General features: G+C 36.9%; 4 protein-coding genes and 1 long non-coding RNA gene across 7 annotated transcripts; 2 read left to right on the top strand and 3 right to left on the bottom strand.

The window, feature by feature from the left end:
- Window positions 1-13,171: 13,171 nt before the first annotated feature.
- Window positions 13,172-19,995, bottom strand: LOC133819198 (uncharacterized). The gene is made up of 2 exons (XR_009886285.1): window positions 19,818-19,995; window positions 13,172-13,511 (listed from the first exon to the last, which is right to left on the bottom strand). It is a non-coding gene; the product is annotated as an uncharacterized LOC133819198 (long non-coding RNA).
- A 4,327-nt stretch (window positions 19,996-24,322) lies between these two features.
- On the top strand, window positions 24,323-27,930 carry LOC133819199 (uncharacterized). Of its 3 annotated transcripts, XM_062252383.1 has the most exons (7): window positions 24,323-24,459; window positions 24,600-25,250; window positions 25,329-25,409; window positions 25,498-25,904; window positions 25,992-26,115; window positions 26,502-27,019; window positions 27,125-27,930. In XM_062252383.1, exons 4-7 carry the CDS (start codon window positions 25,651-25,653, stop codon window positions 27,336-27,338), a joined length of 1,110 nt encoding a protein of 369 aa, XP_062108367.1. In that variant the 5' UTR covers window positions 24,323-24,459; window positions 24,600-25,250; window positions 25,329-25,409; window positions 25,498-25,650; the 3' UTR covers window positions 27,339-27,930. The 3 variants fall into 3 exon arrangements, with proteins under 3 accessions (XP_062108367.1, XP_062108366.1, XP_062108365.1); XM_062252382.1 differs by having other exon boundaries at window positions 25,329-25,904; XM_062252381.1 differs by having other exon boundaries at window positions 24,600-24,728; window positions 24,865-25,904.
- A 144-nt stretch (window positions 27,931-28,074) lies between these two features.
- Window positions 28,075-31,037, bottom strand: LOC133815374 (protein FAR1-RELATED SEQUENCE 5-like). The gene is made up of 3 exons (XM_062248221.1): window positions 29,584-31,037; window positions 28,887-29,395; window positions 28,075-28,771 (listed from the first exon to the last, which is right to left on the bottom strand). The coding sequence occupies exons 1-3, from the start codon at window positions 30,281-30,283 to the stop codon at window positions 28,304-28,306; spliced, it is 1,677 nt and encodes a 558-aa protein (XP_062104205.1). The 5' UTR covers window positions 30,284-31,037; the 3' UTR covers window positions 28,075-28,303.
- A 19,285-nt stretch (window positions 31,038-50,322) lies between these two features.
- On the bottom strand, window positions 50,323-52,645 carry LOC133816644 (serine/threonine-protein kinase ATM-like). Its single transcript, XM_062249019.1, has 3 exons — window positions 51,472-52,645; window positions 51,268-51,354; window positions 50,323-50,824 (listed from the first exon to the last, which is right to left on the bottom strand). The coding sequence occupies exons 1-3, from the start codon at window positions 51,625-51,627 to the stop codon at window positions 50,744-50,746; spliced, it is 324 nt and encodes a 107-aa protein (XP_062105003.1). The 5' UTR covers window positions 51,628-52,645; the 3' UTR covers window positions 50,323-50,743.
- Window positions 52,646-59,529: 6,884 nt separating this feature from the next.
- On the top strand, window positions 59,530-60,228 carry LOC133815375 (uncharacterized). Its single transcript, XM_062248222.1, has one exon. The coding sequence runs from the start codon at window positions 59,530-59,532 to the stop codon at window positions 60,226-60,228; it is 699 nt and encodes a 232-aa protein (XP_062104206.1).
- The last annotated feature ends 11,861 nt before the right edge of the window (window positions 60,229-72,089 follow it).

Here is a 72,089-nt window from a genome sequence, read left to right on the forward strand (position 1 = left end):
TCACTGTACCACGAACTGAAGTGCGAAGGACCTTTGCTAAGGGAGATCTTGTATCTCTTATGTCTGAAAAGCAACCCCTCCCGAGCTCGGGGAGGAGATGGCTTCTATTACCTGTCGAGCTATCCCAAAGAGAAGAAGATCTTTGAGGACATGCCCAACCATCCTCCCAACTTCAAGCTGGCCTTCTTTTGGACAGACGGCCTGGCTCCCTCAAAGTTTTATTAATTCAGACAAATTCGTAAGTATATGACCCCCTTTCCTTTCATGCTCGTTTAACGTTTAGGCACGAACTAATTATAGTGTATTTGACTCTTCAACCAATTATCATCGTCCTACCCCAACAGACGCAATGAAGGAGAACAAGGAAGTTCTGCTCCAGCTGCCATATGGTAGGCGCTCCCTGTCTTATCTTCTTCATGAAGATAAGCTTCGAGCTTGTGGTCTTCTGGAGCAGGGCCAGTCAACGAACGACGCCGCCTACCGGAAGTACACCATGTGGGAGCATGTACCACTCCCCACTAACAAGCTTCCTTCGAGGCAGATGTCAACAAGATCGAAAGCACAATCCCCAGCCTGCCATCACAAGAGTCCGTGTTCGGGGAATGATGCCAATGACGAGGCCTCGAGCTCGAGTGACACAGGTAAGGTCATTCTCAGTTCGGCCTTGTGGTCTCCTTCCCTTCTTTAACATAGACCCGACACCCTGATCCTATTCCCGGATTATAGGGATAACTTCCATGTATGGTCTTGGGTAGATGATAGGGTCCATAGGTTCGATAGCTGGCTAGGGAAATACCAAACAATGTATAGTTTGAATGAAGTTTGGGATGGGATAGCCGTCCAATACGGAACAAACGACTATAGGGACCTTTCGAGGTTAACTTCCACGTATAGGGAAGGGACTCCCCCAGCCTCCTCTAAAGATAGGGGGATTACTTGGTCGCCGAGCACGAGCTCGGGGGAGAGTTCCAGTTAGTTTTCTTGTCACTTGTCTATTTTTTTCTATTAACTGTTTGTTTCACGTTTACTTTAGCATTTTAATCTCGTTTTATAATGTGACTTGATTATGCAGGCACTATGGACTCTGACCTCGAGACCATGCTCAACAGCTGCTCAGGGGCCAAGCAAAGCAAGCGCGCGAGAGCGTCACAGAAAGCTGGTCGGCTTGCTAAGGTCCCCAAAAGGACTGGGGTGACTCCTCCTCCTTCGGGCCTCCAAGGCCCGAGTAAGTTGTGACCTCTGACTCCCAGGTTAGGGTTCCCGTGGAAGCTGCTCCTTCCCTGCCTCCTGCTACCAAAGCCCTCCAACCGACTGCACCAGCTCCGAAGAAACCAACTCCCACTCGGGAGCGCTTGTTGTCAATTTCGACTCATGCTGATGAGTATGTCATCGACAACGCTGTCGGGACTCACGAAGCCACTCTTGGCTCGGATGTCCTATCTCGAGTGGGCCAAAGCTTCAGCAATCTTGGGGCTCCTCAATGGCAGTTCCTGGTCAACACACAGGACTCCAATGTCCTCTATGACAAGAGTACCGAGCTTATCTCCTCAGTAAATTTTCTTACTTTTTTTATTTATTTGAGTTTTACTTGAAACATGTTCTAATTTGATTTGTTTGTGTGTTAGGCTCTTGCTATAGATTCTCAACTAAATTACAAGCTGAACAACAAGGTTCATACAAGCATGTCCTACGCTCAGGAATCCAAGGATCTCCAGCTCAAGCTCACTCACGAGTTTAAGGCTGCCAAGTCAAAGCTGGAGGCTAAGCTCGAAGAGAAGAACTCAAGGATCAAAGAGCTCAAGGAGAAGAGTTCCAGGGTTGAGGAGCTTGAAAAGCTAAATGCCAAGCTCGAAGAGGAGAAAAAGGCCACCTTTGAGATAATGGAGGGTGAAAAGGCTCGCCTCCTTGAAGAGTTCAAGCAGAGGAAGGATCGAGCCGTTGACATGGGCATGAACAAGATTTGGGCCAACAATGTCGATCTCGATACGAGCTTCTTGGGCACCCTGGAGGACGAGCTTCTGGCTAAGTGGCAAGCTCAGCTGGAGGCAGAGGAAGCTGAGGAGGAGGCTGAGAAGGCCAAGGAGGCGAGTGTCGTTGGGGGTCATGCTCCTGCTTCCTAGAGGGGAGATCATGGGCTGCGTCCCATTTAAATTTTTTTGTAATAGTTAGGACCTTTCTTTTATGCCCCTGAGGAAAAAACAATTTATAGCTCGTATAAGAGTTATTTTTTGTTTGTTCAAACTTTTACATTTGGTATACTTAATTTTTATGCTCGGCTTTTAATATTTTTGCTTCACATTTCTAGGTCGAAATATTTTGAGCAACTTATATTAAATTTTGGCCTTTATGTTTGTTTATTCATAAAATTTCTATCGGATTTCAGCTCGAGTTTCGATGCATTCATGCATGGTTTGCTCGATGTATCCATAATCGATCTCGTTTTGTGTCAAGGTTAGATCTTACTTTTACCACGCACTCGAAAGTACTTAAGTGGTATGTAAGCTAGGTAGTTTAGTTATATCTTGCTTTTTATAGTCACTTTTCCTCTTCCTCGAGTAGTTCCTTGAGGTTATGAGGCCAAAACTTTTTGTTGCAAAATACTCCAGCCTTGGTATCGACTTAGCTCGAAGTAGGTTTATCTTTTTCCCATTTGTGTCGATCAGTTTTAGCTGGTTTGTTCCTAACCTATTTAGGTCGTGTTTGGTTTGTAATCCATACACTTGTATACTTTTAATCTAGTTATGTCTAGATCATATTAGTTCGTGTATCTGGTTATGTCCAGACACTCATTTTTAAATAATCTGATTACGTCCAGATTGTCTTAGCTCGCGTATCTGGTTATATCCAGACACTTATTTTTAAATAATCTCGTTACGTCCAAATTATCTTAGCTCGCGCATTTGGTTATATCCAGACACTTTTAAATAATCTGGTTACTTATTTTTTCAAACTTATGGTAAATATACCACTGATGCCCCCTTAATATCCTATGAGTGTGACCATAGGTTATTGAATTAAGAGAGTTTGAAAAAAATACAACATATAAAAACAAGAATGAGATTTGATTAAAATCAGATATTTTATTAATAATTTTTTTGTAAAAATAGACATGCTTGGTTACAATGAGACATCAATCCTACACTATTGATAGTAAGGTCGTAGATGCTCCCCATTCCAAGCTCATGGTACCAATTCTCCGTTTAATCTCGCAAATTTATAGACGCCAGGTTGAATAATTGACTCTATCTGGTACGGTCCTTCCCAATTAGGTCCAAGTACGCAGCAGCCGGGTCCCTTGTAGCTAGGAACACACGCCTTGACACTAAGTCTCCCAATCTGAACTTCCTCTCCCAAACCTTTTTATTAAAATATCGGGTAGCTCGTTGTTGATATGCTGTATTTCTCAACTGAGCTTCATCTCTCCTTTCTTCAATAAGGTCTAGACTTAGTTTGAGTTGGGATTGGTTTGAGGCTTGGTCATAAGCATGGCTACAAATCGTGGGTATTTCGACCTCGATTGGTAACATGGCCTTCCACCCATATGTCAGGGAAAAAGGGGTATGCCCTGTTGAAGTGCGAGTTGTAGTTCGATATGCCCATAAAACTTGGGGTAACTCCTCGGGCCATTTTCCCTTAGCTTCTTCTAACTTCTTCTTCATAGAACTCTTGAGAGTCTTATTTACTGTTTCGACTTGGCCGTTTTCTTGGGGATGGGCAATGGAGGAAAAAAAATTTATTATTCCATTTTTTTCACAAAAATTGGTGAATAATTCACTGTCGAATTGAGTACCGTTATCTGATACTATTTTCCTTGGAATTCTGTATCGGCAGATGATGTTTTTTACCACAAAGTCTAGGACTTTTTCAAGGTAAGCATTGCTAGAGGTTCGGCCTTGGTCCATTTTGTAAAATAATCGACCGCGACCACCTTTGCCGGTTAGCAACGAACCTATGAGATCGATTCCCCACACCGCAAATGGCCATGAGGAGGTCATCATGGTTAGCTCGGATGGTGGAGCTCGTGGAATTGTAGCGAATCGCTGGCATTTATCACATTTCTTGACATACTCGAATGCATCTGCTTTGATAGTGGGCTAGAAGTATCCTTGTCTTATAATTTTCTTTGATAGGCAATGCCCCCCAGTGTGGTCTTCACAAAATCCTTCATGAATTTCTTCTAGGATTTTCTTTGCCTCGGGTGGAGTCACACATCAGAGTAATGGCATAGAATATCCTCTCTGATATAACCTTCCTTCCACAATAGTGTATCTCGAAATCTGATACATCAGTTTTCGAGCCTTGTTTCGTTCTGCTGGGAGAATGTCAGTTTCGAGGTAATCAACTATTGGGGTCATCCAGGTTGGCTCGGAGTCAATCATGAATACATCTTCCTCTTCAGGCTCACTAATACTGGGAGTCGATAGGTGCTCTATCGGTACTACGTTTAGCATATCGACTTCATTGGACGCGGCGAGCCTCGCTAGAGCATCTGCATTTGAGTTTTGTTCTCTGGGAACCTGCTCTATGGCATAGAACTCGAAATGCTCGAGCGCCGCTTTAGCTTTTTCTAAATACGCAACCATCCTTATGCCATGGGCCTGATGTTCCCCTAAGATTTGGTTGACCACCAACTGGGAGTCAATGTAGTAGTGCATTGCTTTGGCCTTGAGCTCCTTGGCTATCCGGAGTCCTGCCAATAATTCCTCGTACTCAGCTTCGTTATTAGATGCTTCAAAGCTGAACCTTAAGGCAGAGTGAAATCGCTTTCCTGTTGGAGTGATTAATATGATTCCTACCCCTGATCCATTTTCGTTAGAAGATCCACCGACGTAAAGTTTCCACAGCTTGCGGGCTAGGGTTATAACCTCGTCATCAGATACTCCTGTACATTCCACAGTGAAGTCTGCCAGGGCCTGTCTCTTTATGGTCCTTCTCAAATGATAAGTTATCTTGAACTGTCTGAGTTCAACAACCCATTTCAATAATCTGCTCGAGGCCTCTTGTTTGGTCAAGACTTGTCGCAGTGGTTGGTCTGTCAACACATGGATGGGGTGCGCTTGAAAGTAAGGTCAGAGCTTTCAAGATGAATGGATCAGGCTAAGAGCCAGTTTTTCCATTAATGGGTATCTCGATTTTTCCCCCAATAACCTCTTGCTGACATAGTACACAGGTTTTTGTACCTTATTGTCTTCTCGGACGAGCACAACACTGATAGCGTGCTCGGTTGTAGCAAGATACAAGTATAAGACTTCTCCTGTGATAGGTTTTGACAAGATCGGAGGTTCCGTGAGGTGTTTCTATAGGACTTGGAATGCGAGCCCGCATTCCTCCGTCCACTCAAATTTTTTGCCTCCTCTCAAAAGGTTGAAGAATGGAAGACATCGGTCTGTAGATTTAGAAACAAACCTACTTAATGCCGCCATCCGCCTAGTTAAACTCTGAACAACTTTATGCTTTCGAGGTGAAGGCATATTGATTAATGCCTGGATTTTGCTAGGATCAACCTCTATTCCTCGCACGTTTACGATGAAGCCCAGAAACTTCCCTGACGACACTCCAAAAGAGCATTTTTGGGGGTTGAGTTTCATGTTGTACTTCCGTAACATGACAAAGCATTCTTCGAGGTCGTTTACATGGTTATCGTTATGTTTAGATTTGACCAACATATCATCAACATAAACTTCCATGTTATTACCTATCTGCTCGGAGAACATTCTATTCACAAGCCTTTGGTACGTTGCTTCAGCATTTTTAAGTCCGAAGGGCATAACATTGTAACAGTACAACCCTTCATCAGTTACAAAGCTCGTATGCTCTTGGTCTGGAGTGTGCATGGCGATCTGGTTATATCTAGAATAAGCATCCATAAATGACATAAGACCGTGCCCAACTGTGGCATCTATGAGCTGATCGATCCGAGGTAGGGGAAAACAATCCTTTGGGGATGCCTTGTTGAGGTCGGAGTAATCGATGCAAGTTTGCCAGGTTCCGTTGGGTTTTGGGACCAATACCGGATTGGCGATCCAATCAGGATAAAAGGAATCTCGTATGAACCAATTTGCCTTTAACCTGTCAACCTCTTCATGTAAGGCTTTCTTTCTATCATCATCCAGGAGTCTACGTTTCTGCTGCTTCGGGGGGGAGCTCTTGTCAATATTGAGTGCATGGCTTATTACATTTGGACTTATCCCTACCATGTCTGAATGTGACCATGCGAAAACACCCTGGTTTTTCTTTAAGAAGCAAATTAATTGCTATTTTGCTTTTTCAGAAAGATTTTTTCTCACCTTCACGGTCGTTGGGGGATCAACTTCTTCGAGCTTGACCTCTTTGAGCTCCTCCAATGGCTCGAGGTCATCTCTTTCCTCTACTCTAGGGTCGATTTCTTCGTCGATTTCAAAGATCGTCCCGTCCTCATTCTGAATTATGACAGGTGCATGTGCACTTGTTTGCTTTTTCCCTCTAACAGAAATGCTATAACATTCCCTCCCCGCGAGCTGGTCTCCTTTTAGAGTCTCGATGCCACTAGAAGTTGGGAACTTGATGGCCAGATGCCTAACAGACGAAACTGCCCCCAGCCCTACTAGGGCGGGTCTCCCAAGCAGTACGTTATAGGTCGATGGAAGGTCCACCACCACGAACTCCATCATCCTGGTTATAGAGACCGGGTAGTCTCCCAAGGTCACAGGGAGTTCGATGGATCCCATGCAGGCAATCCCTTCTCCTGAAAAGTCGTACAACGTAGTTGCACAGACTTTTAGGTCACGAAGCACGAGTCACATCTTTTCTAAAGTAGCCTTATAAAGGATATTCACCGAGCTCTCGTTGTCAATTAGGACTCAGTGTACCCTCTTGTTCGCGAGCTGAAGGGTGATGACCAGAGGATCATTATGAGGGAACTGGACGTGAGAAGCGTCATCTTCAGTGAAAGTTATGGGTAGAGTTTCAACCCTTTGTTGTTTCAGAGCTCTGGGTTCGGGTTCGTAGGGAGATCCGTCACCAGTTTTTAACTCATTCACATATCTTTTCTGGGCATTCTTGCCCGATCCTACTATATGGGGTCCCCCCGAGATGGTTATAACATCTTCACCATCAATCAGAGGGGTTCGGTCCTCTTCCCGAGCTCGGGAGTTATTGTTCTGGGCAGGTGGTGCAATTGCTACCCTCTGGCTGGTGGAAGCCTGATTGGGGTTTCAATTTCTTACATACTGACCAAAATACCCCTCGAGAGATCAATTATTCGATCTCATCCTTTAATTGTCTACACTCATCGGTTATATGTCCGATATCTCTGTGGAATCTACAATATTTGCTAGAATCTCTTTTTGCCTTTTGGTTCCTCATGAGATCAGGTCGTCTGAAAGGGACCTAGTTTTCATTAGCCAGGTAAATATTCTCCTGAGACTCATTGAGCTCGGTATACACCTTGTATACGAAGAAATATATTTCCCCTTTATTCTTCTTTCCCCCATTCGCCTCGGGGTTACTCCCTTCATTTTTCTTTCTCTTACAAGGGTTGTCCCCTGGGGTTTGTGAAGTTGTAGGGTCTGCTGAGGTCGAGGCAGAGTTAATGTTCATTGTTGTAGTTATGGTCAGAGATGTCATATTCAATGCTGACCTCCCCTCCTCTACATTAACAAACCTCTGAGCTCTTCGATTGGACTCGGTTAAGGACATTACAACCTTTCTTTGCAAGTCTTCCCAGAGAGGACTCCCAGGCATTACTCCAGCTCGAACGGCCATTAAATGGCCATTATCGTCGACATCTCGAGCTCGAGCGACTTCTAAGTTAAACCTTGTGAGGTAACCTTTTAGTGACTCATTTGGCTGTTGCTGGATATTGGTCAAGGCTGAAGCCTCGGGTCTAATGCCGACCATGGATTTGAATTGTTTCTTAAAATCTCTCGACAATTGATCTCAGGAGGCAATCAAATGTCTCTTATATTTTTCAAACCAATTTTTTGCTGGTCCCGTGAGAAAGGCTGGGAATAGCATACACGTGAGCTCATAGCCCACATTGTTGGCTTGCATAATTGTGTTGAATGTGCTCAAGTGGCTGTATGGATCTGAATTTCCATCGAATGGAGGGACATGGGAAATTCTAAATCCTTGAGAAAACAGGGTGTTAGAGATATGTGGGGCAAAGGGCTCGAGTTCCTCATTGAACTCTTCATCCCGTTCCTGGCTACGTTCGTTCTGTAAGAGCCTGAATGCTCTCTCCAATTGATCAATCCTCTCTTGGACTGGATCTACAGAAGGCCTGGCCTGGACTGGAGGGAGCTGGTTATCGTTGATTACAACTCTAATTCCCCATCTCGGTACAAGATTGTACATCAACTGCTTGCGACCGTTCAGATGATCTCGTAGATCTGGATTTGGGGGATTATCACGCCCCTGATTATGGTTTAAGTGTTCCCGTAGGTCAGGGTGATCTCCTCGATTCCCGACATTCCTTGGCTCTGTGTCATAAATGCTCACAGACCTAGTGTAATTCAAGCTTTCACTTATGTAGATCATTGCTCAGTGATTACGAGGTGGATCCCCTGCTAGTCTCGTTGTCCCAGCAGCTCGTGACCACTACATTTGGCTTATAGTAGGTTGAGGAGCCCTGCGATCTCGGGCAACCTCTCCATTTCTATGTCCCCGTCCAGCCTGTCGATCCCTATTTTGAGGGGCAGGTCGCGGAGCATCTTGAATTGGTGAAGGATGCCTTATTGGTGATGGCAGGTGTCTTATGGGAGATGGTGGCTGTCTCCCATTGTTGGGCCTGGAAGGTCCCGAATTCGCCCGGTTACCAAGATTTGGGGTCCGAGTCACCGAGGGGGCTCGGTTATTCCCCATTCTCGTGTGTGCTGCTACAGTCGGGTTAGCAGTGGCCTCAGCTTGATTCCCCCTCTGGGGTCCTAGCTGAACAGGAGGGGATGTTGGTGGCGGTGCTTGTTCCGCTCTCCGAGTGGTTTCATTCTTTCGAGGACGTCCCCTGGGCCTACGAGGTGGGGCCTGAGTGTCCCGCGGAGGCAGAGGATGGGTATCTTACGGAGGTGGAGCCTGAGCTTCCTGTGCTTCAGAAGCTAGCCTGGTTAACTCTTCATTGCGTTTTGTAGCTTCTGCCAACTATTTACGCAGTTGGCGATTTTCGAGTTCCACGATTGGAACATATCTCTCGGGATTGTAGTACATATCCTCGTCGACCCTTGGGCAGGTGGTCCCCGGGAGTTAGACGAGTCACTCCTCTCATCGGGATCAGAATTCACCATAGGTTGCTTTCCAGGCCGTCGTGGGTATTCATCTTCATTTAAAATTTCCTCCTCAGGTATATTGGGATCGTTCGCAGCCATTGCTAATCCGAGAGGCTCTCTGACTAAACAGACTCACGCACTGTTTAATGGCTCTCAATGAAAGCACCAAACTATTGACGCTGTTTTTCATCAACTTAAAAAGGAGAGCAATTAAACAATAATATATCAGAGGAAATGAAATAAGAAGATGACAACAGGATCTTTTTACGTGGTTCAGCAGTTAAAAATCTTCCTAGTCCACGAGTCTATATTATTAGTTCTTTGGAGTTTCTTGGAAACTTTTAGAGAATAGTTGCCCAAATTTTTCTCTCAAGATCTCCAGATTTCGTCATTTACAAATGGAGTTTCCTTCTCTATTTATAGAGAAGGTTTCAGAATTCTTTCCCATATATTTCAGGAAAATATTATGTGAATCAAATGATATAATGCCACTTAATGCATTATCTTTTATGTGTATGATAATATCCCTTAGAATGTGGGATTGGATAACTAATTACATCATATCCCTTAAACATAGGGATTTTACAACAATAAATACATTCACACATAACCGACCAGCTTAGATACTGGGTTTATTATGCCCTCAAGATAATTTGTCAATCTCGAGCTCGTCATTCTTGCTTCGCCTTTGCTCCCAACAAGTTATTGATGGAGTCATCATATTTGAGCTTATGCCTCTCGAGCTCGGATCATCTTGTTTGAGGGCAAGAGATACATCATGAAATATATACAAGTGTTGTACCCTTTGTTGTTGCGAGCTTACCTCATAAGGTCAAAGCATCTTTGAGGCTACATACTGCACGAGATCGTTATTTACAGCAGAACTATCTGATTGGAGGATCGTATGAGGACTGTGCATATTTCGAGCTTACACCTAACGAGCCTAGATTTCGGGATCATAATTCCTCATGCTCGAAATCTGGGTGTAACAATAACCTTTTCAATGATCATAAACAAAAAAGAATCAAAATAAAAAATTAGTGGACGTTACGTGTTTTAATTATAATTAATTTAGTGAATGCATGTATTATAAATTTAGCAAATTAGAATTGGGAAATGGAAAATGAATTATCATTTAGAATGTTGATTGTACTCATTTTTCTTTCTTTCTAAATGTTATATATTTCATATCAATTTGAAGTAATTAGTGATTAAAGGGTTTGACCTTGCAAGTCAAGGGTCTTCCAGTCAGTTCTCATCAAGATAAAATAAATAATATCAACCAAGAGTGTTACTTTTGGGGTGGATCATTTATTCACTTATAAACTTTTTAAGAGTACACATTTCTACTTTTGAGCCCATTATTGTTTATGTAATCATTATATGTATATTAACATTTGCGAGTTGATAATTGTTGACGCCGTTTTTCGTCAACTTAAATAGGAGAGCAATTAAACAAGTAATTATTGGAGGAAATGAATAAGGATGAACACAAGAGGTTTTTTATGTGGTTCAGCAGTTAAATCTGCCTAGTCCACGAGTCTATGTTATTAGAACTTAGGAGTTTTCTGGAAACTTTTCAGAGAATGGTTGCCCAGAGTTTTCTCTCTAGAAATCAGAATTTGTTCCTTTACAAATGATGCTTCCTTCTCTATTTATAGGGAAGGTTTGCAGAATTCATTCCCACATATCTTGGGAAGATATTCTGTGAATCAATTTATATAATGCTATTTAATGCATGATTTTCCACATACACGGAAACGTCCCATGAAAAGTGGGATCGGATAACAGATTAAATAATATCCCTTAAACAATGAGATTGTACAACAATAAATATGTTCACATATAACTGATTAACTCAGGTATGAGATTCATCAAATCTCCAAGACTGGCAGTCGATCACGAGCTTGTCGCCTAACTTTGTATATGCTTGGAACAAGTAACTATTGATGAAGTCATCTCATTCAAGCTTGCACTTCCCGAGCTGGAGCCATCTCGTTTGAAGACAAGAAATGTATCAGGGAAAAATATATACAAGTGTCAAACCATGGCCATTGCGAGCTCATATAATATTCGAGGCTACATATCCTTGAGCTTTTGAGGTTGTTACTTGCAACAAAGCAGCTCGACTAAAGGATCAAATAACGTCCGTGTATATTTCGAGCTCACACCTGACGAGCCTAAATTTCGGGATCACAATCTCATGCTCGAAATCTGGGTGTAACAATAATATTATCAAAAGTTTAAAAAATAAGAAGCACATGTTATATATATTATAGTTTTTAAATATCATCTAGAATAATATAATATTCTATGAAATTTTTGAGTTTTTAAATACGCAAAAAAGTAAAAAGAACGAAGAACTTATGACTTTTAATTTTGTTATTTAGTATATTTTCATTATATATATATGTATATATTGATTTTTTTTCCTCCTTGCTTCAATTATGTGGCAAGTTTTCTTCTATTTCTAGATCTCTAGAGATATATATTATTCTTTTTTAATTTCATTTTATTAGAGAGATAACAAATATAAACATGGGTAATTTTATTATAATAATATTGTATCATTGATTTATTATGTATTCATAAAACTTTTTTTATTGTCTATTACCATTATTATTTTATAACATTTAAACGGAATCAAGCAAACTTTTGCATAAAATTTGGCCAATATTCTTTTTTCACAAAAAATTTCACTTATATTTACATATATAATGTATAATATAATTTGTTTAATTTGATTAACCATTATTTTCAGTTGTGTATTGGATTAGTCTTTTGGATGATTATCATAAAAGATATGAAATAATTAGAAAAGTAAAATAAAATAAAAATTAATACATATTTTCCCTACCATTACAAAATTAAACTTAATTTATAATAATAAGAATAATATCACAATAAGATAATGACACTAAAATATTAATAATTATTTTTATAATTGAAATTATTATCTTTATTTTTTAATTATTACACTGATTTTATTAATAAAATTTCCTTCTACCCTTTTATTATAAATAACATATATATATATTTTAAAAAAATTATAAACAACCAAGCAAAGCATGGTTCTGTTACCTAGCTAAGATTTTATATATAATAAATTTATTTATTTTATTTCACTTTTTAATTTATTATTTATTATTAATATTAATTAATGAATAATATAACCTATATATCTCTATCAAATTTAGCTTAACAAAAATCATAATTTTTTCTGTATTAAAATTCAAATTATGATTACACTAATAATGTTACATTTAATATTATCATTGTCAAGTGAAAAAATTACTATGTAAAAATAGCACTACATTTATAAGGTTTTTTTTTAATAGTTCACTCGGTTTTGTGAAGTAAAAAAAATGATATAAATTAATTTTTCTACAAATATACTATTTTATTCTAAAATATTGTTAATTAAACAAATATAAAAAGTTTTTTCAAAATATATATTATTCAATTATAAATAAATAAAATGGAAGAGTAAGAAAATTCATGCGCTAGCTTGAAATTGCGAATGAAGGCACTATAAAATCTTTGTGTTCGTTTCATCCAAACAGATCCAGATTTCATAAGTATTTGCATTTGGTAAAATTTTTGTTTTTAAAATTTTTAAACTCAAAAATAAAAATATATTTTTGTTTTATGTTTTTTTATTTTTATAAAATAAAAATGCGTTTGATAACCATTTTTGTTTTCTGTTTTTTTAAAATAAAAATAAAAATGTGTTTGATAACTTTTATTTTTTATTTTATTTTTTAAAAAATAAAAAATAAAAAACATGTTTGGTAAAAAAAAAATTTTGAATTTTTTTTATTTTCATTTTCTAAACTAAAAAATAAAAATATTTTTTGTGACTACTATTTATTATTTTAAAATAAAAAATAAGAAAATTATAGTAAAAGAAGATCACATTGATAATATTCAAATAATCTCAAATTTTAAAACTTAATATCTATCCACGAGATAACACAAAATCAAAAAAGTTTACATAGTAAAATAAAAACATATGAACTGATAATTGTCCAAATTTAAAGTAAAGTATTAAACGAGTCATAACAATCAACTAATGTCTTTAATTAATCTCACTATCGTCAACTAGCTCTCCATATATGGTCAGAATTTCATCACGAACATGAGCCATTTCACGTATATGAGTTCTAGAAATACTGAACTCTACACTATCAGTCAAAGTTCCATCCGTGCTTTGTAAAGTGGTGGTCTGTACTTCAGAATTTCCTGCACCTCCATCAAAATATACACCTGCTTCTGCATTTGTCCTTATAAAATTATGAATCCCACAACAAGCAATGACAAGGTTGTACTAGAGCCAGATGACCTAATACTCAAGCCTAATAGTTACTCATAATACGAAATATGCCATCGTGTTAAACCAAATATTGTATTTAGCTAACCAATTTACATCTAAAGTATAATTGAGAAAATACGTTAAGAAAAAAGATTGTTATAATATCAGATTTTCAGGAAAAGTTTGCATTCGCACTAATCTATACTTTTCTACAATAATTTCTATACGTTTCTACAATAATTTCTTTAGTTGGTTTCAAGTCTTTTCACAAACATGCATATTTCATAGAAACTTTGTAATATCAGACATCATTGATGGTTGGATGAAAATTAATATCCAAACCAAACAACTGAGAGAAAGATCTTATCTATGGAAAAGTTACGCACGGAAGACAGCAAAAGAATTATGGGAAGAAAATAAGTTAGTTCTATCTCATATACTCTTCTTTCCTGCCTTTTGTCCTTACTACTTATTATCATATACAAGTAATCATGCTCTTTTTTTTTTGAACAATACAAGACAAAACAATAATGATTCATATACAAGACAAAACATTGGGCCTGTTAGACCATTCAGACAATAAAATGCTTTTTGTGATTAGATAGTGCAAGTAGAAATTACAATTATAATTCTAATTACTGTGTAATATGCAGTGGAAATATATATTGACATTTACTAGTCAGTTTCTTAATAAAACTCTCTAGGATTACCACTAGCTAGCTAGTCAACAGAAGAACTATACTCAAAGCACTCATAATGATGCATGTACAGATGTAGTGTATATATCATGAGTCATGATGAGTAATTATATATTATACATATGCAATCTATATATATATGGGTGTATATACCCTTTAACTATTTTACGTATCTCTTTAATCTCCAAATACTCTTGACAGAGACAGCAAGTAAAATATGGCTTTTTATCATCACTCTTTTTCATTTCATGAGAAGCATGCAATGTGTGGTCTGATATTGAAAGTCTTTTATCTTCCAATATCAAGTAAGAGATGTAACGACCCAAATTTGCTAATAAGGTTTAAGGGCCTTGATTAGTGTGCTGGGAGGGCATAATTGGGATTAGAATGAATGTTATTGATTTAAATGCGTAAATATATTATTAATAGTGTGTTTATGATAATTGATGATATTATATGATGATGTGATATATATGTTTGAGATATATGCGAGAACCACATTATTATGTTGACAATTCTACAGCCGGCGGCTCGAGGCGATCCTAGGGCGAGATAGCGGGAAAAGTCACAACGGGGCATTATAATTGACTTTGGATAAGTCAAGGAGTATTTTAGGTATCGGGTAGTGATTTAGACTATCGGCTGATGAAAATAAATAATTGGAGATATATTTTGAGGTTAGGATGTCTAGGCGGGATTATTGGGGGATTTTACCGTTTTGCCTTCAGGGATGTTTCCAGTATTCCGAGCTTTGAGATTAGCCTGATAACTTAAGGATAGACTTAAGGAATATGTTAGAATACAGTAGACACAAGTTTAACCGACCTTTCTCTCCTTCTCTCTCTTAGCAAAGGCAAAACCCTATTTTTCAAGGGGGAATTGATTGAAACTTGAGGGGGAACTGCTGGAACTAAGTTGTATCTTTGAGAATTGAAGGGAATAATCTGGAGGATTAGCTCAGGAACTGATCAAGGTCTGAGATAGAGCCAAGGTAAGCATTGAATTTTCGTTTCTGAGGTTAGGAATTTAGAGAAATGGCTTAGTCTTAAATATCTATGGTTTTGGCATTTAAGGTGGAAATTGAGGCTTGAAACTTTGAAGATAGGTCGGGAGACTCTTGGAGAAGTGATTCTACAGCTGAGGTAAGGTTTAATTTAAAGTTTGATGGTTGAATTTGAGAGCTTTCATGGCTGGTTTTGAGTTTTGTGGGTTTGAAATCTCAGAAATTGGAATTGGGATTTTGGTGAGTGTTAGGCTGGATTTTTGGTGGAGTTGTGTTGTTTAAATCATTCTAATGTTGTTATTATTAATTGGTATTGAGTTGGGGGCTTTGGGATGGCTTAAGGTGAGGTTTAGATATTGAAAATGGTGGTTTTTTTCTGGGTTCAAAGGGTCGGGCCGCGGCATGGTTCTTGGTGAGCCGCGGCCCTTCGATGTTGTTGCATGCTGAGGAAGGAGGGCGGGCCGCGGCATGGCCCAAGCAATGCCACGGCCCTTACCTGTTTTTATGCCTTAGATGGTTCTGTTTGGGGGCCATGCCGTGGTATGGGTGGCCTATACTGGGGCGCTTAAGGGATTTTGGGATTTTGGGCTTGGGAATTTAACCTAAGGTGCTCGGGATTGAATCTTTTACCATATTTGGTGAAGTTCAATGTTCCGAGGACTAGAACTTGGTTTGGAAACTCATTTAAGATTGTTAATGGTATCTTTCATCATGGTTGTGACTAGGTGCTAAGCTAGGGCTCGGGGATCGGATCGCGCTCAAGGAGTATCGCCCGTAGCTAATTCATCTAGAAGCTAAAAGTAAGAAAACTACATCCGATTGAATATTTGAACGGGACTAAGGGCTCCCTAATATGTATGATTGAAAGAATGATATTATTCCATGTAAATTGTAAACCAACGGCCTAAGCGTGCCACGGTTAACTTGTGCAATTGGCACGGCTCGGACACTGGTATCCGAGGACAGCTTATTATACACTGAGCTCGGTTTAAGAGGGTCGGAGTTAGTGGGTTAAACAGAGGGTGTGACCTAAGGTGTCGACCCTAGTATTTGTGTTAATTGATTATTATATTTGGCTATGAATGTGATTAAGGAGATTGTTGAATAATCTGAGTATAGATAAGGTTACTTGTACCTTGAAGTGTGCTTATATGCTGTGGAGTGAATATCTGAACGTGCTTATTGGAATGTCTGTTTGCCATTATTGTTTATGCTGTGTATGTTGTTTTCTTGCTGGGCCTTGGCTCACGGGTGCTGCGTGGTGCAGGTAAAGGCAAGGACAAGATCGATCAACCTTGATTGGAGAGCTCTGCAAGGTGAATGTACATGTCAGGCCACTCAACCGCCACGGTTGAGGAGATTAGAGGGACGAGAGGACCAGAACCTTGTATTTTGCCTTAGTATGGCTAATGTTTACTCTTAACTGTTGAATTTTGTAAACCAACTATTAAACATTGTTGGTTTTGAGGATCCCTTCTGTAAACTGTTTATAACTTATAAAATGTATCTTTTGAGGCCAAAATGTCTTTTATCCCTAGAACACTTTAGCTAATGACACGTTTTGATTAAACGACTTGATTAGCAAGTCTCACACCTTTATAAATACACAGTGTAGCGGCCTTGCCTATCCAGGGCGTTACAAGAGAAGTAAATGGAGCCAAATTTAGTTAAAGAAGAGACTGCAATCCATTCAATTATTCATCATGCCTTACTGCTCTTGGGATGATAGATAAGGAATATATGAGGAAGAAGCAGCCAGATAGAAGATTCTTACATGTCATGCATGGCCTTCCTATTTATATCAGAACAAACCAAATTTAGATCATATGTAGTTAATAATATTATGTTATTACTGGCCTATATCCAATCTATCAGAACAAACCAAATTTTATGTTACTAGACTTGATAGTTTAGATGAGTACTTGTTAGTTTTATGCTATATGGAACTAAAGTATATTATACTCCCATTCTTAACGCATACAATATAGTATATAAAGAAATGTGCAATATTTCACTGCTAATATTGAGCTTGAGCCAGAGCTCTTTTGTTACATATATGCATACACATAAATACACACACATATAAGCATTGGGCGGGTTGGTCGGGTTACAAGGCATTTTTACCCGTCCAATATCATAATCGGGTTAGCAAAAGTGACCTGTAACTTGGCCAATTAAGAAAAAGAAATTTTTAACCCATCCAATAATTTGGGCGGGTTGGTCGGGTTAACTCGCCCAAACCGAAATTGTATTTTTTTTGGCGGGTTGGTCGGGTCAACCCGCCCAAACAAAAATTGTATTTTTTTTTTAATATTTTTGTAATTTTTTTCTTTTAAATACTAGTACTAATAGTGTGAAGTTTATATTTTTAAGCTTAAAACAATATTTTAAATTTATAGTAAAAAAATTAAAACAAAACTTAATTAATTTATATATTTATTTGAATATATTAAAAATAATAAATTCTTAATTGGGCGGGTTGGGTTATATTGGGCGGGTTGATAATTATTTTCAACCCGCCCAATGTAACAATTAGGCGGTTTAAATTTTGGTTGGTTTATTCGGGTTGCGTTTTTTGGCGGTTTTTTCGGGTTGGGCGGGTTGTAAAATTTTTTGCACAGCCCTAGGAATGAGAAGATGGAGTTAGTATCTGAAGTGATGGCTGATGCAATCGATGATGCTTTGGAAGGAGATGAGGAAGAGGAGGAAACATATGAATTACTAAACCAGGTGCTTGACGAGATTGGAATTGACGTCAAACAAGAGGTATTTTTTTTATTGTATCTTTCATTTTATTGATGACAAACAATCTGTCAATGGTGTTATCTGTGACATTACTGAAATTAGAATGTTGAAGCTTGCACAAACAATAATGTGTTCTTATATTGCAATGTGCAGCTTGTTAATGCGCCATCAGCAACTATTGCTGCACCAGCTGCTAAGACCAAAGTTGCTCAAGTGGAAACAGCAGCAGCAGCTAGACCAAAGTGAGAACCCAGCTAGACCCAATTATAGTATCTGTGATTGTTTGAGAATGTGTGGATTCAGGGTTTGGAACATGGAAATCTAATAAGATTATATGATGGTACATAAATTGGTAATTTCACTTCAGAATCTTGATTGCAGCCACATTCAAGTCTAATAGATTGATTTTGCTTCACAATTGTGTTTCAGGGTCTAACTGCATTTTACCTTTTGCATGAGTTCTAATGTACTGTTATACATATGATATGAACTTGAATAGGCAAATAGGCTCAATTCTCCAGAATTCAAGTATCTATGCTTGTGACTAACAAAACAACTAAAATTAACTTCAGATTGAGCTAGAGAGTTCAGAGTAGTTCACTATGTATTGGCTGCAAACTCGAATTCTATGCCTCCTAAACCAAGCTAGTTGTCTGCAACCTGAAATCTAAGCTTTGAGTTGAGTACTATCATGACAATAAGATAAAGTACTCATGGGATGTAGACATGTCTCAATCTCTTTTATTTCACTCTGCTTCAGCTTTATATTTCTAGTAGTGAGTTTCAATATTTTATTTAGACCAAACTAACATAAAGAAAGAATAGGAAAAGGGTTTGAGACTAAGACACCAATTAGAGAGAAAAAGCATAGAATAGAGCTACCATCAATTCAGAGCCACGAAAATTCTTAAAACTCAATGACTACTTAAAAAGAAAGTAAAGGAAGAACAATAGATGTAATAATAATAATTATAGCACCAAACTAGACTCGACCAGATGTTGATTTGAATTCGAAGTTGCATTACAAGTTTACAAAAGCTATTTCATTCCTCTCTGAAATGAACAATCACTTTCGTCTTTTACCACACTAACTCATTATGCAACTCTTGATCCCAAACAATACCTTGTTTGAGCTATATATAATTATACTTTCCTCTTTGAAATTGATGTAAATCTCTGAGTAAATCTTTTCCGAAGGCACACTTAAATTTCACATAACTTAATGTTTTCTACTCATTGTGGAAATAGGTTTTTCATTTCAAGGCACCCTAAAGAGAAGAACCATAAAAGAAGACATAAAAGTGGTTGATATTGTTTTCTCAGGAACCAAACAAACAAAGAGTCTGGGAGAACAAATTAGTGAATTTTCGTATGAAAGAAAATTGAAAGTAGAAATAACTGAGGAAGTTGGGAATGATTACAAAGTGGAAGGTGTTTCGGTGAGTTGGGCAGAGTCAGAAGCTGAGGATGAGCGAGATATGTTTAGGTTCAGATTTGATCTTCCCTTGTCTAGTCTAAATATAACACAAAATTTCAAGGAACTTATGCTATCAATCAAAGTACAATATTACAAAAGAGGTTCAAACCAGAAAGAAAGAAGAAATATATACATGTGAATTAAGAAAACACTGAGCTTAGCTAAAATCTCAGAGTTGAGACCCAAATCACAGAGAGCAATGAGCCCTGTGTCAATTATATTGGACAAGAGAAAAAATGGAGGAAAATCACAAACCCTAATCCCAAACAAAATCAGAAAAAGAGATTGAGAAGAAGAAGAAGAAGAAATCATATGAGGGAGAGACATGAAAGAGATGGTGTACCTGAAGAAAATTTGGAGAGACCTATGAGAAGCCATTGAAGCTTGAGAGAGGTCTCTGTACGCGAGCTTGAGATGGGAGAAAAAAATTGGTTTAATTTTTTTTTGAAAGTATGAAAATGGTGTTTTCAAAATTTGGTCAATTTTAATTAAAATTTAAAAAAATTAAAAATAAGTTTTAAAAAAATTTAACTCACCGAACATGTTTTTCGGTGTTGTTATCAATTTTTTTATTATTTAATAAAAAAACTATTAAATTTTTTTTTACCGAACAGGGCAGTATACCTTATTTTTTTCTTTCTTATTTCTAACTTTACTTAATCATCAGAGCTCTCATTAGAGCAACTCCAATGGTGGCTACCCCATTAGTAGCTTAACATCTCCAAATCATCCAAAAATATAATTTTTTATTTTCTCTCTCATCCACATTATTTTTGGCAACTTTTTTCATAAAAATACTCCAATGCTAAGCCACCCCAAAAATTACATTTATATATATATAATATATATATATAATACAACCAAAACAAAAAAACCACCGTTGCCTAACAGAGGCAACGGTGCTTAAATATTAAAGCTCTCTAGAGCTTCAAAAAAGAACAAGCCACGATGTTTGTTTGTGAGAAAATGGTCAATGACTACCTAATAAGCCACACCATTGTGGCTGCTCTTATGGAGTGTCTTTTCTGTTTGCTTTCCAATCAGTCTAATCCGATCGTTACTATCATCGGTAAGCCTTTTTGGTTGATTTCTATACGATGTCTATGAATTTATCTTTAGAAATCTTAATTTCTCTCTTTGGATCTCACTATGCTAAGTCTTTCACTTTTTCCAAACTTTCCGTTATCGTCATTTCTGTAGAACCAGGACTTGATCTGTTATTAAAAATATGTTTAATGCCGAAGCAAGACTAATAAATATATGATTAATGCCAAAGCAATATAAGTTTTGTTTTACTGCACTATTTTATCTGTTATTGCTGTCAAAATTTTTCATTGTATTGATTCTTGCGTTTCAAGTCTGGTTGTGTTGACTTGAGAAATGAAACAGAGAGAAAATCTAACAGAGAAAGCTTTGATGTTTGGCAAGTGTTTGAGAGAATGAAATAATAATACTCAACCAACAATTGAGCTTACCATTATTGTATTGATATTTACACTTCATGTTGAAATATTCTACAAATCAATAAGTGATTTCCGTAAATCATGTGTAATTGACTAAGATTGATTTGTAATCAATTAGTATATTCTATTTTTAGAATCCGAAAGTCCTATAAATTGTATCTATTTTCACTGAAATATAATAAGAAAAATCTATTTCTTCACATGGTAACAGAGCATGAACAAATCCTGGTTAGAAGAAAAGGAAAAGAAACAAATAAAAAAAAAAACCAGTTTTTTTTTAGCCAATCTTTTGTCCAAAACCTACCAAATACAAAATCTATATAAATATATATATGTAAATACCCATCATCGTTGATTCTCTTCGATGTCACACCTCCACACCTTTACCAGTTTTTAGTCAAAGCCATCTTCTCCTTGATCGCATCTTCATCACAGTTGAAAGACTCAAACTTCTGCCTTGCGGTACTGTAGATTCCGTCACACATCTCAATGGAAAGAACAGAGACATGCTTCAGTAAATAGGTTTTATTAAAAAAAAATTCCTAGACCTTTGGGCTTTTAGTATATGTGCATTGGGCCTTGTTTTTTTTATTAATTTTATATTTGAGCTCCATTTTATTTTTGAGGAATTTACATGAAATATGAGAAAATTCACTAAAATTTGATATATATGGCTTTTTATTTTGTGTGCATTTTTTATGGTTTTTTTTGTTGTTTTCCTTTTTTATGGGTTTTGTTTTCCCATATTTATCAAAATATTGCTTTTATATCCCATATTTTTTTGTATACGTTTTTTTTCTATAGGGGTATTTTTATGAGTAAATTTTTGTCTTTTTATTTTTATTATTTTGGTAAACATTTTTGTAAGAAAATTTTAATTCAGTAGTGGTTTATTATGCATTTATGTGTATTTTTGTGAGGGCTTTTTAGTCATTTTATGTGTTTTTTTTATTATTTTATTTTATTTTATTTTTGAATTTTTTTTTGTAAGGAAATCAATTCCCAGTATGCATGCAGGTACTTGAGTACCCAGCCTCTATCACGTTTTTATCTTCTTCACGTTTTCTGAATTTTATTAGTATATTTTATTAAGTATCACGTTTTCTTCAGTGGTGATTTGTGTTCTTAGTTTTCGTTCTTGTGTTAGGGTTTATTTGAGTTCTTTGTTGTCGATTTTCTGTCCTCTGTGCGTGTGTTTCGTTTCGGTGAGTACCTGGTTTCAGGTATGTCTTTTTCCGTTTGCTTCAGTATCACGTTTTTTATATATCGTTTGGTTCAAATTTTTTCTTTCTTTCAGCATTTGGTTTTTTGTTTTGATTTCTTCTTTTTTTTCTTTTTCTTAGGATTTTTATAAGTTTCTCGTTGTGGATTTGTGCCTCTTTGTGGTGTTTTCGTATCGGTGAGTACCCGGTTTCAGGGTTTATTTTATTTTAATGTAAATTGATTGTTAATTTTGCTTTGTATTATATATTTTTCTGTCGTGGGTGGTTGTTTTTTAATCTGTGTTAATGACGGTTTTTATATTTGGTGCACGATTTTATCGTTAGTTTTTTAGTGGGGTTTTTGTCAGTTTTTGATCAGTTTATTATTTGGGAAGTTTATGGGTAGTTATTTGTAATTTGTGCTCTATATATGTGTATATCTGTTTTTCTTTTTTCATTTGTGTTGTTTGTTTTTTTTTATGCAGTGCATTGATATTTCTCTTGCTCGAATTTGTGTGATGGATCACTGTGGTGAATGCGGTGGTGTTTTTGGTTCGGAGAAGAAAATTTCTGGTATAGTAGAGGATGAATCGAAGAATGTAGGGGATGATATTTGCGAGATTCTTCCTCGAAGGAGTAACATTACACATTTGAAGTCTGTTGCAAGGAAGAAGAGTAAATCCCCTTCCTCTGTTGCAAGGAAGACAAGTAAATCGCCTTCCACTGTTAAACAGGCGAAGGATTCGTGTGCATCTGGTAGTAAGGATGCTGGAGATGATTCTCATGAGACTAAACATGTTGTGGTATGTGTTTATTTTTTTAATTATTATAATATAAAATTGTTCATCTGTTTATGTTTTTGTTGTTGTGTTTCACATTGGGTGGATTCTGTTTGTTTTATTTTTTTATGGTTGTGTATTTGGTTTCTTGTAGTTTTGTAGTTAATTTGTATAATGTTCAATTTTGTTTTGTGTTTGTTTTATAGTTATTGTTGTGTTTTCTTTTGTTGTTAAACAGTTTTTTTTTTGTACCTGGTTACATGTGTACCTGGTTACATGTGGATTCTATTTTTTTAATTTTTTTTATGGTTGTGTATCTGGGTTCTTGTAGATTTGTAGTTAATTTGCATAATCTTAAATTCTGTTTTGTGTTTGTTTTATTGTTATTGCTGTGTTTTTTTTTGTTGTTAAGCTGTTTTATTATTTTTTGGTACCTGGTTTCATGTGTACCTGGTTACATATGTACCTGGTTACTTTACAGATAACAGTGAACGATGTTGCTTAATGAGTTTTGAACTTGTTTACCTTAGTGAATGAATTGTTTTTTTTTTTATATGTATATTTAAACCATACAAAGTTAAATACATATAAGTCGTTTTATAAATGTAAAGTACTTATAAATTTTTCATGTTTATATTTTTTGAAACTGGTTGCATGTTTAATTGTTTTGTTTTTTTCTGCAGGCTCATTTAAAAATATACCCCTCCAAGAGGTTTGGTAGTAAGGTTCAACATTTTAATGACAAGAGTGTCATTACTGACTTGAAATCTAAGTTGACTAAAAGTCAGAAATCATTGTTTAAGAAGACCCCATTTGGGCACTTTTTAGAAGTATGTGATATTTATTTTCAAACTCAACTTGCCCAGCTTGTGTTATTGAGAGAGGTATCTCATGAGAGGGAGGAAGAGGAAATGTGGTTTAAGCTTGGTCGTAGAGTGTGTAGGTTTTCTATTGAAGAGTTTGCTCTAGTTACGGGTCTTAGATGTGATGGTGATTTTGATTTAAGTCGTTTTCAAAAAAAGAAGGTTTTGTTTAAGAAAAAAATATTTGGCCGTTTTGTTGGTAAGGTGTCGAAGTCTGAATTACGCAATGCTTTTATTAGTAAGGATCTAGTTGCTGATGAGGATGTTGTCAAATTGGGTATAGTTCATATCCTAGTTAACTATTTGTACGGCTATACTAGTGATAAGTTGGTTGGTGATTTCTTTTTTGAGATGGTTGATCGAGATTTTTCTGAATTAGCAAATATTAGTTTTGGCAAGTTTGTATGGGATAGGAGTTTTCAATATTTGAAAACTGCTTTGAAGGGTGGGAATAAAATATTTGATGGACTGTTCGTTGATGGGAAGGTTGGCCTTCACCCTTACAAACTTCTTGGGTTTCTCATTGCTTTTCTTGTATGGATTTATGAAAGTATAGCTTAGTTGAGTCCTGAGTTTTGTCAACGGGTTGGGAAAAAATTTCCCCGTTTGTTGAATTGGAAGAGTACAGATAATGCGTTCTATGCAAACTTGGTGGGAAAGGTTTTCAACAATCAGAAGGTATAATCTTTTTGTTTTGTAACTGGTTTCTTGCTAAATTTGTTTGATTCATTTTTGCATTTTTGTTTGTGTACCTGGTTTCAGTTGATGGTAACCAGTTTTCTTGATTTTGTATATATATATATTTTTAATTTATTCAGTTGACTATCCTGGATGTCTATCCGTCTTCTGAGGAGAGAAAGAAACTGGCAGTAAAGAAGTTTAAGTTTGAGCCTCTATACTTGCCGAAGGTGTGTGCTGAAGATGGAGACAGTAGTCCGGGTACCCAGGTACTGGTTAGTTTTGTTGTTTGTTTTAGTTAAAAAAAATATATTATTTTGTTTTGAAATTTATAGGTTTCTTTTTAGGTTTTTTTGTCTTTTTTTTTTTTTGCTGTTTTGTAAAGTATTTTATTTTGTTTTGTAGGTTGATAGTGAAAAGTTGAGATTGATTTGTGAATCAATCTCATCAATAAAAGCATGCCAAGAAACTATTATTAGTGACATTGCAGTTATGAGATCTGAGTTCATGGGGAAACTCAGTGATTTATCTGCAATGATTGCAAAATTTGTTGCAAAAAATTCTGAAAAAGTTGCAAATTCAAGTGATGAAAGTGCTGGTTTTAATGAAGGGGAAAAGCCAGATGATTTTGATAATGTTTCCAATCCTATTTCTGATGATTCTAAGGTAACTTGTTTGTTTTTATGCTTTATTGTTTTTTTTAACCATTTTTAGTTGTAACCAGATTGTTTTTTTTTTTTTTTGGCTAGGATTGTGGAAATGATTCAGCTGAAGAGTCTGATGGTAGTAAGGTAACTAGTTTATTTTTCTTAATAGTATGTTTTCTTTCTGTAGTTGTTTAGTGTAACCAGTTTCATTATTTCTTTTAGGGTGTTGAGAAGGATTTAAATGAAAATTTTGATGCTGTTTATTCTGGGTTGGAGTTGTCAAATGTTGTGGGTGGAGATAAGGTTTTGTAATTTATTTTTGTTTTGTTTCTTGTATTATTTTATTTAAAATTGAATTTGTTGTAATTGATTTTATTTTTATTCATTATAGGATTTTACAAACAAGCCTGAGTTCAGTTCAGTTGGTTTAAGTTTTGAAGAAGTATATGTTGATCCAGAGATTTTGAGTGTTATTGATAGAACTGTTCAGTATGCAGAAGGAGAAAAGAAATTTACCGGGAGTAAGGATGATTGGAAGGTTGTGATGGTTGGTGATGATGATGAGGTTCCTGTTGCTATTAAAAAGAGGGAGCCTAAACCTAGTACTCATGTCAAGTCTCCTTTTGTTACTGAGTTTGGTTCTTCTGATGTTAAAGAAACTGTGAAGAGGAAGGGAGTGGAAGTGGTGATTGTTAGAGGATTGGTTCCATTTGAAAATGAAATAGGGCAGAATGTTTCAAAGAATGATTGCCTGGATTATATTTCTTGGATTGAGGATAAAATGAATTTTAAGAATAAGTATGTTTTTTTATATTTTCTTTAATATTATTATTCTTGATATTTAATTGTTTGTTAATATATATATATATATTTTTTGTTTTGAAGGAAGAAGAAATTTTCTGATGTCAATAACATTATCAATCCCCCAATGGATTATTCATTTGTTAAAATTTCTGAGAAAATGTGGTTTTACAAGCTTCAAACTTGTGGGGAGGAGCTTATGGACACTGTAAGTAACCAGATTCTTGTTATAATGTTTATTTAGTAGTATTTGTTTGTTTAGATGTTTTTTTTTTTTTGTTGATCATGTTTAAGTCAAGTAACCAGGTTCCTGTTAATAAGTGTGTAAAATATTTTTAAATTTTGGGTAGTAACCAGGTTCTTTGAAGCATTGTGTGTAACTTGTTTTTTTTTAATTATATATTGGCTAGTAACCAGGTTCTTGGTATAATGATTCTTAATTAGTCTTTGTTTTGTTTAGATGTTTTGTTTTTGTTGTTGATCATGGTTAAGACAAGTAACCAGGTTCCTTTTAGTACTGTCTGTAAATTGTTTTTTTTATTTATGGGTAGTAACCAGGTTCCTAACTTTTGTATGTTTATTTATTTTTTGTAGCATATAAATGTATGTTTTTATTACCTGAGGAAGAAGATTAAGCTGGTTGATGGTTTGAACAAGAGGGTTACAACTACAGACTCTTGGTTTGATGCAACTATCAAGGGTTTGTATGATAACTTTGTGGCAGCCAAATGTGATTCAAGCATCATTCGTTTTGATAATCTAATTTCAGATTACATTATTGGTGAATATTTGTTTTGTAACACTCCTTGGGTGGATGTGGATCATGTTCTTTTTCCTGTGCATGTGAAGGTTCAGTTGCATTGGGTTTTTATTCACTTTTCCATTAAGAGTAGGATGTTAACTGTCTACAATTCTTTGACGGGGAAGAAGAATGAGAGTATTGCTTTGCCATATGTGAAGGCTTACTCTGTTGTTTTACCATATTTTCTAGATTTTCTTGATTTTTATTGTTCTAGGAAAGATTTGGACTTGAATGTTGGTCCATATTCTGTTGGGAAGAAGGATCCAATTGATTTTAACTTTGCCAAAGACTTGCCATTTCAAGAGGATATGTAAGTAACTGGTTTTTTGTATATTGTTGTTTATTTTTCTATTTTGTTTGTTTTTAAGTAATTTCATATTCTGTTTTTTGTGTTTTTTGTTTTTTTTTTTTGCAGTGATTGTGGAGTATTTGTTATCAAGTATGCTGATTTGTTTATTCATGGGAAGATTGATGACATCCCGAAGAACATGGCTGCCAAAATTGCTACCTATCGTGATTATCTTGCCATTAACTTGTATAGTCATGCAAAAAAGAAGCAGATTGGTGGGTACAAGACAGAAGATGATGCTCCATCAAAGAAATCAAAGAGGAGGAGGAATTATAAGTAGAGATGTTGGAGTTTTTTTTTTTAGCTGTATTAACGACCATGTCTTTTTTTTCTTTCGTTGTTTAATAGTGAAGTTGTGGTTTGTAACTGGGTACTGTTTTAGTACTGGACTTATGTATGGTTTTTTTTTTTTTTTTTGGTCAATGTAAAGAATTGGTTTCAACTTTTGGCTTAATATAAATTTTTTTTTAATGTATATTATTTTAATGTGTATGTTTTTTTATTCAATAGTGTTGGAGTTTTTTTTTTTTTAAAGTGTGAAGATATTGTGATGTACATGTTTTTTTTTTCATATAGGTTTCAATTATTATTGTATGAAGATGGTGTAACCGGTTACTTCTGTGTTAGATTGTAAAAGCTATATGTTTCAGGTAACTGGTTACTGTTTCTTTAGTTTTTATTTCTATTTTTTAAATTATTTTTTATTTTTTTATGTTTGTTGTTTTTTTTTTGTGTGAACGATTTCTGATTATATAACTAGGTTTTTAAAGTAGTTGGTTTTATTAATATATAGTTGTTTGTTAAAATTTCTTATAGTGATTGCTTTTTGTTTTTTATATTTTTATGTGTTGTAACCAGGTACTTGAATTTTCAGTTTTTGAATATCTTGTGTTGGAAAGTTGAGTATCAAGTTTATAATATTTTATGTTTTTTTGTTTTTTGTGAAATATTTGTGGTTTTATAATTAGGTTTTTAAATCGTTGGTTACATGTATATGTAGTTGTTTGTTAAATTTACTTATAGTATCTGTTTTTTTTTCTTTCTATAATATGTGTTGTAACCAGGTACTTGAGTATCCAGATTTGGAATATCTTTGTGTTTGGAACCATGAAGTTGAGTATCAAGTTTATAAAATGTAAAATGTTTAAAAAGTTTGTACTTTTATTGAAGTAGAAAACATTAGGATACAATTTTATTACATGAAATGAAAATATTGAAATTGTAGTATATCTATTCTTTAGAAAATTATTTGTCTATTTTCTTTGACTTTGTTGTGTTTCGCAGCTTTGGGATTGGTTCATTCCTGCATGTTTTTCTGTTATGCCCTTGCTGTGCGCATCTTCCACATTTTATTTGCACCTTTGGTTCTCCTCTAGATCTGATTCTTTTCCTTCTAGGGCGGCCTGGTGGTTTTCTTGATTTTGGTGGTAGGACAATTATGTTTAAAGTCTCTGGCAGTGTCCATTCGCCTTCATTTGGCAATGGATGAACAGTTGAGTCATATGTTGCTTTCATAGTTGTAGTTTTGTAGTAATCAGCAACATAATCATATGTTTTCAGCCGTGTTTTGGCGAATACTGCTATTGCATGTGCACACGGTATTTCGTCTTGTTGGAATCTTTTGCATTCACATGTTTTCTCCATTAGGTTGACCAAAAAATTTCCTTTCTGTTCAACCACAACTTGGTACAGTATAGTGTTTACTGGGAAGACCTGTTTATTTTAGTAGAGAAACACATGTTAGAAACTGGATACTGTGATATTTTTGAGTAACTGGTTACTAAGAGTTTTGATAAATAATATTCAGTGCTCAATATATGTCAGGTACCTGAAATTTAATGGCACGAATAAAGTTTTCTCTAAGCACAGTTTCAGTATCTGTTGTTACTTGTGTGAATGTTCCGTTTGCTTCGTTACCATTTTTCCATACCCATTTTTGAACTAAACTTCGAAGGCCCTCCATCATTGTAGTGATTGGCAGCGTTCTTGCAGCTTTCAATGCAGCATTTATTGATTCAGCTATATTTGATGTCATCATTGTATATCTTCTTATTGGAGCATGGCATCTAGACCAAGTTGAATATCCAATTTTTTGTAAATACGGTCTTATGCGTGTGTCAATCTTGTCTATTTCATGCATGTAATGCTCAAATGATTGTACCCTGTATGCATTTGCTGCTTTGACAAAGTTTAGGTTTAGGTCCTCCCCATGGACACCAAAATTGACTTTGATGTTGTTTAACAGATGGAATATGCATGCTCCATGGAAAGCTTTTGGGTATACATGGTCTATAGCATTTTCTATGCTTTTATGCCTGTCTGAAATGATTGCCATACCTGTTTTGCAAAATCACAATGGAGTAACTGGTTATTAAGTATTAACTGAGTAACTGGTTTCATTAATTTATATGACTGTTATTTTTTTTTTTACACTGTTTTCTCTATTTTATTGCTGGATTATTATTAAACTGATAATTTTATGAGTTTAGTTTGTTTCAATAAGAATATAAAGAAGAAAACCGTACCTTCTCTTTCTCCATATGTCTCCTTTAGCTTTGTGAAAAACCATAACCATGATGAATCATTTTCAGAGTCTCCAATTCCAAAGGCTAATGGGAATATGTTGTTGTTAGCATCCATTGTTGAAGCAGTGAATAAAGTTCCCCCAAATGATGTCTTCAAGTAAGTTCCATCTATCACAATGACTGGCCTACAGTGTTTCCATCCTTTGATGGAATTTGCAAATGCTAGGTACATATATTTGAAGTGATCTGTATTGTCTGTAACCAGGTGTGTAATTGTACCTGGGTTCGATACTTTTAGCATGTGAAGGTAGATGGGAAGTTTTTGGTATGAATCATCTTGGTTTCCCCTTTCCAATTCTAAAGCTTTTTCTCTTGCTCTCCAGGCTTTTTGGTACCCCATTGAAACACCAAAATCATCTAGCATGTCGTTGATTATGTCATGTGGTGTGTGTACTCTCTTTATTGACATGTATTTTGATTTTATTAGTTCCCCAATGACATTGCAATTAGCCTGCCTGTGGTCTTCCATAATGATATCCAAGGAGCAGGTGTGAGTTTTTACATACTTTCTGATTTTAAATGTTTCTGTTTTCCTGAACTTTGAAGCTCTAAGTAACCAGTTACAATTGTCATCCACACAGGTTACCAGGTACTCTCTTGGTTCAGATCTTTTTGTCTTGAATTGGAAGTTGTGGATCATAGCATAATAACATAGAGCAGATTTTAAGAGCTTTTTGTCCTTATAAATCTGGCCTTCTTCAACTTTGAAAATTTTATGATCAGTTATAATTTCTGTTTCTTCTTTTCTTTTTCTTTTGTTTTCTTCTGTTCTCTCTATGATAAATTCTGCTACATCATCAGCTATGTCTGTAGTATTTGGGAAGGTTTGTACCTGGTTATTTCTGGTGTAGGTTGCTTCGTGATATTGTAATTATGTAGCTGATTGCTCGTTGTTTAGTTGAAGAACTAGCTTTTCTAAATCTGTGTTCTGTTTTTGTGTTTCTTCTTCATATGTAGTGTGTTGAACAGTTTCAGCTATTGTTTGATCAACAGTGGTGATGCATAGTGGTAGCTCAGTTACTTCATTTTGTTTCTTTTTCAGCTCAATGTAGAATAGGACTGAATTGTCAGTGAGTAATTTCATTGGTGGCATACCTGGTGATAACTGGTAACTCAGCTCAATATTTTGAATATTGCATTTTATTTCAGTTTTCACTAAATGAACCAAATTGTTTAGAGAACAATTTTTTGGTATTATCAGTCCAGTCATGGTGTACTCATCATACTGATATCTATCTGTCCATTTTCCTCCAAATCGAATCAATGTCATTATGGTCTCCATATCTGCAATATAGCACAACATAATTTTTAGTGATGTTTAAAATGTATCTGGTTGTGTTAGTGAATGAACATTATTAATGTTGAAATTATTTTAGTAACTGGTTTCTTTTTCTGAATCGAGAACTATTTTCCAGTTTCCATATTTATTTATGTTCCATTAAATTCTGTTTTTGTGTGTGTAACTGGTTTCACGTTTGTAATTAAAAAAGTTTTGAAACAAGTAGTTTGAGTCAAGAATTTTATCAGGAAGTAATTTGCAGATTATTTGTGTAAATATTTTGCATGTCGTATATTTGAAGAAAGATTTGCTTACCTGTTTGAGAAATCAGAGAAGTTGATGGATTTATGCGTTTGCTGATGTGAACGAACGTAAAAGCAGGGGATGTAATCGGAGAAGAAGATCTGCCGGAGAAGAAGAAGAAGAAGATCTGCCGGAGTAGAAGAAGAAGAAGATCTCAAATTCAATTGAATTTTTAATTTGATGACTGGAGAAAGAAGACGATGATGAGAGTAGCAGCCAGATCGGAGACGATGATGAGAGTAGCAGCTATCACTTCTTGATCGGATTTTGATCGGAAAGAATGGAGAATATGAAGCTGTGATCGGAAAGAATGGAGAATATGAAGCTGTGATCGGAAAAAATGGTCGATGAATTGCTGTACCATACAAAAATTTTCTTGATTGGCAGTGGGTGAGAAAATTATGGGAATCTGTTAGTTTAGTTTATGGGAATTCCATATTTATTATTTTGTATTAACCGTGTATTACCATATTTGGCTTAATTATTTTTTTGTCCATATATATTTAAAGTTTATTTAAGATTCCCATATTTATGTTAACTTCTCTTTATTTTTAAGTGTACCAAGCCTTACCGTGTCTCAATATATATATATATATTTAAAAAAAAAAAGAGAAAAAAAATGAGTCAACGAGATGATACTAAATCATCCCCTATGTCTGTTCTTGTCCCTGAAAGTCCCTTTAATGTTGGCATTCTCCTTACTGAAACAAATTATGATGTGTGGTCTCAACTTATGGAAATGCATATTGCTGAAAGAGAGAAACTCACATACATTACGGGCAAAACTGATCCTCCAACCATATCAGATAAAGGTTATGAAAAATGGCAAGCTGAAAATCAAAAAGTGAAACGTTGGCTTTTGATGTCCATGTCTCCTGATATCATGAAGCGATATCTTCGTTTACCAACTGCTCGTGAAATTTGGAGTAATCTTTCCAAAACATTCTATGATGGCAACGATGAGTTGCAAGTCTATACTTTGAACCTGAAAGCTTTCTCAGCCAAGCAAGGTAGCAAATCACTATCTGTTTATTATGGAGAGTTAACAGAAATATTCCAAGAACTAGATCATCGAGATACTGTGGCTATGAAGGATGCTAATGATGTTACAACATACCAGAAGTCCATTGAACGAATTCGAGTCCACATATTTCTTGCAGGGCTAGATAAAAGTTTTGACCATCTTCGACGCGAGATACTACGCCAAATACCTAGACCCAGTTTAGAAAAGTGTTATGCAATGGTTCGTTGTGAGGACTTACGATCCACAACCTTCAATGAAGAGAATACCAAAACTGAAGCTTCCGCAATGCTCTCTCATCGGCAGCCCACCAACTCAAAGAAGTTCACTGTTGATAAAGTCTCATTGAAATGTACTCACTGCAATCAAACAGGACATACAAAAAATCGTTGCTTTGAGATAATTGGATATCCAGACTGGTGGGATCCAACTCGACATCGAAATGCTAAGAGACCGTCTACAACAGTAATTGCTCAAACAAAAGAAGATGTTGGTCCATCGACGTCATCAGCACTGACTACCACCACTGAAGAAGGTAAAAAAGGTTTTACACCTGTTTTGAATAATGCATGGATAATTGATTCTGGTGCTACTGATCATATGACATTTGATGTGAGCCAAGTGTTTAAACTAAAATCCTCCTCTAGAAATTGTGTCTCTACTGCAAATGGTAATACCAACCCAGTTCTTGGGGAAGGGTCATGTCATCTTACTAAAACTTTACATCTTGATTCCGTGTTGGTGGTACCTTCCTTGAACTATAATCTTATCTCTGTTTCACAAATCACTAATACCTTGTCTTGTGTGGTTATTTTTGGTCCTGACTCTTGTGTGTTTAAGGATATTCAGACTCAACAAACGATTGGTTATGGTATTAAGAAAGGGATGCTGTACTACTTGGATCTGAAGTCAACAAATTCTGTCAAACTACAACAGGCTTTCACTGTCAATAGTACCAAGAAAACAACTGAGATTTGGCTTTGGCATCAATGGTTAGGACATGCCTCATTTGGATACTTAAAACATTTGTTTCCTACTTTGTTTACTGATTTGGATATTTCTACTTTCAAATGGGATGTTTGTGAACTTGCTAAAAGCCATCGTGCTTCATTTCCTTTGATTTTAAATAAAAGTCCAAATCTGTTTATGATTATTCATTCTGATGTTTGGGGCCCTTCCAAAATTCCTACACTTGGAGGCTCTTATTGGTTTGTTACATTTATTGATGATTGTACTCGAATGACTTGGTTATGCCTCATGAAATCCAAATCAGAAGTTACGGTATTATTTAAAAAATTCTACAATACTATCAGAACACAATATAATGCCCAGATACAAGTACTTCACAGTGATAACGGGGGAGAGTATAATAGTAATGAGCTTCAACAATTCTTGGACTCTCATGGGTCTATTCATCAAACCAGCTGTCCAGATACACTGCAACAGAATGGTGTTGCCGAAAGAAAAAATAGACACTTATTGGAGGTTGTTCGGGCTTCTCTCATTGAAGCGCACATGCCCGCTCATTACTGGGGTGAAGCTCTCCTGTCAGCTGCCTACCTCATCAATCGAGTTCCTTCAAGATCACTCAACTTTAAAACACCATTTCAAGCTCTCGCTGACGTAGTTGTAGCTCCCATTGTCCCCAACCTACCACCCCATGTATTTGGTTGTGTTGCATATGTTCACCTTCCCAAAGATCAGCGGAATAAGTTAAAGCCTCGAGCCTTGAAATGTGTGTTTGTTGGATATGCTTTACATAAAAAAGGGTATAGATGTTATCATCCCCATACTCGATGCATGTTTATCACTATGGATGTTGTTTTCCATGAAGATGTTATGTATTACTTTGAGTGTGAATTTAGGGGGAGTATCTTGAAGAAATTCAAACTTTTAAATACAACCTCGTGACAGATGCAGAAGAGGTAAGACTTCATATGGCAAAAATATCTGATGAAAGTGTAGGAGAATTGGATACAAGTGGTCAAAACTTGGACATAAGTGGTGACACCTTGCACGAAAACACAGAACTGAATGAATTGGATTCTAGTGGTCAATGCTTGGATATAAGTGGTAATTCAGATCAACAAACAACTTCAGACGTTGAGTTGCGGGCTCTCCCGATTAATATACCAAAGCAATCGTTAGTTGAGGATATTCCTGAGTCATCTAAAAGACAATTACCACATCGTCCCACAAGAGGTATTCCAAAACCAACATATGAACCTGAATTATCTAGTAAAGTAAGATATCCTATGAACCATTATGTGTCTACACATCAATTGTCAAAAACAAATCAGTCATTTGTAAATCAATTATCTATTGTACCTATTCCTATTAGTGTGCAGGAAGCTTTAACTGATCCGAAATGGAAAGCTGCAATTAATGAAGAGATGGCCTCCATACAGAAGAATCTAACATGGGAGATTGTGGATCTTCCTATAGGAAAGAAAACTGTTGGATGTCGATGGATATTTTCTGTGAAATACAAAGCTGATGGTACAATTGAACATTTTAAAGCAAGATTGGTGGAAAAAGGGTATACTCAAACGTATGGAATTGATTACACAGAGACATTCACACCTGTTGCAAAAATGAACACAGTCCGGGTCTTATTGTCCTTGGCTGCTAATTTTGGGTGGCCTCTACAGCAGTTTGATGTGAAAAATGCATTTTTACATGGAGAACTCACTGTAGAAGTCTACATGGATCTTCCCCCAGGATGCATGGTGTCAAAAAAGCAAAGCCAAAAGGTGTGCAAACTGAAGAAATCATTGTATGGTCTGAAGCAATCTCCCAGGGCTTGGTTTGGAAGATTCACAAAGTCTATGGTAGCGGTTGGTTATCATCAATGCAATTCAGACCATACTTTGTTCTTGAAGAAGCAAAACGACAAAGTTACTGGACTTATTGTTTATGTCGATGACATGATAGTAACAGGAAATGATCCAGTTGAAAGGAAGACTCTTCAGGAATACTTGTCCAGAGAATTTGAAATGAAAGATTTAGGCCCATTAAAGTACTTCTTGGGAATAGAGGTTTCTCGATCAAAAAGAGGTATTTTCTTGTCCCAAAGAAAATATGCTTTAGATCTCTTGAAGGAGACAAGGATGTCTGCATGTCAACCAATCAATACACCAATTGAGGAAGGATTAAAATTACGAATGGAAGATGATCAAGTTCCCGCTGATAAAGAGAGATACCAAAGACTTGTTGGTAGACTGATGTACTTAGCCCATACAAGACTAGATCTTGCTTATGCTTTGAGCATCGTCAGCCAATTTATGCACAATCCAGGTAAGCAACATATGGACGCAGTCATACGAATTTTGAGATACTTTAAGTTAGCCCCTGGGAAAGGAGTTTTTTTTTTCTAGAAAAACAGAGGAACAAACCATCGATGTGTACACAGATGCTGACTGTGCTGGTGATAAAAATGACATGCGATCGACTTTGGGGTATTTTACCTTTGTAGGAGGGAATCTTGTGTCTTGGAGGAGCAAGAAACAAAGTGTGGTTGCCCGATCGAGTGGTGAAGCAGAACTACGAGGACTGGCTCTTGGTGTTTGTGAAGGATTGTGGCTGAAATTACTCCTTCAGAATTTAGGTTATGCTACAACTACACCTATTTGGTTATATTGTGATAACAAGTCTGCTCGTGATATGGCCTATAACCCGGTTCATCATGATCGAACAAAACATGTTGAGATTGATCGATTTTTCATCAAAGAAAAATTAGAGGAGAAAAGTCTAGAGCTACCAGAAATTCGATCAGAAGATCAACTAGCAGATATTCTCACCAAAGCAATCTCCGTTCACATATTTTCAAAATTTGTGGGCAAGTTGGGCATGATAGACATCTATGCACCAACTTGAGGGGGAGTGTTGAAATATTCTACAAATCAATCAGTGATTTCCGTAGATCATGTGTAATTGACTAAGATTGATTTGTAATCAATTAGTATATTCTATTTTTAGAATCCGAAAGTCTTATAAATTGTATCTATTTTCACTGAAATAAAATAAGAAAAATCTATTTCTTCACACTTCACATGTTTGTTAAATCCCTAACCTAAACTAAAGGCTAAAAATAAGCTTCTTTATTTATTTTATTTTTTTGACATAAAGACTAAAGTTCATTGATAAAATTAGTTAAGTATTAATATTATACCAAGTAAACTCATTATCGTGAATGCAAACTTAGCTAGTCTATAATTAGCATTGTTACAACAACACAAAATAAGCACTAAAGTTGCACCTAAAATGAGAAATAATGAGTTTCTAATATCACTCAAAAAGCCCCACTCCAAAGAAAAATACTTTGGAGAAAGTACACAATCAATCACCAATTTAGTATCACTTTCTACAATAGAGACATATAAATCATGATGAGTTAACCAGTGAAGACTCAAAATAAGTGCGAGAACCTCTACTTCCTTAGCACTAAAGTAACCAGCAAAAGGTTTAGTTTAAGTGAGTGAAGGCATGGAGGAGTGAGTGAAGATGGTGTATCTCGGTGCTGGTTCTTGGAAGCATGGGAATGGTGATGTTGTGCATGAACCACTTTGAGTAATATAAATAAGCCCACTCAAGAAGGACTTGAGGAGGGCGAGTAGGATGTTCATGTCTTGACTTACTACGCTCCCCCAAATGCTCCAAGCTATGATGCAAAGATCAAAAAGCTGCAAGGAAGACAGAAGTAATTAGGGTTGTTAACATGTACAAAATATTCCTAGTAAAACAAGACTTGAAAATGACCCAAAATCCTGATACTTTCGTCAAATGCCATATCTATAGATTTTGGTAGAAATGCAGTTACCATAGGAGCAGAATTCTCATGGATTGGATTCTGATTGACTAGAGCTAAACTTGAAGTGGCCATAGTAAGAACCAGAGAGTGAAAGGTAGCGTTTGAAACTGGTATACCAGGTCTGTAAGGTGCAAACGATCACCAGGGGCACGAAGCTTTGAATTGAAGGAGAAAGCTGGTTGTTCGCCTAATTCCTGCAGATTATTTAAAGCAGTACAATAGTATCTCGTATGACCCAATAAACCAAAAAAGTATCAGAAATCAGTAAACTTTTCATATTGAAATTCAACCCCGAAAGATACCTCAACAGTACTCAATTGGAGCGTCATTCCTAGAATAAGTGGTTTAGTAATATCAATAAGAACACAGATACTCATAAAATGATCCCAATTATTAGGGAGAGATGTTTTATCAACATCAAGATACTACCCTTTTTTTTTTTTTTTTGATCAAGAAGAAAACTTCATTAATCAACCACCAAATTACACCCTCAATTCAAAAAAACCAACCCAAGAGGAACAACAATCTGAACCTCCAAAACTGAAAAAAAAAGGCACTAATTACATGTTAATCTATGTATAAGGTCTCTCTCTTGTCTAGACAAATTTCTATTTTTAATAACTAATAATCTGTAGCTCACTATACTTTTTACATCTAATGCAATCAGAGTATCATATTTGGAACAACCATCAAATACACATCTATTCCTGTTCAGCCAAAGACCATAGCACGTTGCTGCACTAACGGCTATACTGATTTGTCTCACCATACCAGAAGCTTTCAATGATAACCACAATAACCAGCCATCATACTCCACCGGCCACCCTCTGAAAACCAGCCAAGAAAACACTAACTCCACCACTCTTCTAGACAGGCAACAATTAAAAAATAAGTGATGGTGTGTTTCAGGCTGAACTCCACAAACAGGACAAAGAATTGAATCAAGAACTATGTGGAATTTACTAAAGTTGTCCTTTGTTAAGAGATGAGCATTCACAACTTGCCAAAGCAAAAATCGATGCTTTGGCAGATTAAGATTACTCCAAACAGCTCTGTAGTTGTTAACTTGAGTAGGAGGGAGAAAGCTGTTATACAGAACTGAAGAACAAAACTTACCCGAGCAGCCAGCCTTCAAAATCTCAGACAAGGAAAAATGTTGCCTAAGTCAACAAAGTTTGCGCCAATACCAACTAGAACCCAACTTTAGATCATAAGACCAGAAGGAAATCCCCTTAAGATAGACAGTGTTCACCCACTTGACCCAAAGCAAATCCCTCTTCTCAGAAATAGCCCAAATGTATTTGGCTAAGATAGCTTTATTCCATTTGGTCCCTTCCTTAAACCCAAGACCACCAAAAGCTTTGGGAAGACAAACTTTCTCCCAAGAAGCCAAGTGAATTCGGCTTCTATTACCATTCAAACCCCAAAGGAAGCCTCTACAAAGTTTCTCAATCTCTTTAGAAACACTCTGAGGCAGAATAAAAGTGCTCATCCAATAGTTTCGAAGACCAAGAAGAATTAAGTGAATCAATTGAACTTTGCCAGCAAATGATAGGTGCCGACTTCCCCAAGAATGAAGTCTCATTTTGATTTTTTTAATTATAATCCCGCAGTCCTCAGCTTTCCATTTTGTAGGTCTTAAAGGCACCCCTAGGTACCTTAAAGGGAAGTCACCTTCGGCCAGACCAATATCCTTAATGATCTCCTCCTTCTCCCTAGTCTCAACTCCTCCAAAGAAAATTTGAGACTTATTAACATTAATATGGAGCCCAGTGGTATTGCTGAAATCATCCAAAACCTCTTTAAGAACTTTAATGGATTGCTTAGTCCCTTTACTAAGAAGGATCAAATCATCCGCAAAGCATAAGTTGATTAGCTTCAAACTTTTGCAAAGAGGATGATACCTGAATTTAGAGTCATGAGCAGCATGGAGAAGGCTTCTCGACAGATAATCCATAATCAGAACAAAAATCAAAGGTGATAAAGGATCACCTTGACGAAGACCCTTAGCCCCATGAAAACCACCTTGTATTCTACCATTCATAAGGAGAGAATATGAAGTACTTTTAATACATATCATGATCAGCTGCACAAACCTACTGGGAAAGTTCAGAGCATTAAGAAGATCTTCAATAAAATTCCAATCCACAGTGTCATAAGCCTTACTAATGTCTATCTTGATAGTGCAGCGAGGAGATGTGTTTTTCCTTCTATAATTCTTCAAAATATCTTGGAGAATCATCACATTATGAGCAATTGACCTCCCTTGGATGAAAGCTCCCTGGTTTTGGTGAACCAGAGAAGGGAGAACATAGGCAAGCCTAGAACATAACAGCTTTGAGATGCATTTGTATATCGTTGTACAACACGCAATAGGTCTGTAGTCAACTGCTTTAGCCGGGTTATCTTGTTTAGGAATGAGGGAAATCATCGTATTATGCAACTCAGGCGGCATGAAACCTGTATCAAAAAAATTAGTAACAGCAGCACTAATTTCCCCCCCTATAACAGGCCATAACTTCTTGAAAAATCCAGATCCAAACCCATCAGGTCCTGGTGATTTTGTGTCTGGAATACTAAACATTGCTCGTTTTACTTCCTTATACGAAAACGGTCTCAGCAAACTAAGTTGCTCATCTAAAGACAGCTTATGTCCCTGCTCAATACAGACCAACTTCAATATGGTTTTGACAGAACTGATATTGCCCATGTAGCTGCGAAAGTGAGAAAGAAAATGCTGAACTACTTCAGGAAAATGCCCATTAACTTTACCTTGGTCTGTCAAGAAAGATGTGATTCGGTTTTCCATTTTCCTCTTCTTCAAACAGGCATGAAAATAGGATGTATTGGCATCTCCTTTCTGCAGCCAGGTAATTTTACTCCTTTGTCTAAGAAACTTATAGTACATCTTCTCTTGAGCACAATAATGAGCAGCTGCAGTAGATTCTCGTTCCTGATACTTCTTGTCTCTCGGGTGAGATTGAGCCTGTAACTTAGCTTCATTGTAGCAGATTTTAGCTTCCTGATACTTCTTCCCAATATCACCTATTTTCTCATACTACCCTATTTTATTCCCAATAGATTTTGCAACAAATTCATTCATCCCTAGAAAAGGTAATTTATGAACTCGTATCCTGAAAGGAGAAAATTTAAAAGAAGTAGGATCAATAGATTGCAAACCATCATTTCGTTGGAGTAGTAAGAGCACTCTCTGTTAAAAGTCCATGGTGATCCAAAGTCTACCTTAAGGAGAACATATTCACGGTCAAACTGGGAAAGGAACAGATCATCCGGAAGATCCTTGACTTGGAGTCCTTGACGAAGCTGACAAGCATTGATCATAGCCTCCTTAAACAGTGGCTTGTGAACTTTCTTCTAGGTGAGCAATTTACCCACTAAGCATAAACCTACACGATCAGTAGCGTTAGGATCTACATTATGTGTGATAACGTGAACTTGTTGTTCAATTGCAGACAGAGGCAAAGGATCGCAATTTTGGGAAGCATGATCCATCAGAAACTAAGTATAATGTCTCAAAAGTAGAAGGAAAAGAAGTGTGACGAGGAATCAGAAAAGAAAGAACAGAAATAAAAACCATCATTTTTGTAAGGAAAGAACAAGTTGAACACCAATATATAAAGGGAGAAAAAGTTCCACAAACGTGGGAGGGAAATCGTTTAATTGAGGGGGTTATTATGGAAGATAGAATTAATCCACAATAACTGTTTTCAAGATTGACCACTATCAAATAATTATGTAAATTCGAACGAACTAAGTTGATAAGAACCAAAGGAATACAAAATAAAATATAAATGACATCAATATATGCCATTGACTGATCAATCAACAATCAAAGATACGTAACATATGTTATAAAAATTATGGATCCATAGGACCAAAATAATTGACATTTAGTCAAAAGAAAATAACTGATCATCAACGATCGAAGATATATGACATATAGTCAAAAGAGGGAAATCAGTCTTAGTTAACAGCAACACAGATGAATGAATAAAGCATGCTTCCTTATTTAAGAAAGGCCAAAGAACCTAATAAAAATTTAAATTAGAATGAGGCTTTTAGAAAACGCACAGCTTTGTCTGGTGGTCATAACAAGTTATGGACCAAGTTACAGACACAATCCCTCAGGATGAGAGTATCGTAGGCCTCTTGTGGATTGTGTTGACTATTTTTGTTGAGTACCTTTTCTAGTGTGAAAGATTCATATCATAATTTCTGTTTAAATGTGTGATATTTAATTTTGTAAGATGTTTAAAATGGGAAAAGTTGAGAACTACCAACTTTTTAGAAGTAGTTAACTAAAATTAGATACTAAATATATTTAGTTGAACTTCACCCATTATTATCATGAGACTTCCCAAATTACATTTATCTGAGTACATGATTCTAAGTATTGTTGTAATGTGTATTATATGTGTCATATTATAATTAAAATGAAAATGCATTATAATTGTAGTGTGTCATATATATGTGTGACAACTATATTTATAAGAATGTATTCAATCTATGAAAAATTATTCTTTAAAATGTAAAAATCAAGGCTTAAAATATAAACTATAAATCTTAAAATGTAAACAACAATCATTTAAAATATAAATCTCAAGACATAAAACCAAAACCACGACCCTTTAAAAGTTTAACATCAAAGCTTAAAATCTAAACCACAACTCTTCAAAATGTAAACTACAAAACTTAAAATATAAACCATCACTCTTTAAAATTTAAACTACAAGCCTTGAAATTTAAACTGCGACTTGTAAAAATTTAAACCATGAGGCTTAAAGTTAAACCATTAGACTTAAAATTTAAATCACGACCATATAAAATATAAATCATAATATTTTAAAATCTAAGTCACGATTCTTTAAATTTAAACCACTGCTCTTTAAAATTAAAACCACCACAAGGCTTAAAGTTTAAAATAACAATACTTAAAATTTAAACAACGTCTCTTTAAAATTTAAATTACAAAACCTAAAATTTAAATAACAACTCTAGAAAATTTAAACAACAACTCTTTAAAATTTAAACCACGATGCTTAAAAGTTAAACTACTTGACTTAAAATCTAAACCACGACCATATAAAATATAAATCATGATCATTTAAAATCTAAATCACAACTCTTTAAAATTTAAACCACTATTTTTTAAAATTTAAACCACGACTCTTTAAAATTTAAATCACAAGACTTAAAAGTTAAACCACGCGATTAAAATCTAAATCGCGACCATATAAAATATAAACCATGATCATTTAAAATCTAAATCACGGATCCTTAAAATTTAAACCTCTAGTCTTTAAAATTTAAACTACGAGGCTTAAATTTTAAATCACAACTTTTTAAAATTTAAACCACAAGATTTAAAATTTAAATCACGACTCCTTAAAATTTAAACCACAAAATTTAAAAGTTAAACCATGCGATTAAAATCTAAACCGCGACCATATAAAATATAAACCATGACTCCTTAAAATTTAAATTACTAGTCTTTAAAATTTAAACTACAAAACTTAAAATTTAAACCACAACTTTTTAAAATTTAAACCACAAGACTTAAAATTTAAATCACAACTTTTTAAAATTTAAATCACAAGGCTTAAAAATTATACTACTAGGCTTAACAAAATTAAATGTATAGATTTTTAGCTATTAATTTAACTATGTATTTGTTGTGTTTATTTGTTATTAAATATTATTCAAAGCTATTAACTAACAGTAAAAAAGTTGGATATGATGGTTATGTGGCTTCTAATGTTATCCTAAAGGGCATGTGTTCAATTCTTGGCAACTACAATTGATAGAATTTTTTTATAGCATGTCTGGACACTTGTGTAGAGAAAGGGTATAATGAGACATTCATTATAAATCTGTTATAAAAGTAAGAGGATTAATAAATGAGTAAAATTAAAATGGTTATCTGAAAGTGGGCACCTAGTCTAATTTATTTGTTTAAAATTACATTGCTTATTGGGACCCAGGCCCGGCTCTTGGCACAGGCGAGCCAGATTTGTGCCTAGAGCCCCCACATAATGAGACCCATTTTTTTACATGTACAAAGGCCCTCAAAATTTGAAAAATATTATTTTATATATACATTTTTTAAAAATAACAAATTTTGTATAAGGACCCTTTTCACTCAGGCCCAACCCTGCCTATTTGGCTGAGAGTTACTTGGAAGAAGACTCTTTCTACTTGTATTTGGTTGCTTAAAGGATTTCAAATTGATCGCCAATTTGGTTGCTGGAAGTGTTATGAATCTGTTAGCCTAGTAAGGTCTTATTATGTTTGTACAAAACCTTGCTGCCATAATTTTGTTTTAGTCATTGTGCTGATCAAAAGTTGGATGTATTTGCTTTCATTGATTTGTGAGCTAACAAATCTATTTGCTTTTTCAGCTTAAAGATACTGAAATTTGGTATTAGGTCTTGTAGAAAAAAAACAATTAGTTGTTGCTTCTACTTCTTCACATGAGGAGGTTGTTCGGGAATCGATCTCCCACACGAGCTCCTTGAATCTATTTATTCGAGAATGCTGGTCAGATCTCGAAAGATTGCTGCATTGGTTTCAAGAATGTGGAAAGACATTTTTCTTTAGCCAACTTAAGAGATGGCTTACGGTGGCTCAGTTGGGAGATGGCTTAAGAGAAGGAAGAGAGAATTGCTAAGACACAATTTTTCTATGTATGGAAATTGTACAATGGAATAAGAATAGAAGAATCAAGTTATACCTTGTTTAGAATATGAGGTGATTTGGCAATGAGAGATGACTAGATGATGAATGTACAATTATCTTGGGATATTTCCCTGTGATTTTTGAAATTAGAGTGTATCATCTATTAGAGATCTTGATGATTTATTTTGGGTAACTAAGAAAAGGAGATTTGATCAAATTAGTACATAATAAAGAAAATTAGGGTAAGCTTAGCAGTTGATTTCGAAATCTAAGGAGAATTCAAGCCTAATTGATTTTGTAACAAGAGATAGAATAAATCATCAGAGTATTTTTGGAATGAAATATATCATCTCTTCCCTATATGGAATTTTTGAAATCTAAGAGAAGGAACCAAGGGATTTGGTACTAATCAAGACTTGATGATTTGAGAGACAATGGAGAGTGATTTTCGAATTCATGGGATGTTAATGGAATGACATCGTGCTAATTGATTTAGCAATGTGAATTGGATGATACATTGGTGTATATATGGAAAGGAAGATCAATTAGCATTAAGTGGTGAATTAGCGATGAAGGCTTTTGGAGCCTATAAATAGAGAGCCTTTGCTCTCATATTCTTCACACTAACAGAAGCAAGTCGTGTGAAGGGCAAGAGCAAAGAAAGGCTCTTGAGATTTTGGAAGAAGAGGATGAAGGACAAAGTGGCGTGAGCTTGGGTGAGGAGGAGAGACTTTCGAGGTCTTAAGAAAGAAAGGAAGGAAGGAAGAAGAAGGAGACTAAGATTAAGATCTCAGAGGTGAGTGTCTTTTTTTGGGTTCATAGTTCTTTTCATTAAAGTTTAGAGGTCATAAGCTTATAATGGTCTATGGTGTAAACTACGATGGCTAGGGTTTAAAGGCTTCAAAGATAAGAGGAGTACAAGAGGAGAATTCAACCACCATAGTATCAAGGATGTATCTTATTATTTTTGAGAATTCTTTCCTTTTATAAGCATGATAAACTTGGAGGGTAACAAGTGATTTGGTTTGGGGTTTCAAGAGAATTATTCTAGAGGTTATTAGTATGCATGGCCCGTGCAAGGGGTGTGTAGCACATGTTGTGATTGAAATGGTTATATTTTGGGTCTATGGTGGTAACCTAAGGTTTTGGGAAGCTTGCACGTTTATGATAGTAATTGATCTAAAGTTAATATTTTGTGGTGATGTTTTAATATGGTTATGATTTTTATGGTAGGTCTTGACCATTAAGTGAGACTATTCTTTCAATGATTCTCCATCTCTCTCACGCTAAAGTAAAGAGGTTAAACATGTTTGCTTAATTGCTGATGTTTATAGAATGCATGTTCTATGCTATATGTTTCAGGGTATGTACTTGGGAAAGTAAAAGGTGGACAAATGTAGCCACAAAGTTGACCATGGAGGTCGTAGAGAGGCCCATGAGAGATTCCTCGTAGTTATATCTCCCATTTACATGCGTAGTGCGCGCATAGATGTTTATGATGTTATGCCTTGTTATGATATGAGATTATGGTTTGGCTATATGAGGTTTCCTTTATGTTGATGTAACACCCTACTAAATCAAGACCACTACACTTTGTGTTTAAAATTGTGCTCAATTCATTAAGCGAGTAGTTTTGACTAAAATGAGTAATAAGGGTTAATTAAAAATTTGGGATAAAAGTTTTTGGTCAAACAAATGTTACTTTTCATTAAACTATTTTGTATGTACACGGGATCCCAAAAAATATTTATAACTGATACAAGTGAAAATAAACAAGGTACATAATAGTCGTCCTAAGCGTCAAAACCACTAAACCCTAGATCTCCAAAATAAGTCTTGACCGTGGCAGTCGAGCAGACTTCCTATGTACACGCCGCCCTCAAAGCTCTCTAACTCATTGCTGGTCCAACTTCCCCTTGCCCTTATTTGCACCACGTAGCACACGTGAGCCAAGGCCCAACAAGAAAATGCAATTAAGCAAACAGACAATCAACAGATTACAATTATAAATAGCATGCTTAATGATTATAAACAATGCTCAGTAATATTCATTCTATTTATGTGGCCAAAGGGCCACCCAAGTGTGCACCGCACTTGTTTCATTCAGACAAATATACAGCTGGACAAGTGTAAGTCACGCCCCAATCTCTTTTCAAGCGGCCATAAGGTCGTACTAGTGCGTATCGTACTTCCAGATATAAATAGACATACATTACATAGATAACACAACTATGTAAAGCACATATATTCATACTCAAACAAACATTTCAAAGCAAAGGTAAAGCCATGTTCAATCATAGAGGCTCAAGCCCTAATTTCAACACAGGTGCAATTTTATTACCTCGAGTTCCGTGTGAATGACGATATGGCCTCAAGTGCGATCCCGATCCTGAGTCTCGCAAAAATCTAGTCACAACATAAACATATTGTTATTAGGGATTGAATCAAAATCTTGAGGCTCACTCTGAACCTCAATTTATAGAGCTACTATTCCCAGATGTCTGGACGTTAGAAACGTCCACTGAGCCCACAAGTGGGCCCCCAAACGGATTCCCAAGCTCCCCAAGCCCTAATCCTAAAATCAGCAAAACCCTTTTTCAGGGCACGTAGCGCACTCGGGCCCACATAAATTTTGAAGTTTCTGGGGAACTAGCGCGGTCGCGCTTCAAACCTCGAAACACCAAATCAAAACCCAATTCCTAAGGTTATGGGACCCTAGCGTGGTCGCGCAAGGTCCCCAGACACCCAAAATTGTCCAAAACTCATAGTGTTCTTCCCCAATTGCTAAGTTACGATCTCTCCCTGCATAATTCGACCAAAAACTCGAACCTAGGATGTTTTCCAGCAAACTACATACTACAAAACACTTCATATAACTTAACTAAACTACCAACAACATTAAATTACCACAGAAAGACACCAAAACTCCATAAAACACAAATTTCCACCTCAAAGTTCTAAGCTTCAAGAAAACCCACTTCACAGTCTGAAAATCCCATTTCAAATCACAAAACCAATACCAATAGAACTTCTAAATAACTTTCTATACTCAACTCACCCACAAACACAACTTAGGCACATCAATTCAAGCCTTTACTAACAAAATTCCCAAATATTGATAAAGAACCAAGAAAACACCAAAAATTGAACTTCAAGCTTGGGGAAGAAGAGATTTACCTCTCTAAATTCAAAAAATCTAGCTTGACTGGAGCTGTCCTACAGCTACTAATTCCTTAAGAAACTTCAATTCCCTTGAAATCCTCTAAAGAAATCCCTTGACCTAGCTTGGAAATCCTTGAGTTCTTGGTTAAGCTTCACGAGAGAAAATAAGAGAGGGAAGGTAAGTCTTGGGCATGAGGTCAAGGGCTACTGCCACTTTGGTTTATTCTCTTGGTCAAATGACCATAGTACCCTCACTCTATAATCTTATTCAAAGCATCCCAAGGGCAAATTGGTCATTTTTCCACTAATTCCACTGAACCTCAATTAACACCCTAAAATCCTAATTAATTTACTAATCCCCCAAGTATTAATACTTCCTCCAATAATTCCCAACATACGCAAAATTACCAAAATACCCATTGGCTCACCCCAAGCCGGGTATAAATCCTCATTGTGACTTTTCCGCCAAATTGCTCCAAAGGGTCGACTCAAGCCGAATATCGCAAATATATCCACATAATACATATAATTACAATTATACCCTCAACAAGTCAAAATTACAAAAATGCCCTTATTAACGAAAACGAGACCACAATCATATTTAATAAACATAAACATGCATAACTAGTCATATCACAATGTAAATCATATAATTCACATAATAACATAAATAACCACAATTAAATCATATTAACACATAGAAACCCAGTTATGCCCTCCTAGCCCACTAATCAAGGCACTAAGCCTTATTAGCAAATTTGGGACGCTACAGTTGATGTTTGGTTTGATTCTCCTTACTGGGGTTTAGCTCACCCCTTTTCCCCCTCCACGTGCAAGAATTGATTATGTAATGGCATTATGAGCGAGGATCATTCCAAGAAAGTGTATGTGCTCTGTGAGGGGACTGGATGAATGACGACGATCCTAGAACACTGTGACAGTCAGAATCCTGTGATCCGTAAGGGGAAAGACTAGGTAAGCTGTGCAATCCCACACCGCCTGGGAAGGTCAAGTGTGATGATTCTAAGACTATGTAGGTATGGGACTACATAGTTGAAGAGGGCTTAAATGGATTTATAGGTACTACCTATATCAACAAGATGCATCTTCTTTTCGGTGGTCCATCACTTGAGAACTCCAAAGTTAAGCGTGCTTGATCTGGAGTAATCTCAAGATGGGTGACCTCCTGGGATGTTTTCCCAAGAAGCATGCGAGTGAGGACAAAGCACGCTGGAAAGACGTATCAGAGCCTTGACCCAGTCGAAAGTATGGCCGATGGGGACTTCAAGCCCGTTAAGGGGGGTGATTGTGACAGTCAGAATCCTGTGATCCGTAAGGGGAAAGATCGGGTAAGCTGTGCAATCCCACACCGCCTGGGAAGGTCAAGTGTGATGATTCTAAGACTTTGTAGGTATGGGACTACACAGTTGAAGATGGCTTAAATGGATTGATGGGTACTACCTATATCAACAAGATGCATGTTCTTTTCGGTGGCCCATCACTTGAGAACTCCAAAGTTAAGCATGCTTGACCTGGAGTAATCTCAAGATGGGTGACCTCCTAGGAAGTTTTCCCAGGAAGCGTGCGAGTGAGGACAAAGCACGCTTGAAAGACTCGTGTTGGTTTGTAGGGCCAGTTGTCATTCCAGGAAGCAGCCATAGTGACGTGGGGCATTACAAACACCGTAGCAAATTTCTGTTTTATGAAATAAATTTTATGATGTTTTAGCATTATTTTGGAAACTCAGATCTGAATCATTATAAAGTCTACTTTTTTTTTTGCATCTAAAATGTTCATTCAAAGAATATGTCCTGGTTAAATTAGGGTGTTACAAGCTGGTACCAAAGACAGGTCGTTCATCAAAACTCGAAACTGTCACAGAATACATGCACAAGATTCGAAGGAACCTATCTCATCTTTTTATTTGTAAATTGTTTCATTTTATGATTCCTTGTAGTATATATATATATATTGATATGTGCAGATTAAGCTAGAATGGAAACTCCTACAAAAGTCATTCTTAAGGAAATTAGAAACATTCAAAAGATAGAGGAAGACCTGAATGATAGTTGTCCACTGATTAGGCTCTTTCATCAAATTGTGAAAGCCAACTGTGCAATGCAAAAGCTTATATACCAGAGAGGAGCCTTAGTCACGTGAAAAAAGAAATACCTAATGCTTAGGACAACCATTAAGGATCCTAGAGCCAGAGAAAAGATTGAATCCTTATGGATGGAAATAATGGGCAATCCTATACACTACAAGAAAAAACAGTATTCATAACACTTAGAAACTGCTAACCGGGAGTATTGATAACGCTTCTGAAAACGCTAACATAGCCCCTGTTATTAAAAGTTCTGTCTTTTCTATAACAGTTTTCGAATGTTATGTTCGATGTTATCTTAAACTATTCAATAACACATTTTTAGTTGCTATTATATTCAAATTATAACATTTAGTTAGAGTATTTGATTATAAATTTGAAGTTTAATCTTATACTTTATGCATAACACTTTTTAACTGTTACATTTGATTATTTTGATAACATTTTTAATTTTTTATATTATATAAATCATAACGATTTGTTATGCTTATAATATGTTTCGAAATCATAACATATTAAAAGTCCAGTAATAAAATTTTGTTACTTTATTCAGGATAATATATTTTAAATTTTATTATGATAATGATACTTATAAGGTTTTTTTTTTAATTAAAAGATTTTCATTATTTTATTTTGATAAAAAAAATCAAAATTAATCCTAAAATGTAATTCTCATTAGATTGATAAACCATAAGTATTACATTAAACAATAACTAATTCAAACCATGAATGTGTCTACTTCATGAGATCTTAGTTCTAACTTAAGTTTGAAAGCATAACATAATAAAATTTTATAATCTTGAACAATTTTTACTTCAAAAATGAAAAACAGAAACATTACAAGATACACAAAAGTAAACCATGCATGAAACTTGCTCCATCATTCAATTCATTATCCTTTGTGCACTTGTCTTTGTTGTGAGTCCATTTTCTTAGCTACAACAAAATTTAAATAATTAATGCTTCAACTTAAAATTAATAGTAAACTAAAAGAGTACATAAAAAAAGTTAATTACCTAATTATGACTTTATCAGCTGGCCATGCAATGTTAGTTATGATATCTTGTCTATCTGATAGAGTGAACCACGGGGAAACCAGTCGAAATATTTGTAAGCACACTTGTTAGTTTCTTGAGGAATAACAATTACAACAATGACAATGTCATGTGTAATCCTTTCAACTAAAAATCATACAATTTCAGCAGTATATAACATAAAAGATAATAACAAGCAAAAGATAACTGACTGACTTTGAGAGCCAGATATAAAAGACAATAACAAGAAAAAGGTTTCTAGCTGACTTTGAGAGCCAGATAATAGCATGTTACCAAAGTATCCTTGGAAAGAAGTAAGAGGAAATCAAGGATTATAGATGTTATTTCCTTTTTTATAGGATTTGTAGTTAATTATGTTTATTACGTTTTATTCTATAATTAAGAGTATTAGTTGTATAAACCCTATATATATGTAATGGTTGTATTACGTTTTATTCTACAAGAAATACAAGGCAGTTTTGTTTTAAAAAAAGAAAGAAATATTTCTTTAACAATAAAAAGCCTCAAGTCCAGTATGACCATCTTAGTTATATAGTGGAGCAAGTACTTGTAGTAGAGATAAACTATGCCCCAGAAGTTCTACTATATAGATGGTAGAATTATACTGAAGTAAAAAAGAAATCTTAACTCATCATTCTACCTGTGCAGATTTTCATTGAAATGGCCACTTTTAGTTCTGCTCACTCTGTGAATTATCTCCCATGTAAAGTAAGGAAAAATTCCAGTTTCCAGCATGCCAAGCAGCCTCATACTGCAAAATAATTGATGACCAAAAAGACAGATGGTAAATACTACACTAATGATATCACCCCTAAGAAAAAGAAAAAAAAAGGGACAACCATGAGTACATGCTTATTTCATGAATTTATAACAGGTTAATGACAGATACAAGAAAGTTGAGCACAACAAACTTTCACTCCTCTTTCATAGATGTCCATCAGAATACAAGTGATAAGGTTTTAAATTTTCACATAACCTTGGCACATGGAACATACAAGGACAATTAAGGTAAAAGAAGTTAATTTTTTGGGAAGAGTGTGATAAATCACTAACAAATCAGTAAATCTCAAAACAACAATCTCTGGAAAAAAAAAAAACCAATCTAGATGGTCAAAACTATTATAGCAAAGCTTGTTCAGTTGTATTACTTACCTTTAACTACAATTCAAAGCTAAGTATACATGTATTACTTACCTTGTTGGACAGAATGATCCCATATAAGCTGTCAGGTTCATTGATATGAGTGACTGCTGAGACAAGTATCTCAATATGTTGAGGTAACTGAAGCAAAAGACCAAATAATACACATTAGAGAAATGGTATCAAACCAGAGGTCAAAAGGCCACCAGAAGTACAAGAATAAAAGTTTAAGAAGAGTATGAAAGCATCGAAACTCACAACTGCGGACTTTGCAACTGCAAGATAATCAATAGAAAGCCAAAACACCTGGGAACATAAACTTGTCAGAAAATGAGAAAGAAAGCAACAAAGTATCACATATATTAATTTCAAAAGAAACAAATCAATTGTAGAAAAGCATTGTGCCAGATCCATATATATGTAGTATTGAAAAAGAAAGATTCACTAATAATATTACTGAATGTGTTTTTATTAATTGTTGTACATAGTATTACTCACTATTGTAAATATGCCTTAGTTTTCTGATCTTGTACTAGTTACCTGTTGGTGTCTATAGCCCTTGTTCTATAAGAACCCATGTATACCTATATTTTCTGAGTAAAGACAACTAAAGTTTACAAGAAGTATGGTAAATGGTTAAAAATATAAAGAGAATAAAATCTACTTAGAGGCTAGATGCAAATGACTATTCTTTGCCTACTTTGCATTTAATAGGTCAATCAAAGATGTGGTCTTCAACTCCACACAGGAAAAACCAAGGATAAAGGATGTATGAAGTAACATAAACTAAAAGCCACATCATGAACTTAGAATATTAATGCATTAAACAATACTGAAGGCCAAATTGTTGATGTAGCCAGTTCCAAAGAAAAAAGAAAAACCAACCAAAAAAAAGTGTTGCATTAACATATTCGCATGAAAAAAATAGGAATTCCTTTAAGTTACTTGACACAATCACAATATATAGAACTTGATACTTAAGAAAACAAATCTGCAACTTGACACAAATCACAATAGCTAATTCAACAAAAAAGAACAAGTTTATAAAATATACTATCATCACTATAAAAAAACTACTCATATCAACAAAAAAGAGTATCAACATCTTTATGCGAATAAAAAAAAAGGTTTATGATATTTACCTGTCTAGCAAGGACATTACTTTGTTCACGAATTAAACCTACAGGCTGTGGAACGACCATAAGTATTAGAAACTTCAAAAATAATTTGGAAAAAATACTAAATACTAACTACTAATATAACAAAGAAAGGGTTGGTTTGTTTTCTTTACTTCTCCCTAAGTTTTTCTCTCTGTTCTGTTTTATTCAAGTGACTGCAGCAATATTGTTTAGCTTTGTTGTGCAGAGAACTTACTGTCAAGAACACAAGCCTTTATCCAACACAAGATAAGAATTAAACACAGAATCGAAAACAAAAACTAAACACCAAGATATACGTGGTTCGAACACAGAGACAAAGTATCTCTGGCCTACTCCACTGGCAGTCAATCTTATTACTTCTTCAATTTTTCTCTCTTACAACTTTCAAACTCTCTTTACAAGTTTCAGTCTGTACAAAATAGTAGAATGAATTTCTTAAGTCTCAAAACTTAAACAAGAGACTTATATATACAAAAAGAGATCATAACTGAAAAAAAAAATTAAACTTAACAGAAAACGGTTAAGTCAACTAAGCTAACTGGAACCAATAACCAACAACAAGCTTATTACTTATTGTAATCTCTACACTAAAGATCAAATTACATGGATTATGATTTTGAACCTTTACATTCTGCTAGAATATATTGCCCTAAAAGAATCTATATTTATATGCTTATACGTATACATAAATGGATTAAAAACAAGGTACGCAGTAACAATAGATTGTTTAAGTGCGGAAACATTTGCTAACATACTCTGCATTGAAATAGAGTTCCGAACTAGTATATCACGGAGTTATTTACTTATTTTTGGATTCCAAGTATTCATATCTAATTTTATTATTATTATTTACTTTATGCACATTTAGAACTTATTAATTCATATATATATATATAAACTTACGAGTATATATTGTTGTAAGGTGTGGAATATGTCTTGGTCTTTTATCTTTACACTAAGGTTCTACACATATAAGGTGTTTAGAAACTCAATAATGGGGCTATGCGATCAAATCAACAAATTAAAAACATAGAACTTAGAGTTTGAAATGTAAGTAGAACAACACCTTAGAAGCATCATGCAGGCTCTGGATCATATGATAATGAAGAAAATATATTTCAGACAAAAGAAATTATGTACACTAGCAGCAATTTATTGTTTCAACAATTTACTAGTTGAAACAATACATAAAAAAAATAAAATAGATAACAAACACACAAACTTTAGTGCTAAATCAACATGCCATTGTAAAGCTGGCAAAACAAACATTACTATACTTCTTCCTAGAAACTGAACAAAGAGAAAATCTTTGATAAAAAGCAAGAGGACACCTGAAGTGTGCACGCATCAACTCGTTGTTGCCAAGCATATTTAGAAAACACAGGAGAACCATACCTTCAACAAATCTAGATAAGCGAATTCATAAACCAGCAAGTCCACAAATATACCAAACCATAAGATTTTTAAAACAAGTACTACTATAAATTTCAGCAATAAAATCCACCTTATTACTCGAGTTTCATTTTTTTATTTTCTTGAAGGACTGCTATGTCAGAACCAGATCAAGACATGAGAAATCAAGAAGAATAGTATAAAAAACTAGGGCAGGAATTATATAAAATAAATAAACTCTAATTTAGATTAAAATGGCATTATTAATGTATCAATGATAATTCCTACAATAGCTTTCAGCTTCTGAGAAAATTGTAAATAGCAAGAGTATATAAATAGGTTGACACCTTATTCAAACAAAAGAAAAACACAGATAAAATACATATTTGTTATTCAAAACCAAATAATAAAATAAACCGTGACTAATTTAACATATGAAAGATCTATCTAACACTTTGATTTCACCATATATGGAATCATAAGAGAGCATTACTTTACTTAGGCACTCTTCATCATAAGTTTTTTACATCTTTTAATTACGAACTTTAAAATTTATCATCTAACATTAAAAATACCAAAAATAATTAATATATCATTATATTCTAACAAATACTTAATTCCAGCACCTGTTATTCATGTCAAAAACAGAACTAAATATTAAGGAAATGCACCTAAAGAGAGCAAAAAATCAAAGATATATAAAATCTTGAAAAATAAATAAATAAACTATACCTTCAACAAACAAGTGTTGTAAATCAAACCACGTTGGCAGTATATCCAGAACTTCAACTATTTCCTTGCCAATCGATGGGAGAGCCTGCAATAAAGTCCAAAATATACTGTAAAAAATGTGCACTAATATACAAAAGAAATGAACCAGTGATGCACTCAATTGACAGAAAACATATGAAAATATTGAATACACCATAACAGATGAAATACTCATCATTTAAACATCGCAAGCTAAAAAATAGGGGACCGCCATTGATTAAGAATAGCTTAAGAATATAATAAGGTGATTGACATGAAAAATGTTTTAAAAGAAGGGTACCAAAACAAAGATCAAAGGCAATAATCAAAAGACAAAAAAGATTGGTGAAAAAAATCAATATTTTCATCTGTTAACAAGAGCAGTTCTTATCTGGATATTAACTTTCTCAATAGCAGCAACATCATATGGAATGGCCTCACATATGGCACTTGCAACCATAAGCAGGAGCAACAACTATATCAAGATTAATTTACTAATACCATTAATATAAATTTATGAGGATAGGTTTATGTAGGAAAGAAAAGAGAATGATAATTACACTCACATTCTCACTAAGTAAACAGTAATAAGAAACAAGGATCATAATGTCAAATTCTTGGTCATCTTCAGTGTATTCCTACATTGTGTTGTAACAAATCTGTAAAAACATTTGATCAAAAAAAGACTATGGAAACTTATAAAAGTAATAAGACAAAATCTCAGAGGAAATCAGCAATATAAATACTTAGTTAGAACTATAAAAAAGCTATGTTTTTATAAAAACAATTTATGCAATATCAATATATATATATAGACATAGACAGTGATCATCAAGAAACTTCATAATTAATTTGGTACAATAGATCGATCATTAGAAGAATGACCTGGAAATAAAGAACATAAGGCACAACACAACAACGAATGATAATAAAGATTATTAACTCTCACTTTCTCATAACTAACAAGATAGTCAGAAAGTACTTAATGATTTACAACACATCAGCCATCTCACTCTCTAAATGATTGACAAAGTCTAAGCATATTGAAAATCCTGAAGAAGAGTAAAATCCAAAAGCCTTCAGCCAATCCAAAATCCTGAAGCCTGTTTAGTATGGAAATATATTGGAACAACAGAATTCAACATATCATAATAATATGGCCAAGCTAAAAAACATCCAATTGATGTCGTTTGCATAAAGGGTGAAATTCTAATTTATTAGTGGATCACCATCATCAAATTTGGAGAGCACCTACGAACCTACTTAATGGAACCAGAGTTGCACTCAAACATGAATCACTAGTAGAGACCATAAATATGAGTGTTTTTCCTATCTACTCATTAGACCTATGAAAAACAATATGATAAGCTAAGCTGGAGTTATTCTTCGCTAACTGCTCCCTATAGACCTTAAACCAATAGACTGTTGTTGCTAGAAACATAGTGAGATCCTAGCATAGGACTTTTAAATTAAGAAATGAACACTGTACTCCTTGCAGTTGGATTACAGTCACGTTTGAAATTCACAATCTGCAAGGAACATGAATTGAAAAGCTTCAAATATACGGGGAGTAACTAACGTGCATAAAAAATTCAAGTACGAACATATAATTTGTAAAAATGAATGTAAAGTACTTAATTTCTCATGCATGTTATGGCAATCGATAGTAATTGACACAAAACCAGAGCCGTGATTATAATGCACTGATTAAATAAAAAGGGGTCATGACTGCAATTCATTAACATACATCATAAATAATTCATTCCAGAATCTGTGATATGAGCTCCAAAAAGATCCAGGTGTGTCAATTCAGTAAGATCTGAATCCACAATTGACTGACATTATTATTAACATTAGAGGCCCTGCATACATGAGCACAGGGAATAAGCTTAATATTTGAAATTAAAGGATAATAATGAAGAAAAGAGTAAATTAGGAGAATCAAAGTTTGGCCTAATTTTAATAAGTACAGAGAAACACTAGTCAGAATGGTGTATTCATTCTAATAATATATATAAAAAAAAAACCCTTATCAATTAAACTTCAAGACAAAGTTACCAGTAAGCTACTCATTCATCATTGTATTTAAGTAGTACTGTCTTACATATATATATGATCTCCAAGTTTGAGTTTATTTATGTCAAGAAGTTCATTTAGTTCCTTTCTCGCTTTCTAGATTCTGCATGCACATAAATACGATTAACTCTTCAAGTGAATTAGGGATCAGTATTGGATAGATTAAACTTTTTGTTCAAATTTTTGGACTTATGGTTGGCTAGTTAACAAAACATAAACTAATTCAGCATTAAAAGGACCAATGATAATTTTTGGAGGTCAATCTTCTCAATGATTCTACCAATTTATTTTTGTCTACTCCTAATAATAACAAATTAAGAAATAAACTGAACAGGCAGGTTTAATAAAAAGTTATTTTTTGAAAGAGAAAGCTTGGAGGAAGAAAAAAAAAAGGGGTATGGTTGTGAGGACTTGAATGGTTTAATTAATAAAATTCCAGTTGTTGTTTCTGCTGAATTTGAAATACATGATAACCAAACAAGAATTATGGAGTCAGTGCTGACCTTTGCTGTCTATCGACATTTTGTCTTGTATTGTTTACATAATTTGCAGTTTGGCTTTTGCTGCATGGCTACCAAGCTTCACATAGATACCTTGTTTTTGTCTAATGTTAAGGATTAATTTCCTTAAAAACTGTGGGTCCTTCTCGACCTACAAAAAGGATATTCACATAATCATTTCTATTTAACCCTTCATATCTTTGGCTTCAACAATTTAAAGTGGACAGTTGATAGTGAGAAATTCTTGGCCAAGCTCATTATTATTTACTTTTTCTGAAAAAAATAATGTAATGCTAGTCGCATATACTTTTTACACACAAAAAATACGTGTAATGTGTGCCTAATTACTCAAAATTTTAATCTCCCATCTAAGCTATATTTATTCATTTTCTTTCCTGAAACCTGTTCAAGGAAATCTTTTTACACATAAAATCAATCTTATTCTGAAATCCCTAAAACATAACGAAAATCAATAATCATTTATAAAATCCCCAACACCATTAGAATTAATCAAGAAACAGTCTCACAGGAAAAAAAAAACTAAGATAAGGATGTACAAACCCCAAATCACATCTGACTTTCACATAGACACGGAAACAACTTGAATCTACAAACCCCACATCATATCTGATTTTGGGATGTAGAATTTGGATTAGACTACTAAAGTATTGTAACACCCTGTAAATAATTAAAAAATAATGTACAAACTTGCAAAACAACCAATTTCCCCAAGAATTTTCTTGAGAAACAAAAGGAAATGCAGAGATGGAAGATTGAGACCTGATGGAAGATAGACCAGTCGAGCCATGTCGTAGACCCACCGCCGCAAGCACCATCGCACCCATGAGCGAGCCACGCCAAAGACCCATGAGTCGAGCCTCCCTGTCATACGACCCAAGTCGCGGGCCCCCATCACCTTGTTACACACCTACAACAAACATAGAGAAGGAAAGAAGGATTGAACGAGAGAGTAACTAAGAGAGAAAGATAGAACGAGAGAGAGTTACTAAGTGTGAGAGAGGAGGCGTAAAGGGTTATTAGGGATTCAACCTTAGAGATTAGGGTAAGGGCTTTTGTCTTTCATTTGGCGCCTAAGTCTATTATATTTGCCGCCTAATATTTCATTTTAGCTGTGTCTTTTTCTATTAGCACGAGACAATAACACTTTTAAAAAAAATATGTTATATTTTAATGTAATATATGGGCATAATTCTTGTAGTGATAGAAGACCTAGGTAGGTATCTAGTTCTTGTTACTCACTTAGCATACACATTCAGAGTAAACAAAGTGAGAGTTACAACCGAAGAAGAAGCAAACGAATCTAAGTCTAAGGAGATCGATTTTATAGAATACTACCTTACCCCGGAGTCGTGTGAACTAGTGACAAAGACCATACCAGATATTCCATAAAAAATATTTTGGGGAAACTTAAACTTAGATTACCCAGAGATCAGTGAAAGCCTATTTTTGGAGAAAGTTGATGGGGAATAGATTAGACACGCAGTGATTCAAGTTTATTTTATTTTGTTTTCTTATTTGATGCATTGAACTTTGGCTTCTATTAATTAAATAAATGAATAAATTGTTGTTTTCTTTTATTTTTGAGTTCATTTTTTAACTTTTCTTGTTTTTAAAATTAAGTTGTGTGTCGTAGTATATTGAAATGACATTGGAAAGAGCAATGCGGCCTGCAGCTGGAAGAGGAAGGGGAAGTGGAAGGGGAAGAAAAAGAAGATCAACTAATACCCCTGCTGACATTCCCAATTCCGATGATGCCCCCGATGTTGCTAATGCCCTTAAAAATCCAGGATCTTCAAGCAGAGATAGCTAGGCTACGAGAATAGCTAAGGCTAAGAGATGAGGAAATAACTCAATCTGGAAAAGGGCAACCTCCGGTACAAGCGCCACAGCAGAAAGTGCCTATTGGACAAATGTTAGGGCAAAGAGGACACTTAGTGGGATGCTTCATACCAGAATTTGAGCCAGTATACGAACGATTCGGGAAGCAGCATCTGCCCAGCTTTGAAGGGAATGCCAACCCTATTGAAGCAGAAGAATGCCTTAGGACGGTAGAGTCCATTTTGGAGCACATGCGTCTAGATGACGAGGACAGGGTGTCCTACGAATCACATTTGCTAAAGAAAGATCCGTGAATTTGGAGGGACATTGTAAAGAAAACTAGAGATATGACTGCCATGACCTGGATTGAATTCGTAGAAGTTTTCAATAAGAAATACTATAGCACTGCAATTCTGGTAGCAAAGGTGGATGAGTTCGTAGCTTTTACTCAAGGAAACTCTACAGTGACATAATATGCAATGAAATTTGACCGACTGACAAAGTTTGCATAGGATATGGTGTCTACTGAGACCCTACGGATTCAACGATTCATCAGAGGGTTGAAGGCAATGATTTCTAGAGATGTCAAATGAACCACGATGGGAGTTACGACATATGCAGAGACATTGGAACGTGCAATCAAAACAGAAGGCATGGAGGAACGAATTTGGAAGGAAAACACTGCTAGGAGGGAGGCTAGGAAAGGAAATTCTAGATCTAGAGATAAAAGAAAGGCTCAGGAAAATGAGAGCCATGAAGGGAATAAGAAATCAAAAGGGGCAACGAGAGGCAGTCAAAACCCCAATAATGAGGTGGAAAATTGCCTAAAGTGCAACTGCAAGCATAGCGGAGAATGTCGAGCTAACACACGAGCCTACTACAAGTGTGGACAAGATGCTCATATAAAGAGAAACTGTCCCCAAATGCAAGCTGGGAATGGTGGACATCAGAAGAATGGCAACTTGGTACCAGCTCGGGTGTTCGCACTAACTCAAGGCAAAGTGAAGGCCAACAATACTGTGGTAACAAGTCATATTTCTATTGCCGGTACACCTTGTAGATTTTTATTTGATTCAGGAGCTATGCATTCGTTTATTTCTATGAAAATGGTTGTTAGACTAGGAGTAACCTATGAAACTTTTAGTGAGAATTTTGTTATCTCATTACCATTGGGAGAGGTGATGTTGTCAACTAAGTGGTTACGATCTATTCCAATCATGATTGAGGGTAAGGAATGCCTAGGAGACTTACTAGAACTAGACATGATAGACTATGACGTGATTATCAGTATAAACTAGTTAGCAAAGTACGACGCAACCATCGACTGCAGAAGGACAATGGTTGCATTCAGATCACAACAGCATGAGAAACTCGTCTTCATGGGAGAAGCATCAGGACTCCGAACATCGATAATCTTTGCACTAAAGGCTCAAAGGATGTTCATGCAAGGATGTCACGAATTTTTAGAAAGTGTAGTTGACGCTATCAAGGATTCTTAGTTGAGGCCAATGGATGTTCGAATCGTGTGTGTTTTTCGGATGTATTTCCAGAAGGTCTACCCAGTTTGCCACCAAATAAAGAAATTGAGATCGTGATTGAGCTCGCATCAAAGACGCCACCTATTTCTAAGGCACCCTATTGGATGGCACCAGCGGAGCTAAAGATAAAACTATAAGAGTTATTGGATAAAGGATTCATAAGGCCAAGCTACTCTCCTTGGGGTGTGCTAGTACTTTTTGTAAACAAGAAGGATGGGAGCATGCGTATGTGCATAGCTATAGGGAGCTCAATAAGGTGAAAATTAAGAATAAGTACCCTCTACCATGAATTGATGACCTATTTGATTAATTACAAAGCTGCAATGTTCTCAAAGATTGATCTACGGTCTGGGTATCATCAATTAAAGGTGAAGGAAGAGGACATTCCTAAGAATGCATCTAGAACTCCGTACGGGCACTATGAATTTTTAGTGATGCCGTTCAGAGTCACTAACACCCTAGCAATCTTCATGGATTTGATGAACCAAGTATTCAAGGACTTTTTGGTGTTCATCGACGACATTCTCATATACTCAAAATTTGAAGTAGAACATGAAGAGAATCTAAGATTGACACTAAGGAGATTGCAAGAGCACCAATTATTTGGTATGTTTAAGAAATGCGAATTTTGGTTGGAGACAGTAGCCTTCTTGGGCCATATCGTGTCAAAGGACGGAATTTTGGTGGATCCAGCCAAGATTGAGGTAGTAAGAGATTAGCCTCAACCTAAGAACGCATCTGAGGTTTGAAGTTTCTTGGGATTGGCGGGATACTACAGAAGGTTTTTCAAAGGATTTTCTAATATTGCAACACCCTTGATGAATCTAACTCGCAAGAAATAAAAGTTCATTTTGACTGAACAATGCAAAGAGATTTTTCAAAGCATAAAAGAAAAGTTGATATCCATTCCAGTTTTATGTGTGCCAATAGGAGAAGGGCAGTTTGTACTATATTGCGATACCTCTAAGAATGGATTGGGATGTGTATTGATGTACGAAGATAAAGTGGTAGCTATGCGTAGAGACACCTGAAGGATTATGAGCAAAGGTATCCTACTTGTGACTTGGAGTTGGCGCCCGTAGTTTTTGCTCTTAAGAGTTGGAGGCACCATCTTTATGGAGAGACGTGCAAAATCTACACAGACCACAAGAGTATAAAGTATTTATTCACTCAAAATGAGTTGAACATGAGGCAACAAAGGTGGTTGGAGCTTGTAAAGGACTATGATTGTGAGACATTATAAACCGAAGAAAGGCCAACGTAATGGAAGATGCTCTAAGTAGGCGCAATTATAGGAGCATCTTGGGACATAGAGGAATAGAGGTGCCACTACAAAAGTAGATTATTAGGGAAGGAATTGAGCTAGTGACTAGAAGTATGACAAGCCTCACCCTACAATCAACCTTATTTGAGCAAATTAATGAGAAATAGAAAGGTGGTGAGGCGCTAGTCTAGTGGGAGATTGATGCATTACAAGGACAAGATATGTGTGCCCGATGACAAGGAAACTAAGGATAGTATCATGAAAGAGACACACACTACACCATATTCCCTACATCCTGGGTCTACCAAGATGTATAACAACCTGAAGACATTATATGGGTGGCCAGGAATGAAGGACATAACTGAATAAATTTCCAAATGCCTAACTTATCAACAAGTTATAGTCAAGTATCTAAGACCAGCTGAGTTGTTACAACCTATTAGTATCCCATAATGGATATGGGAAGACATAGCTATGGGCTTTATGGTGGGATTTCCAAGGACCACAAAGCAGCACGACTCAGCTTGGGTGATTATTGATCGACTCATGAAGTTGACACGTTTTCTTCCAGTTAAGACCACTTATATTGCGGATCAGTGCAGAGTTGTATGTAAAGGAAATCGTGCGACTTCACAAAGTACCAAAGTCCATCATATTAGATAGAGGTTTAGTTTTTACCTAAAATTTCTGGAAGAGTCTACAACTGGCCATGGGTACCAGGCTGAAGTTTAGCACCGCATGTCATCCTCAAACTGGTGGACAATCTAATAGGACAATTCAGATGTTAGAAGACATGATAAGATCATGCGCACTTTACTTTTCAGAGTCCTGGAATCGCTACCTATCGCTAATGGAGTTTTCTTATAACAATAGTTACTAGTCAACTGTTGGGATGACACCCTACTATATGCTTTATGGACGAAAGTGTAGGTCACCTCTTCATTGGGGCAAAGTAGGTAAGAAACAGATACTAGGTCTTGATGCAATTAGGGAAGCCAGTGAGGCGGTAGAGAGAATTAGGAAAATGATGCTAACTTCCTAGAGTAGATAGAAACGCTATGCAAATCTGAAACACCAGGAAGTTAAATTCGCAGTAGGGTATCACCTATGAAAGGCGTGATGCATTTTGGGAAAAAGGGTAAGCTAAGCCCAAGATATATAAGTCCATTTGAGATACTGGACAAGGTTGGGTAGGTTTCCTATCGCTTAGATTTACCACCAGCCCTGGCAGACATGCACAACGTTGTTAACATTTCAATGCTGCGAAAGTACATGTTAGACCCATCCCATGTGTTGAGTTACGAGCTTTTAGAGTTGAGACAGGACCTAAGATATGACGAGCAGCTAGTGCAAATCATAGAAAAGGTAATCAAGGAACTGAGATTCAAGAAGATTCCACTAGTAAAGGTCCTAAGGAAGAACTGTTCGGCAAGGGAATCAACTTGCGAGTTGGAGGATGACCTAAGGAAATAGTAAACTGAGATTTTTGGTGAGTTGAATTTCGAGGACGAAATTCCTTTTAAGGAAGGTAGATTGTAATATCCGGACATAAATTTGAATTCTTCATTGTTTTATTGATTTATTTTAATTTAATTAATAGTTGTTTAATATTCTTTGTTTACTGAGTTTTTCGGAAACTATAATTATCAAAGATAAGAGAGCAAAAAGACAGGATTTAAAGAGAAAAACAGAAGTGATTTTACGTGGTTGGGGCGGTAAAGAGCCTTAGTCCACAAGTCTATTGTATTAGAGCTTAGAGAGCTTTAGCAATGGAGTTTTTTTTGTAAGTTTGAGCAGAGTGTGAGCTTACAAAAGAAAACTCGAATCCTCTCCACAGTGCACAACTGGCCCTATTTATAGGCAGTTGGATGCACTAGAGGTCAAACTAATCCGAGCCCAATACGGATGTCACTAGGATTTTCTCACTAATGGAGGCTTAATAAAAATGGTTCTATCAAATAAAATACACTAATCAGGGCCTAGTGGGCCGACTCGAGCATAACCACGCTGTACGACTGACAACAGTACGCATCTTCAGTCTAGTCCGTGTAGGCTTCTAAGGAGATCCTGGGGATAGGATTTGTCAGAGTAGTGGAAGTATTGTTTTGAATAACGGTGGACATTCCGTCTGTAACCTCTTTTGCAGGTTAGTTGAGGAGACAAAAATCTGTGTTTCTCGGGGTGATGTCAGTGTCGGGGACAGTCTATCATACCCAACCTAGATGCCTAATCCGGGTTCATTTACCAATGTCCTGGTCCATTTACCAGGACCCTGGTTTGTTTACAAGAGCTCAGGTTCATTTGCTATCGTCCTGGTCCATTCTTAGACTTGGAAACACCCTCCTTATTCGCACCCCGGATGATGCCTTACACTGGGTCTGGGAAGACGAACTGTGCCCAAGTCATGGTCTCTACTTCCTCGACGCGTGGATGTCCAGTGGATAATGTGTGGCTTGCTGATATTTGGGCAACCTGGATTCATACCTTCCCCATCCCTTGGGCTTAATCTAGGCCTCAGATCCCTTCAGGATAGCCCATGGACCTAGTGTACCATGCCACGTGTGCGGGAAGGAAATGGGGATAACATTTACTCCCCAAGCCTTTATCTATGTTCGTGCAGTGGAGGCTTGCTTCATTTCCCAGATCAATTTTCAGTATCCCCGTTTGTTCCCCGGGAAACAGGTCCATTTTCGTGGGGGACCACTTGATTGTAAGCTCACATGGAAAGTGTTTGTGCCAATATCCCTGATAAAATCCCAATGGCCCAGTTTGTATACTAGGAGGACGCTTGGCCCAGTTTCAACTTCATCATGCTACACGCACGTGTTTCCCTATAATTGGTGGGTCCATATTACTCGTGTTTGACAAATTTAGGGACAATCTCTTGATTATCGTGTTGGCAACCAAATGTTAGCGTAAGCTCCGAGGTGTCCCGTTTGTACGAGTGATGCTGATAGGGTAATCGAGTGGATCATTTAATATTTATGCACCAATTGGGACTGTCGGATGGGAAATTTTTTGAAATTTCCTTTTTTTGGACGGTTGGATCGGGATGGTGCGGATCGCGACTTGGTCAATCCGCGATCCGATACTCGAGTGGGCTAACTAAAGCCCCTGCGTAATCCGGGACCGTTAGATGAGGGAAGTCATCCTGAACCGTCAGATCAAGAAATGTGTTTTTGGCTCTATAAATACCCCCAGATTTTCATTTGCAAGTTTATGCATTCTGAACAACCAGAGTTATAACAAGAGTTTTTATGTCTGAATTTGCCAACGAACTTCTCCGACAACTTCTCTATTTCCATCGTCGCCTCTTTCCAACACGCCCTATTTCTGTGCCATCATCTGATAGTGCAATCCCGGTTTGACCATTTGACGAGCTCTTGTGTCGCCTCCGCTTATTCAAAACCGAGATTTTGCTGACCTTATCACCAGAAACTTTACAACCTCCCCAACGAGTACTTTACAGTAAGTTCCTTGAACCTTTATTTCTGTTTCTTCGTATTTGTCGTATAGTAGTATTACATATGCAACTATAGGGTTATTAAAGCCGGGGCCACTGTTTAGGGTGGTTCTGTGCATAATAGGTCTGTAGAACAAGCGGTCTAGGTCATCCCGGATCTTTTTAGGGCATTATAGACTGACTTGGGAAAACTAAGAAAAAAGTTCTTCTTCTTAGTTCTTGATCAAGATTCTGGGGATCTCTAGTGATCCCGGATCTGGTCTGGAAGGACGCAGACCTCCCAGTGGCAACACATGGGAGATGGATGGGGAGAAAAATGAATTCCGAAACTACCAGATGGTGGATGCTTTGGAGAAGCACCTAGGAATGGAATCAACTTTCGGGCTCTTCTATAATCGTCTGGCCAGGAAGGAGGAGATGGCCCATACCAGCGTGGGCGAGTTTGGGTCCTGGAGCATGGGCTACATTAGTGTGGGAGCCACTCTCCCACTCCATGACTATTTCGTACGATTCCTGAAATTCGTGGGGATCGCGCCTTTCCAGCTCCTGCCCAAGGCCTACAAGCTTCTCATGGGATGGCACATTTTTTTGTGTGGCGAAGGAAATTTTGGAGCTTACCCCGGCGGAGGTGCTATACTTCTAAAAGTTGGAGCTGCAGATCAATGCCAAGGAGAAGACTCGGAACAAATTTTATAGACTGAAGCCCCGCGACAATTATCCTGCCCCTTACAGCTCCTGGAAGCACCCCCCGGATGTCAGACACTACTGGTTCATGGCTCGTGGGTTCATTTTGGAGTGGAATCCCACGTTGGTGATGGACTTCCAGTGCGTGGGTAAGTTGTCTTCCCCCTTAATCCTTTTCGTTCTTATTTTTGTTGTCTGCTTCCCACTCACGTTCTTGGATAACAGGACCATACGCCGAGACTCCCCTCTCCAAGTTGATCCTGGACCGGAAAAATTTATATGCCACTTTGAGCGTGGAGGAGCTGGACGTGGGGGACTATTTAAACACTGAGAATCTACGATTGGTCGGGATGTTAGCAGCCAACCAGACGATTACGACCCCTAGCCTCCGGGGCTTGCAATGTGAGAGGGACCCCTCCCTGAGGGAGGAGCTAGCCCTCATCCACATTGAGGTCGTTGAGGCCACGACCCAGGCAGACGCGACGAAGAAGAAAAAGGAGCAGGCCCACCAGACGGAGAGGGTCGCCCTTTTCGACGAGGCCCAGCCGAACATAGGGGCTCCCGGGGCCAGTATACCGGGGCAAGGTAATTCGCCTTTGCTTTTAAATTATGCTCCTCATTTCGAGGACTTAGTTAGGGATAGGCAAATATACCGAGGCTACTTGTATGGGGTTGTCAGAGAAATGGGGCTTCCACCCCCCATTGTCTTAGACCCGCTGACTCTCATGTACTCGTCCGGGTTCCTTCAATATGGTAATTTCTTGGACCTGGACGACATGGGGGACCACATCCATTCCTTCGCCTTCGGGGAGTTGAGTCGAGCCCAAATTCTAGATAAGGGTTCATCCCAGAAAACCTTAGACTAGCTTTTATTTTTTTATTTTTTTGTGTCCCCGCTCGTATATCTTGTTGACCATTTTCTATTTGTCTATTTCAAACGATTCTGATATGTCCAACCCCGTGGCCAAGATGAAACAGGCGATGGAGGCCTGGGCGACCACATCCAAAGCATCAGCGAAAAAGGTCGCCAAGGGCCTGCCCAAGAGCAAAGTGTTGGAGTTGGTCCTTGGGGACTCGAAGCCGAAGCCAGAGCCGGAGGTCATCGAGAAGACTCCAGCCACAATTACCCCTCTGATGGTATGAATTTAAGCCATCCCATCTTCGCGTGCTCATCCCTCGGTCATTGATTTGGACCAGGATCCTCTGGGGAGGTGGGGGTTGGAGAAAAGAGCTGCGGACTCGACTGCTGACAAGTCTGCGAATCAAGGCAAGAGGGCTAAGACCAAAGATCTTGCCTTGGCCGAGGAGAACTCTTCTAGGGAGAGCTTGATCATCACACGGGAGATCCCGGAGGTTCCCATGCTTCTTGTCAATCCGGCCTTTCCCGAGGTAGGGGGCATGGTCCTCTAGAAGAAGAGGACGAGGATGGTATCCCAGGCCTGGAAAGATGGCCAGGACAGACGAGAGGAGGTCTATCGAGCCTTAAATGGTTGGCAAAAAGTGGAGTTCACTGCGTGCCTGGCTACTTTTATTGCTCCGCAGCTGATCATGGACTGACTCATTGCTGAGACTGGGTTTCATCCCAAATTAGGGCAGGACACGACCCTGCTTGCTGTGAATCTGCTGGCTTAGGTCGGGATGGACATGTCTACTCTCCAACTTAAATGGTACGCCACCCTAGCTAATCGAGACACCTTGTTCATCTCCCAGGCCATTCATCACCAGGCCACCGCTGTAAGTTATATGTCCACACGATCTTTTGCTTTCCATATTTTTTACACGTATGTTTTCTAACTTTGATTTGTTCCAAGATGCCTTGTTGGCCCACAGGAATGATGACTTGGTGGCAGAGATGGCGATGAAGCTGAAGATGGCCCAACTGGAGTTAGAGGGGGTCGTGAACCAGCGGGAAGCCGCTAGGGAGGCCTTGGTCAAGGAAGCTGCTCAGGCAGAGGCCTTGGCCAAGGAAGCTGGTCGGGTGGAGACCCTGGTCAAGGAAATTTCTTGGGCTCAGGCTAACCGTGAGGAGGCCGCCTGGGTTTGGTTCCAGCTCGAAGAAACTTAAACCAGGAAGGAAGCCGACCACAAAAAGTTGGTGGATAGCCTGGAGGCGGAGCTGCTTCGTGTTCGAGGCTTTGAGGCATTGTTTAAGGTCCTCCAGGAGGTAGCTGAGGCCCAATCTTGCTAGGATCAGGAGAAGATCACCGCTCTTGAATCCCGAATCCAGGCCATGGATGACCTGCTTCAGGTGGAGGTGAAATGACATGAGGAGGTTCGCCAAGAGAAAGAGCAGGTGGATGCTTTTTTGGAGGCCACCTTCGATGAGACCATCTACATGGCCTGGCTCTAGTACAAAAACATGAACCTCCTGGTCTACCCTGATCCTGTCATGAAGAAAGCTGAGTTCGAGGCTAAGGAGAAAGTTGACGCGGAGCTTATGGCCAGGAAGGAGTTAGATGAAGTCGCTCCGGAGCCATCGGAGCAGGGCAAAGCCTAGACCTGGGCCTTTAAATTATACTTGTGGCTTTTTTTTTGTTTTTGTATCACTTTTATGGACGCGGGTGCGTCCAGAACAAAATTTTCTTATCTGTCTTTCTTTTTTTAAAACTTTACTTTGTCTCTTGCACAAAATTTTCCCTTTTTCATTCGTTTGTTTTTTCTCAAAACTTCATTAAGTGTTTTGAGACATGACTTGAATGTTTGGTCGTAGTTCAAACGGTCGGGACCATTAGGGAAAAGTTTCATAGAACATTTGGCCCGTCGGGGGATTCGTGTACGGGTCCCAACGACCTGGACCTCTTTGGACTTGCCAACCTAATCCCGATTTTATAGTTTGGGATCCAACGACCGGGGCCATCAGAGATTTCTTTTAGGTGTGATTTAACTAGTTGACTCACTTTAATCCTAATGTCCAAGTTCCAACGGCCTGGACCGTTTATAAGACTAATTTTAAACAACTTAATCCTAAGACTCATGTTCTAATGATTCTAAGCTATTACAGAGGAAACATGGATAGGTAATTGGTCATTTGAGAACACATTTGGTCAACCAACTCTTGGGTATTTTGTATTCTCGGACCATGCATTTCTGAGTTAAGATTGGGCCTGTGTCGTGTTTCCTACTGGGTATTATACCTCCGGAACATGTACGTCCGAGTTGGGACTAGGCCTGGGCCTTATGCCCGACTGAGTTTATGTACACCGGGACCGTGTATGTCTAGGCAATGACTAGGACTGGGCCTTATGTCCAATTGGTTTTTTATTATCCCCCTGAACCACGTGCGTTCGGGTTAAAATTGGGCCTGAGCCTTGCATCCTATTGGGTTTCGTAACCCCCCGATTATGTGCGTCTGGGCAATGACTAAGCCTGGGTCTTATGTCCTATTGGGTTTTTTGCACCCCCCAGACCATGATAGTGGGTATGGATTGGTTGGCAAAGTATGGGGCAACTATTGACTGCAAAAGGAAGATGGTCACCTTTGAGCCTGAAGGTGAGGATCCTTTTGTGTTTCCTGGTACTGTGCATGGACCTCGTGTTCCTATGATTTCTGTGTTGAGGGCCAGGGATCTATTGCAGAGAGGTTGCATTGGATTCTTAGCCAGTGTGGTTGACACCACTCAGGTCATGCCAGTGAGACCAGAGGACACTAGACTTGTATGTGACTTTCTGGATGTGTTTCCAGAAGATTTTCCAGGATTGCCACCACACAGGGAGATTGAGTTCGTTATAGAACTGGCACCAGGGACGGAGCCAGTGTCTAGAGCACTATACAGAATGGCCCCAGCTGAGTTGAAAGAATTGAAAGTGCAGTTGCAAGAGCTGCTAGATATGGGTTTCATCAGACCTAGTTTCTCACCCTGGGGTGCGCCAATTCTGTTTGTAAAGAAGAAAGATGGTTCTTTGAGAATGTGTATAGATTATAGGGAACTGAATAAGTTGACAATTAAGAATAAGTATCCTTTGCCAAGGATAGCTGATCTGTTCGATCAACTGCAAGGTATGAAGGTATTCTCTAAGATCGACCTTCGTTCTGGTTATCATCAGTTGAGGGTCAAGGAGGGAGACATACCGAAGGCTGCCTTTCGTACCAGGTATGGGCATTATGAGTTTCTAGTTATGTCATTTGCATTGACTAATGCCCCTGCTGCTTTCATGGATATGATGAACAGAGTGTTCAAGGATTACTTAGACCAATTTGTGATCGTCTTCATCGATGATATTCTGGTATATTCTTAGACTGAGTCAGAGCATGAGCAGCATCTGAGGTTGGTTCTACAGAGACTGAGAGAGCACAGGTTGTTTGCTAAGTTCAAGAAGTGTGAATTTTGGTTGTCTCAAGTATCCTTTCTTGGGCATATTGTCAGTAAGGAGGGGATTAAGGTAGATCCAGCAAAAATTGAAGCGGTCAGAGATTGGCCAAGGCCAAAGAATGCTTCTGAGGTTAGAAGTTTCCTTGGATTGGCAGGTTACTACAGGCAGTTCGTGGAAGGGTTCTCGAAGATTGCTAGTGCTTTGACTGAGCTGACACGCAAGAGCCCGAAGTTTGTGTGGTCAGATAAGTGTGAGAACAACTTCCAGGAATTGAAGCAGAGGTTGATTACAACTTCGATTCTGAGTCTTCCAACAGATCAGGAGAAGTTTGTGATTTACTGTGATGCTTCTCATCAGGGTTTGGGCTGTGTTTTGATGCAATCAGAGAAGGTTATTGCCTATGCTTCTCGTCAGTTGAAGGAGTATGAGGAGAGATATCCTACTCATGACTTAGAATTGGCGGCGGTGGTTTTTGCTTTAAAGATATGGAGGCACTATCTCTATGGAGAGAAGTGTGAGATCTATACGGACCACAAGAGCCTGAAGTACTTCTTCACTCAAAAAGACCTGAACATGAGGCAAAGGTGTTGGCTGGAGTTAGTGAAAGACTATGATTGTGAGATTTTGTATCACCCAGGGAAAGCCAACGTGGTAGCTCATGCTTTGAGCCGGAAGGGTCCGGGGCAGATTCATGGTATGAGGCTGATAGCCAGAGAGTTAGCAGATGATATGACCAGAGCTGGTATAGAGTTGCTGGTGGGCCAGTTGGCTAACATTACGCTACAGTCTACACTGTTAGAAAGGATCAAAGAAGGTCAGTTGAGTAATCCACAGCTGATCAAGATCAGAGAGGATGTTCTGGCTGGAGCATCCAGGGATTATACAGTGTCTGAGGTAGGCTTGTTAAGATACAAGGGGTGGATATGTGTTCCGTTAGACACTGCATTGAGGTGAGAGATTCTGGATGAATCTCATACTACACCTTACTCTTTGCATCCAGGCACCACGAAGATGTATCAGGATGTGAGATCGTTATATTGGTGGCCGGGGATGAAGAGAGATGTAGTAGAGTATGTGGCTAAGTGCTTGACATGTCAATAGGTCAAGGATGAGCATCAGAGGCCGGTAGGGTCACTGCAGCCTCTGGATATCCCAGAGTGGAAGTGGGAAGACATCACGATGGATTTTGTGGTGGGCTTACCCGGGACTACTGGTCAGCATGATTCTGTTTGGGTGATAGTGGATCGCTACACCAAATCAGCTCACTTTCTGCCAGTGAGGACTACATATACAGTTGATCAGTATGCAGATCTTTATGTGAGAGAGATCGTGCGGCTCCATGGTGCACCTAGGTCGATTGTGTCAGATCGGGACCCCACTTTTACTTCTAAGTTTTGGGGAAGTTTGCAGAAAGCCATGGGGACAAAGTTGAAGTTCAGTACAGCTTATCATCCTCAGACAGATGGGCAATTTGAGAGGACGATCCAGATTTTGGAGAACATGCTGAGAGCATGTGTGCTGGATTTCGGTGGGTCTTGGAGTAAGTATTTGCCTTTGATAGAATTCTCCTACAATAACAGTTACCAATCTACCATTGGAGCAGCACCTTATGAGATGCTATATGGTAGGAAGTGTAGATCTCCCATTCATTGGGATGAGACAGGAGAAAGGAGATACTTAGGTCCTGATGCAGTTCAGAGGACCAGTGAGGCTATTGAGAAGATTAGAGCTAGAATGCTTGCTTCTCAGAGTAGACAGAAGAGCTATGCAGATCCCAAGCGCAGGAACGTGGAGTTCCAGGTAGGAGACTATGTTTTCCTCAGAGTCTCGCCATGGAAAGGGGTGAGAAGGTTCGGGAAGAAAGGCAAGATGAGTCCTAGATTTGTAGGTCCATTTGAG

Source organism: Humulus lupulus, chromosome 2 (genome assembly GCF_963169125.1).
Source record: "Humulus lupulus chromosome 2, drHumLupu1.1, whole genome shotgun sequence".
Taxonomy (NCBI): domain Eukaryota; kingdom Viridiplantae; phylum Streptophyta; class Magnoliopsida; order Rosales; family Cannabaceae; genus Humulus; species Humulus lupulus.

What these genes read in the sequence shown, in the direction of transcription:
- LOC133815375 (XM_062248222.1), top strand. Translation starts at nt 59,530, where the DNA reads ATGGGAGTTACGACATATGCAGAGACATTGGAACGTGCAATCAAAACA.
- LOC133819199 (XM_062252382.1), top strand. Translation starts at nt 25,651, where the DNA reads ATGGTTGGTGATGATGATGAGGTTCCTGTTGCTATTAAAAAGAGGGAG. An exon ending in AAAATGAATTTTAAGAATAA is followed by an intron (nt 25,905 to 25,991) that starts GTATGTTTTTTT and finishes TTTGTTTTGAAG; the next exon opens with GAAGAAGAAATTTTCTGATG. An exon ending in GGGAGGAGCTTATGGACACT is followed by an intron (nt 26,116 to 26,501) that starts GTAAGTAACCAG and finishes TATTTTTTGTAG; the next exon opens with CATATAAATGTATGTTTTTA.
- LOC133816644 (XM_062249019.1), bottom strand. Translation starts at nt 51,627, where the DNA reads ATGGATCTGGCACAATGCTTTTCTACAATTGATTTGTTTCTTTTGAAA. An exon ending in CAGTTGCAAAGTCCGCAGTT is followed by an intron (nt 51,355 to 51,471) that starts GTGAGTTTCGAT and finishes CTTTTGCTTCAG; the next exon opens with TTACCTCAACATATTGAGAT. An exon ending in GGATCATTCTGTCCAACAAG is followed by an intron (nt 50,825 to 51,267) that starts GTAAGTAATACA and finishes ATTATTTTGCAG; the next exon opens with TATGAGGCTGCTTGGCATGC.
- LOC133815374 (XM_062248221.1), bottom strand. Translation starts at nt 30,283, where the DNA reads ATGATCCACAACTTCCAATTCAAGACAAAAAGATCTGAACCAAGAGAG. An exon ending in GACATATGGAGAAAGAGAAG is followed by an intron (nt 29,396 to 29,583) that starts GTACGGTTTTCT and finishes TTTGCAAAACAG; the next exon opens with GTATGGCAATCATTTCAGAC. An exon ending in TTCGTGCCATTAAATTTCAG is followed by an intron (nt 28,772 to 28,886) that starts GTACCTGACATA and finishes TAAAATAAACAG; the next exon opens with GTCTTCCCAGTAAACACTAT.